This window comes from Pteronotus mesoamericanus, unplaced genomic scaffold, assembly GCF_021234165.1.
Source record: "Pteronotus mesoamericanus isolate MK-2021 breed Mesoamerican mustached bat unplaced genomic scaffold, CSHL_Meso_final scaffold_118, whole genome shotgun sequence".
Taxonomy (NCBI): Eukaryota; Metazoa; Chordata; class Mammalia; order Chiroptera; family Mormoopidae; genus Pteronotus; species Pteronotus mesoamericanus.
The window spans coordinates 4,204,081-4,273,605 of NW_026555301.1; the positions used below are offsets into that span (position 1 = coordinate 4,204,081).

At 43.5% G+C, this 69,525-nt stretch overlaps 2 protein-coding genes and 1 non-coding gene across 4 annotated transcripts; 1 reads left to right on the plus strand and 2 right to left on the minus strand.

Annotated features, from left to right (window-relative positions):
* Positions 1-2,598: 2,598 nt before the first annotated feature.
* Positions 2,599-8,968, minus strand: ABTB1 (ankyrin repeat and BTB domain containing 1). Its single transcript, XM_054587416.1, is given in 18 exon segments — positions 2,599-2,799; positions 2,886-2,969; positions 2,971-3,025; positions 3,027-3,082; positions 4,777-4,815; positions 4,817-4,850; positions 4,852-4,955; positions 5,045-5,128; positions 5,614-5,692; positions 5,694-5,781; positions 5,958-6,198; positions 6,298-6,441; positions 6,444-6,486; positions 6,566-6,649; positions 7,584-7,590; positions 7,710-7,765; positions 7,853-7,914; positions 8,813-8,968. Coding segments are annotated over 18 exon segments (1,617 nt in total).
* Positions 8,969-9,400: 432 nt separating this feature from the next.
* PODXL2 (podocalyxin like 2) lies at positions 9,401-51,918 on the minus strand. 2 transcript variants are annotated; one of them, XM_054587500.1, is made up of 8 exons: positions 51,790-51,918; positions 44,645-44,923; positions 26,871-27,628; positions 25,987-26,061; positions 13,611-13,767; positions 12,910-12,971; positions 10,567-10,620; positions 9,401-9,747 (listed from the first exon to the last, which is right to left on the minus strand). In XM_054587500.1, the coding sequence occupies exons 1-8, from the start codon at positions 51,857-51,859 to the stop codon at positions 9,535-9,537; spliced, it is 1,668 nt and encodes a 555-aa protein (XP_054443475.1). In that variant the 5' UTR covers positions 51,860-51,918; the 3' UTR covers positions 9,401-9,534. The 2 variants fall into 2 exon arrangements, with proteins under 2 accessions (XP_054443475.1, XP_054443474.1); XM_054587499.1 differs by having other exon boundaries at positions 10,441-10,620.
* On the plus strand, positions 40,709-40,811 carry LOC129081822 (U6 spliceosomal RNA). The gene has a single exon (XR_008530340.1). It is a non-coding gene; the product is annotated as a U6 spliceosomal RNA (small nuclear RNA).
* Positions 51,919-69,525: the final 17,607 nt, after the last annotated feature.

Here is a 69,525-nt window from a genome sequence, read left to right on the forward strand (position 1 = left end):
TATCCTCAAAAACCATCTTAACATCTCTTTTCAAGCTTACCTTTTTATAAGAAGAAAGGGTAAGTAAGAGGTTTGGAAAAAGCTTAATTGGATAAGAGTTGCAGTCCTGCAACAATTTTCCTAGTACTTATTTATTTGTGGATCAACAACTCTTTATCTGCATCCCTTCTTGGAACACAATGGCTCAGATACCATCTCTATGGCTTGCAGACCTTCTGGGGCACCAAAGGTTGAATTGCTTGTGGATCTCCTGGAGTCACTGTGGCCGTGCATTCCAGTTCCTGGAATACCAGCTTTCCACATGCATTAATCACTTAAGGCTATCAACTAAGGCTAAAATTTTTACCTCTTGAGTTCTCCTATCAAGAAGGAAACTTCAGAACTTGGCTTCTGGCCAAGATGGTGTAGGTAGATACACTTCACTTCCTTGCACAAACAAAAGAGGGATAACAATCAATTTAAAAACAAAAAACAACCAAAACTGCCAGAAAATCAAACTGTATGTAAGTCTGACAACTAAGAAGTTAAAGAAACATTCATCCAGACTTGTGGAGATGGACAGCTGGGGCAGAGAAGATGCATGAAATGTCAGCAGCTGAAATGTCAGGGCAGAAGTGGCTAGCAGACTGGGATATCCCACATTAGTGTGCAGATTAATCTGGGAGGAACAACTGGAGGGCAGGACAGACTGCACAACCCAGGGTTCCCGCATGGGAACATAAAGCCTCAAAAACTCTGGCTATAAAAGTGACCCTGTGGGGGTTGCAGCAGTGGGAGAAACTCCCAGTCTCATAGGAGAGTCTGCTGGAGGGGCCCACAGGATCCTAGGACATACACAAGCCCACCCACCCAGGAATCAGTGCCTGAAAGGACACAATCCGCTTATGGGATGTGAGGGAAGTGACTGAAAGTGGGGAGAGAGCCACGAAAGCAGCACTGTTCCCTCTCTGACTCCACCCCCACATACAGTACCATAATGCATCAAAGTGGGTTGCCCTGCCCTGGCAAATACCTAAGGCTCTGTGCCTTACAACATAACCATGGTGCACCAAGACAAAGAAATATGACCCAAATGAAAGAACAGATCAAAACTTCAGGAAAAGAAACTAAGCAATGAGGAGATAGCCAACCTATCAGATGCAGAGTTCAAAACTCTGGCAATCAGGATGCTCACAGAAATGATTCAATACAGATGCAAAATAAAGGAAAAAGTGAAAGCTATGCAAAATGACATAAAGCAAAACATACAAGAAACCAACAGTGCAGGGAAGAAAAACACACCCCAAATCAAAGATTTGGAACAGAAGGAAGAAAGAAACATTCAGCCAGAACAGAATGAAGAAATAAGAATTCAAAAAAATGAGAAGAGGCTTAAGAACCTCTGGGACAGCTTTGAATGTTCCAACATTTGAATCATAGGGCTGCCAGAAGGAAAGAACAAGAGCAAGAAATTGAAAATGTATTTGAAAAAATAATAAAGGAAAACTTCCCTCATCTTGCAAAGGAACTAGACATGCAAGTCCAGGAAGCTCATAGAGTCCCGAACAAGTGGGACCCAAGGAAGCACACACCAAGACATATCAAGATTAAAGACAAGAAAAAATCTTAAAAGCAGCAAGAGAAAAGGAGACAGTTATCTACAAAGGAGTTCCCATAAGACTGTCAGCTGATTTCTCAAAAGAAACCTTACAGGCAAGAAGGAGCTGAAAAAGAAGTATTGAGAGTCACGAAAGGCAAGGACCTACATCCAAGATTACTCTATCCAGCAAAGCTATCATTTGGAATGGAACGGCAGATAAAGTGCTTCCAAGATAAGAGCAAGCTAAAGGAGTTCCTCATCACCAAGCCCTTATTACATGAAATGTTAAAGGGATTTATCTAAGAAAAAGAAGATTGAAACTATGAACAGTAAAATGGCAACAAACTCACAACTATCAACTGAACCTAAAAAACAAACAAACAAAAAAACTAAGCAAACAACTAGAACAGGTACAAAATCACAGAAATGGAGATACCATGGAGTATTATCCGTGGGGAGGGAGCAGAGAGAGAATGGGGGAAAAGATACAGGGAATATGAAGCATAATTGGTAGTCACAAAATAGACAGGGGGAGGTTAAGAATAGTACAGAAAATGGAGAATCCAAAGAACTTACATGTGCAACCCTGGTCATGAACTAAGGTGGGGTGAACTAAGGGGGAATGATGGTGGGAGGGGTGGTATAGTGAGGAGGGGGATAAAGGGGAGAACAAAATGGGACAACTCTAATAGCATAATCAGTAAAGTACACACACACACACACACACACACACACACACACACACAAAGAAGAAGAAGGCACCTTGGTTTTAGGAAGCAAGCAGCCAGAGGGAGCCAGGCTGGGGTGGGGGAAAGGGTCCTGAGGGAGAGAGGCTAAGAGATACCACTCCAGGTTTCCCTGAGTGGTGTCCTGCCCCAGGGCTTTGGGGGCTGGTTTGTGAAATAGCAGAGGAGGCTTATCCTAGGTGGCCATCCCTGAGTGTCCCCAAGCATACAAGGGAGCACACAGTCAACCAGACCACATGTGCAGTCCATAGGGAGCCCCTAACTCAGTAGCCATCAGCAGTTCAGACCAATAGACATCAGCTGATCAACTACATGCAGCCCCTGCTGCATCACCTTGATCTTGCTGTGGATCTGCACCATGCTGGTCATGTGGAAGCGGATGTCATCTAGCAGGGATAGAGTCTGGCTTCTGCCAGCCACTAGAGCCACTATCTCCTCCCTCACAGCCTCTGAGAAGTCCTCCCACTTTACCAGCTGTGAACAGACTGGCTCAGGGCACAACCACTGCCCACCACAACCACAGCCTGCCCCCCCACCCACCAAGGCTTCCACCAGCCCACCTTCTTGATAACCTTGGCAATGTACTCAGTTCACTGGTCCTCAGCCCCCACCAGGCAGAACAGCTTGGCCACAGGCCACACACCTGCACACACCAACCATGTTGTCTTCATCCAGCAGCTGGGCCAGACTACAGCCACAGTCGTTTCAGACCCTCCAACAACTATACATTGGCCATGCTCAGCACATCATAGGCCACCTTTTTGGAGAGGGAAGCTGCAATGAAATAAAGGGTGAAGGACGGTGCACTTCAAGATCACCAAGGCCTCGCAGGACCCCAGCAGTAAGGTTGGGACCTGCTGGGAAGAGAGATTGGAGGTTTCAGGCAGAGCAGGAGTTCCCTACCCATGCTAGGTGCCTGGCCCAGATCCCTGTAGGCATCCATGGGACCAAAAGGGACACAAGAGCCTGGGGTTCCCATGCCTCAGGCAGAACAGAGCCTGACCTCTGAATCACGCAGACATGGGCTAGGAAATTCTAGCTGTGGCATCTTGGGCAAATCACTTCACCTCGGTGCCTCAGCTGTCTTGTGAGGTGCAGACAATCATGCCTGCCTTAAAAAGGCTGTCAGAAAAGTGACAAAAGTTGCTTCTGGTGAAACTGAGGCAGGGACCCTACTAATGGTGGGGAAGTAACTATTTACTAGCTCCCTCCCATCTATAGAGACTGTGGGATTTAGGGCATAGCCATAGTTGTGCCTTGTGCTGGAAGAGATCATGTGTTCAGCTCTGGCCCAGACTTTGGATGACCACAGGAAGCAGGATGGAAACAGAGCTCACCAGACCTCTGCTAACCCATCACAGGCCATGGGCCTGTTAGCTTACTTGTGCCAGGCACTGTACTTGTAACATGCACATTCATCCACACACGACCTTAGGAGGTAACAACTATCAGTATCCCCATTTTCTAGAGGAGGAAACTGAAGCACAAAGATCTCACAGCTCTGTGGTGGACTAACCCAGAGTCAAACCAGGTTTGGAGCCCAAGTCCTTGCCTCAGTCATTGCTATGAGTCATTAAGAAGCTGCCTTTTGGGTTCTAAAGCTTACTGGGGTCAGGATGGGCCAAGGTGGATGCTGGGTGGGAGGGACCAGAGAGCTGGACTATGCTATAGGAGAAATGAAATGAGGAGGTAGGAGGGATTCTCTAAAGGGTTATGTGGTAAATACTGTGCCACAGGGTCTCTGTTAGAGCTGCTCAGCTCTGCCACTGTGCAAAAGCAGCCAAGGACAGTATAGAAATAAATTGGTGTGGTTGTGTTCCATAAAAATTTATTGACAAACAGGCTGGTTATGGCCTGTGGCCCAAGATGGAATAGACAACCAGCAAGCTGCCTGCCCAGGGGCACTCACCTGCACATGGAGGCAAACTTCTCTCTTCCAGAAGTTACCATGTGTACACACACACACACACACCCTGGCAGAGAACACTCTTGGCACTATCTGCCGCCACCCATGTTGCCCTGTGTGAGGAAGGCCTTGGAGCAGATGAAGATACAGAGAGGCAGTGAGAGAACAGAAGACAGGACATAGAGAACCCCAGGAGTTTTCAGCAAACTACAGGCAAGAGGCTAAGGGATCTGCATGGTTGTGGGAATCCAGAGTTACTGTCCTCAGCTACCCATGTGGCTGACACTATGTCCCCAAGTGTCATGTGATCATGACATGGGCATTGTCACTCATTCCTATTCTGGAACCTACCAAGGGTCCCTCTGCCTAAAAGAAAAATGCAAATGGGCTCCACACTCCCTCTCCAGCCTCAGGGAAAACCTGTCTCTCAGAGCCAATCAGGTCCTGGCCACACCCTTGAAGCCCCATGGTAACATGGGTTGTGTACCTATCCTGACCATTGTGCTCCCCCTCCCCCTGCCCCTGGCACAGTGCACACAGCCCACCCCAGCCTGCACCTTGGTGTGGTTGCTGTATATGTAGTAGATGGAGCACATGGGTAAAGATGCAGGGCCAGATTCAGGGCGATGGCCGGAAGGTTACCAATGGCCTCCAGCCCCTCATTCTCTCAGAAGTGGTCATTCAGAAGGACCCAGAAATCAGTCACTGAAGCCAGAGAAGAAGGCTTGGAGAAGGCTACGCTTACGGAAGACCAGGGCTACGGCTGTGCCCAGAAGACCTGGCCCAGGGCTTAATTGGGGGGATGGGCAGCACTTTATGACAGAGAAAGCTGCAGCTCTCTACTCAGAAGCAAACATTAGGACAGATTTTAAAGACATCGGGAAAAGGGAAGGGCAGCTCCCAAGATCACCTTGGGGAATGTAAGAGGAGAAACCATTAGAGTAGGTGAGAGAAAGTTGAGTGGTTAGCCTCTGAAAAGAGCCTACTCTGGCTTGGTCCTGGAGGCGTGGACTGCCACCCCATTTGCAGATTTAAATAAAAGACAAACAGCAACAGCAGTGAACAACTAGGCTCAAAGGGAATTGACTGGCTCAAGGCTACACAAGGAACTGAACACAAATGTGGGGCTTGCCTACCATAGCCCTGTCCCCAGACATGTCTCCTGCCCACCAGCCCCAGCCCCACGCCCTTGTGTGCTTAGTAGGAGCTCAGGTGGTAGGGTGCAATCAGCCAGTAGGACCAGGTCCTCCCAGAACCAGGGGTTCTCTGGTGTGGGAGCCTGATGCTCAGCACCTTCACATACTTGTAAGTGCCTCACCTGGATGCACTGCAGAGGAGATAATGCAGCTTCAGAAAGCTAGATTGGCTCTGCCAAGTCCTGCCCAAAGCCCTGGACTCCAAAGTGTGGACACACCAAACTCAGACACATCCCTGCACTTGATCTCCAGGTCATTGATGCAATAGCTGGCACTGCTGGGCTAAGCACTCACAGTCATTGTGTTCCACACTGACATCTGGGTGGCCCGGGAGCAGTGTGGAAGGCTCAGGGCCTGAGAGGGGCCATTAGCAGTACACTGCATTGGCATGTAGAGTTTCATAGGTGGTCCGTCCCGCTCAGCCACTTGGCTGCAGGGCTGGGACCTCTGGGCCTACATGCTGCCTTGATTTCCCCATAAGAGCCAATGCCTGAGTCCTACAGGCCCCAGAACAGACGGGAGAGGGGCTCAGTTTATGACACAAGCTTTCCTCAGCAGATATACCAGCTCATTGTCTGCCAACCCAACCCAGAAGGCAACTGGAACTGCCTCACACTGCAGGGGACAAAGCACCAGGCAGTGAAAGGTCAGCCCAAGGCCACAGCTGGGTCTGCTCCTGGACAGAAACACAGCCCCCTCACTGTCCACCCAACCCTGGCCTGGTGGTGGGGAGTCACCTATGTACAGGGACCCAAAGGCCACAGAGTTGATCTGCAGAAGAAACAGACAGGAAGGAAGGAAGGTCAGAAGCATGGCCCAGCAAAAGCCCCCTGCTATCCCTCTGCTCCCCAACTCCAGGGAAAGATGCACCAGTGGATGCCTGAGGACCATGATGCTCTTGCCCTTCCATGTGGTGTGGTTCACCAGAATGCTGGTGAAGTAGGCACTGCATGCACCCATGATGCAGTGATGGGCCCAGGAGGGCTTCCTGTGCACCACAAAGAGCACCTCTTCTCATTCTCACCACTCCAGTCCCCAATCCCATCCTGTAGGAGAGCCCTCAGCTCCATGCAGGCCACACCCACCTCAGACCTACTGGGCAAAGGCCATCCACCTGCCTTGGGCTCCAGCTCACTACTGCAGGAAGTAGTCATAGTAGTCCCACCTCCTGCAGGAGGCTGTCACTTGCTTATAATTATGCAGGGCCTGGTGGATGGTATCACTTACAACCCCAAGAAGCAGAGTTCATCCTAGAAAGTGTTGCCCTTACCGTGGGCTCCTGAGGGCAGCAGGGCCATGGGTTACATCCTACAGTTGGGGAGGGGTCTGGGGATCCTAATCTCCATCCTCTTCCTCTTCTCCTCCCATGGAGGGTCCATAAACCCTGGGGACACCTTTCTAAATGGCCCTGGGCCCACTTTGACCCCAGGGCTTAGGCACACAAAGCCCTGTGCACTCACAACACATATTCACTCACACATACCACAGACTACATAAAACAGAGTAGGCTGAGAGGCTGGCCCTCTTCTGTGCACTGGGGACACTGCCATTAACAATCAGGTCCCTGTTCTCACTGAAGTGACAGTGGGGCAGAAGGAAAATAAACAGATTAATGAATGCTATCAGGTGCTATGAAGAAAAACTAAACAAGATAAAGGGTGACAGTGACAGCAGCTGCCACAGAGGGTGGGCATAGAAGGGCAGGCATTGTGGCAGTAACAATGTGTAGAGACCTAAGTGAAGTGAGAGAGTCAGCCATGCAAAGATCTGGGAAAGAACAGTCTAAGCAGGCAGGGACAGCAAGTGCAAAAGCCCTGAGGCAGCAGCAAGCTTGAAGCAGCACACAGGAGACCAGTATGGCTGGAACAGGGAGCACAAGGGAGAGCCAAAGAAGAGAGGCCAGAGCGGGAGGAGCAGGTCATGTAGCAGCTCCCAGGCAAAGCAAGGCATTCTATTTCTATGCTAAATACATTACAAAACCATCAGAGGATTGTAAGTGGGGCAGAAGGGGCAACCATAAGACCAGCAAGGAGGCTGGCACTGCATCGAGGGACAGATAGTCCAGGGACAGGTGCAGTAGCTAGGATGGGTAGGAGTAGCAAAGATGGGAAGTAGACAGAGCAATGAATATGTTCTGAAAGTAGAGCTAGCAGTACTTGCTGACTGGGTGTAGGGGTGAGGGAAAAAGAGGACTCAAGACTGTTTGCAAATGTGCACACATGCACACACTGTTTGCACACGTGTACACACACACACCCAAAGCCCTTGTTCCCTTCCCTCACCATTGGCCAGAAGGTAGAGTACCAGCTCCTCATGTCCATACAGGCAGGCGTAGTACCTGAGGTAGAGAAGGAGTACCCGGAGGCAGCTGTCAGGTCAAGCAGCAGCCCCACCCACCCTGAACACCCACCCAGCTGGCACTCACAGGAGAGTGATGTCCTACTTGTCACATACATTCACATCCACATCTCACTGTTACAGCACGTACTTGGACAGGGAGGGGGTAGGTCAGAGCCTGGGTCAGGACAGGCTTATAGTCTGGGAGGGGAGATCTATGGAAGTGGAAGGAGGGGAGATATTCTTTTTGTCTGAAGAAAGCCTCCTTCAGGTAAGGCAGGTGACAAGCAGACCAGCAGAGACATGGTGTGGAGGTGGAAACACAAAAGGCAGACTCTGAGCATCAGAGGCCAGGGCCCAGATCTGAAGAGGCTGGGACTCTGGCCAGCAGGCGTTTTGGAGAGAGGTGATGGGGCTCTGCTTCAGCCAGGACCCTCTGGTGGCTTGGGGCAGCAGGTTGGCTAGGGGAGTCTGCAGGCAGGGAGACCAAGGAGGAATCTGCCTGTAGGGATCCTGGTGATGTGGAAGTATGCTAAGTAGACAGATTTTTGAATGTGGAAGTCAGGAGACAAGTACAATAGATGATGCAATGTCGAGGCAAGGAGGTCATCATGAATGGTGGTGGAGCCACCACTGAGCAAGGCAGCCTTGGGGGACATCCAGGTTGGACCAGGGAATGATGAATAACATTCAGCTTTGGGAGTTACCAACTCAGGTGGCACCTGATGTGAGAGAAGGAACCAAGGGAGCTGTGGGAATAAGTAATGGGGAAAGAAGGGACAAGGAATACAAGTGCCCTACATCCCAATAGGGCACCTGCTCTATTCCCGCCAGAACCATGAAGATGGCAATTTCAGTGCCATATTTGCTTTAGCTGCATTTATGAATTTCCTAATCTCTGATGACCAGATACTGACTGTGGACCCCATGTTTTCCCAATGCCAGGTCCACAGGCATCAGAGAGAGGAAACACATCCGGAGTCCCAGGTCTGCCCCGAGTCTGACCTCAGCCCCGAATACTCAGAGGGTGAACCTCCTCTCTGCCCACTTGTCCTCCAGGCCTCCGTGGCAGTCCTCGCCTCCAGGAAGTCCTCTGGGACCACCGCGTCACCGTGCTCCCGTCTGTAAGGCTGCTGTGACACACCGGAGGCCTGTTGGCCAGTGGTCTGCGGTGGATCAAGTGCTGGTGCCCAGGCGTCCACATGCCCCTCGGGCCTTCCCCTGCACGCGCAGGGGCTGAAGGCTCTCTGAGGATGCCGTGCCCTCTCGGGGCTGCGGAGTCCTCACCACACTCGGCCCAGGTCCCCTTTCCCGCAGCTGGCGAAGAAGGAGCTGGCATCTATGGCGCTGACAAGTGGACAAGCGTGGACCGGCCACAAGTGGCAGAGATGGCAGCGACTCTGATGCTTCCGAGCCCGATGTAAAACAGCCACTGGCCACCCCACTCCTCCCTCCCGCTCACCCCACCCCCAAGCCCCCACAGACCCACCCACCCCACAGCAAAAACCAGTCGGGCAGACGCACTGGGCCCGGCGTGGGCTCCGGGCGGTTTTAATGGGGGGTCCCGGGACCGGCCCCTCAGGACGTTGGGTGGGGGTGGGAAGGACTATGCCAAGGCTATGAGGGGTGAGGGGGAAGCAGGAGGAGCCAGCACCCAGAACCAGGTTGTGGGGGGAACCAGGCCGTGGGGGAGCGGCGGCCAGGGGGGAGGTGGCGCTACTGTGCGCCCCGCGTCTGTCTTGCTTGTCCTGGAGCAGCCGGCTCACGCCCTCACAGGTGCGTGTCCTCCTCGAATACGTCCGAGTCCTCGGGGTCCCGCTTGCCCCCTATGAGAGTGCTCCAGCCCCCCGGGCCGTTGACGGCCCCGCCGCCGTTCAGGCTGGGTTGCTTCTCCTGCATCTCCGACTGGCTGTCGCTGGCCACATCCAGCGTGGGGTTGTCGTGGCAGCCGTTCTCTACGAAGCGCAGCTCCTCACCGTGTGACTGCGGGCCGGGACCAGGCCGCTGGGCTAGCGCCTCTGGTCCGGCCCGGCCCGGCCCGGCCCGGCCCCACCCAACACACAAGCTGCCTGTATGTGCCCCGTTGACCCAGGCGGTGACCTTGAACAAGTCACTTCATTTTCCTTCCCTAGTCAGTAAAACTCTACACAGGGAACCCCAGGGACCCTCAACAGATGGCACTTCCCTTCTGTTATGTTTCCACAGCCCAATTCCTTTCTTAAAATAATCCTACTGATCCTCTGACTAAACAAGCTGGTGGCCTCCCAGACACCAGCTGACCCTTCCCAACAGCCTTCTTATAAAGAGACTCTGGGTCTCCTGGGAAAAATAGGAGTTTGGCCCTGACCTCTCCTTTGTGGGGATTGTTTTCTTGACCCCTGGGCAGTGCTGACCCAGGGCTTTGGTGAGACCTCCCGATGAGCTCAGGCCTGCAGGGCGACTCTGTCCCAGAAAGGGCTGGTGCTATGAAGGACTCCTGTGGTTGGGGCTAGTGCCCTGCAGAGAAGCTCGACTGAGATACAAACACTGGACAGGTGGCTTTGCCTGTAGTACCACATCCTGGGACTGCTACTGCCAGCCCACATGAGTTGAAGATGGCAAGCTTGCTGGGCACTCCCATCTCCACCAGCACTGTCCCCAGCCCAGGACCCCTGCCCCACCTACCCCCTCACTCACCACATGTTTGAGCTTGGGCAGCCGGCGCTGCCAGCAGTTGTAGAGCAAGCCCAGCACGATGATAATCACACAGACGGCACCGATGACCACCAGCACCACAAAGAGCGTCCCATAGTCACTACGCACCTGGCTGGCCCGGGCCTGGCAGCTGCTTGTCGTGGAGTAGTTCTGGATGCCAATCTGGGGGTGGGAGGGACCAGGCTCCTCAGCTGAGGTCCTGGATTGCCACTGCTCCCACCCCCACATGGTGCCATGCGGTTGGGGCTTAGGAACAGGGACAAGCTTTGAGGGGGAGCTGGCACACTCCTGGCTCCTGAGTGGCCTGGATCTGTATTCATGAGTGACTCTCTCTGCTCTATGCCCACCCTGTTCACCTGGGGGCAGCTTAAAGCCTCTCCACCCAACATCTCCATTCCCTACCTCCCCCTCACAACACCACCATGGCTCTGATTGACCCTGACCCTGTTGGGGCAGAAGTCTGGCTCTAAATCCACCGAGTGGTGGCCCTGACCCCCATTGTGACTGCCTTCCCATTCTGCCATTCATGATCCAAACCCAAAAGAGTCCCCACACCTGTCCCTCCAGTGAAAAATACAAACCCCCCCCAAATAAAAAAAACAAAAACAAAAATAAAGGCAGCTGTGATCCCCTTATCACCCATCCTCCACCACATACCACCACAGATTCAGGCCTCTGACACACACCTTCCACCTTGCAGGTGGGGTATTTTGGTATTATCCAAGCCTTTATGGGCCAGAGACAGTGCAAGGGATGCTGGGGACGGCTCACATCATGAGCCACCCCTAGCTTTTAGCTCCTTTTCCCACTGGAGTGATCACCACTGGTATTTAGCTGCCTACCCCCCTCCCACATTACAGGTTATCTTGAGTGGTCCTGCCTTCTCTGGACCAGAGGCTGCTGTGCCCTGACCCAGCCTAGCAGATGTTTTCTCCACAAATCATCATCCAGGCAGAAAGAGAGCAAAGCAGGTGAGATGCCCTCCTCAGAAAACAAGTGCCAGTGTGAAGGTGGCGCTTTCCTGGATCTAGGTGCAGAGAGTTAGGAGTACCCTTTCTGCCTTTTACTACTCTTTCTAATGCCAGGTAGTCAGCTCTTTGGTTTCTGGGAACCACCTGTATATTTCCAGTACTCTATTGACTTTTTAAGTTATCAAGAGTCCATTTTTCTTGCTAGAACTTGATAAATTTGCCTGCTAACATACTTCCAAAGGCCTGGCATGCCTTTGGCCATGTCAGACACCATGAAGTATTCAGTAAAGCCATAATACCCAGGGCCTGGGAGAAGAGGCAGAAAGGTCTATAAAAAATGTCAAGGAGAGCCTGTTCCTACCATCTCTCAGGGTTCACAAACCCAGACATTCATAACCAGAACAGCCCTTGGTATAGATATAGCAGCATGGTGAAAGACTTGGGTCTCGAGTCATTCAGACCTGGTCCAAAGCTACTAGCTGTGCAATCTCAAGGAATTTCCTGGGCTTCGGCTCTCACCTTAAATGGGGTACAAAAAATTCTCAGCAGGTTTCCTTACTTAATGTTCACAAGCCCTTTGGTGGTGGTGGTAAGGGAACAGAGGCACTCAGCTAATAAAAACAAAAAACAGAACCCCCACAGAATCAACCCCTCAATCTTGCATGTAGTAGATGAGGCAGGACCACAGCCATGCACAACTCATCTTTGTTGTCAAATACTGCACAGCCCCTTAAGGAAGACTGATGGCAGATCACTGGATTTTACAGTGAGTAGAAGGGATTTTGGTAGATGATGACTGTCCTCAAGAAGGGGTGTGGAATGAGGAGCAGGAGGCAATGGAGACCTGCCTCTCCCATCGACCATGGCTCTGCTCCACTCTGCACAGGTGGTGAGCTTGTCTCCTCAGCTAAGGTCTCCCGGATGGGCCAGACATTGGTCAGGGATCAATCTCAAGAAGACATGACTGTCTGCTGTGCCCTGAGCCCTGCCCTCAACCACAGCTGGCCTCCAGCTGGCCAAGCACTGCCTACTCCCATGGTTTCTGAAGAAATGTCTAGGTCTCTTGTGCTTTCTCCTGTGGTTCTAGAGCCACAGCATGTGCTCCCACCCACCAGACTTCTGAACAGTTCCTTTGCCAGACATGGTGTTTCTCCCACTGTCTACCCAAAAAACTCCCACCTACCCGTCAAAATGCCCTTCAGAGGTCTCCACCCCTCTGAGTCCTCTCCTGATCACCACCCACTCTTTGGCCCCTTTCTGCCCCTGGCTGTCACATGCACAATCCAGTTGGTAGTTAAATGTTCATACACTCAGTCTCTCCCATGGGAACTGTGTCTTAGGAGGCCTGAAAGGAAGAACTACAGATCAAGAGTCTGTTTTTAGCTCCTTTGTACCACATGGTGCAGAGTGCCCTCCTGACTTCAGGAAGTCCTGCTCCCACAGCTTTAAAGAACAGGAGAACTCATCCCTGCCCTCTTACCTCCACCAGGCTCCTGCGGATATCACCCAGCATGGAAAGGACATCTTGAGTGGGCACCACTCCTGGAAGGAGGCATCATCATCATCAGCACAGCCTTGATCACTGAGGCACTCCCCCTGCAGACTCTTGGTCCCTTGGACAGCCCCCGACCAGATCTTCTGCTTCTAGAGCTTCACTCTCTGGCTCCTGACCAAACACAGATCTCATGGTACATGCATGACCACTCTCCTTTGCTTGTTGCTCACTGGTTGACTCATTAAAAGATTTAGTGAGTGCTACTAAGTAACAGTTGTGATACCAAGAGATCAATTCCTCAGTTTCTTAAGGTTGCATTCTAAATACACCCTTTCTCAGCCTACCACAAAGTGTACAGTACTGCTGTCTGACACTTGTGCTGAAACCACACCTGTTCCCCTCCTATTCCCAATGTTCCTACCTTCTTCCTCCTCCTGTCTCCCAGCTGTTGGTACTCATAGACCCTAAACTAGGGAGTCTAAGCAGCACCTCACCTTGCTATCCTAAAAGCCCAGCCCACATCCAAAAGTCCTTGGTTGTACTTTCCCACAGTTCTGCAGGAGAGCTCCCACGGCCTTGGGAAACTTCTACTGATTTGGCCCACCTCCCATTGCCCTCCTGGACCCTCTCCCCAAACATGCCAATCCCCCTTCCTGTGGGTGTCCCCCCCCCCCCCCGTAGCTCACCCTGCTCGCCCACCAAGGTCATCAGAAGGTGCTGCTCCTTCTCACTGGGCTTGCTCAGAGAGATGTGCCAGTCCCCATGGTGGCTGCTGCCATGGCGGGGTAGCACCTCCTCCACCAGGGCCAGGAGCTGCAGCCCCCAGTGCTGCCGAAACACCTCCTATAGGGGCAGAAGGAGAGCCTATGCTCAGTGAGGAAGACATCTCTAATCACCCCTGCCTCTAGTCCCAGCCCCCTCTCCAACCTCTGCCAAACACTGGGAAAGGCCATCTGGCTATTCCAGAGGGGGCTGCTCTGGACCACTCAAGAAGCTGTGAGTTTGGCCTTCAGGACTGTGGGTTTGTTCCCTATAGTCATCCAGATGCTCCTTCCCACTTTGGCTTTGTGCCATTAGGAGGCCATGGGACCTGTGCAGGAATACTTGCATTTGAGCTGGGGGTACACATATGCCCACTTACAATGACAAGTCCAGGAAGTGGATGTGTAGTATGTGAAGGAGTATGGAAGACTGTTCATGGTGCCCGTGTGTTCTAGTGTATAGTGCAAAGGATGAATATTTTGGGGTACAGGGGTAAAGGACCAAAAGATGTTTGCAGTCATATAGCCACCAAAGATCAGGAGGACAGGTGAAAAGCAGTCTAACTGTGCTCATTTCTTGTCTGTCATTGCAGAGATACAGCCCAAAGCTAGGAACCAAGAAAGACATCTCAGCACGCTAATGGTGGTAGTGGTGACCAGAAGAACTAAATAAATGGTTAAAATGATAATCCCCTCCCTCTGGAAAGCAGGGCTGGGAGCAAGAGTAGGGGAGTAAGGAGTCTTCTTTCTCATCTGACACTTTCTTGTACTCTTTAGATTGTCTTGACCTTGTATATATCTAATTACATTATTTTAGTTTTTTAAGCAAGAGGCTGGCACTGAGCAGGAACTCAGTGAGTAACAGGAACTCAGGCTGGGTCGGGCTGGAGACTAGGACCCTAACTCTGGCTCGCAGCCTGCCACTGTCCCTACCGAGCCCCATCTGGGAAGATGTTGGGAAACGCCCTGCCTGGTTTCAGGGCCTGTAGCCTCGCCAATCAGTGAGGGGGCCCCAAGACTGGAGCTGAGCAAGGAGGCCTTGGGAAAATAGGCCACTGAGGAGACAAAATCTGTCTCCCTGGCAAGGGCATAGCCTCTGCCTCCCTCACATTGCCCTGCTTGGCCCCAGAGGATGGCTGGTTAGTAAATGATGGGTAATACCCTTCGATGGCAGGAGCAACCTAAGACAGGCACAGCCACATGGGCATCAGGGAAGGACTTAGGGGACATGGAGAAAGGGCAAAAGACCCTTACCCCCCAGCTTTGATATAGCTGGAGTCCTCATTCTATCTGAAAGAAGTCTCCGTATTTCTTGACAGCTCTACCCCACCAGCCTGGCTCAGGTTGACACAATACTAAAGGCAGGTACGGCCCTAAACTGGATCAGGCAGTTCCTGGGGGTGGGTGGAAGGGAATGAGGCCTAGAAGTAAGTTCCTAGAAGCATGTTTGTTCTTCCCTCAAAAACTATGATAACTGGCTCATGCTAGGAAGGAAATTCACATTATTCACAGACCCCAACCTGAGGCAAATCTCTGTGTTCCTTCAATTGTTATCTATGATCTCTATTGTTTTCTGTAAACATAGCCTTTTGACATTGATTGATGAGCTTTGCATCCATACCCCTATGCATATGGTTCTCAATAAAAGCCACTGCATATGGTTCTCAATAAAAGCCACTGAGCACAGGGGCTCGGGTCCTTCTCCACTAGAGGGAAGAGCCATGCCCCCTTTCCTGGCAGACATAGAAGTGTTTGTGATGACTCGTGTTTTTTGCCCACATCTGTGACAACCCCAGGACAGGCTCTGCAGGAATCAGAGTCCACGCTCTCGCCTCAGCAGACCCCCTGGAACAGGGACCCTCAGACCCAGGAGCTCCACACTCTACCACCACAGGAAGAGACCCTCCTTTGGCCCTGTGGCTGCTGCTTACCCCACCTCCTCCCACCCCCAGCTCCTCTCCAGTAGCTTCCGATCTTCTGTACCTGGGAAGTCCACAATCCCCTGTTCCTGGTTTCCAAAGCTCCCAGCCAGATACCCCTCTGCCAGCTGCTCAGCTCTCTCTCTCTGCCCTGCTGTGAAGCTGTCAGCTAAGTCTGCCACGAGGCAAAGGCATCTCACCAGACCACCCCTCTGAAACCCCTGACACTCTTAGTCTCCTTTCTGCTAGAACCCAAGCTAATGAGCTTTCCCTGGATGTCATGTTAGCCTAAACACCACCAGGGTAAAGTTCCTCATTACCATGGCAAGTGGCAGATGTAGGCTCAAGCATTAGCACTCACTAGGCTAACAGAAATCCAACTGAGTTTTTGAATTTGGAAGAAGACTGGTACCTGGAGATTGCCATATACAGTCTGGAGAGTCCTAGCTCCTGAAATGGTTTTTTACCAGCTTCACGTGTGTGTGTGTATGTATATGTGTAGGGACGGAATGCATCCCCACACCTGTCTGAGCAGGGTGCACAGTGACCCAGCAGCTCCACTGCTTGCAAACAAAACATAACAAACAAACAAACAAACAAAAAACCACTCTCCTGCTATCAGCAATGTCTCTGCCCATGCCACAGCCCTATGCTCCACCACATATGGGTGCCCCACATTTTCCTGGGTCCAACTGTCTGCCTAGTTTAATTCCTCACAGTAAGCCCAGGCTGTTAGGACCAATGCCTACATTTTCAGAAGGGGAAACTGAGGCTCATAGAGGTGCAATATTTTGTTAAAGGTCATTGAGCTGATAAATGGCAGAACCAGGATTTGAACCCAGATTATTTAGATTCCAATCCAAAGCCAGGGCTTATCTCCCAGACCACTAACACTCAGTTCCTAGCTACAAAATAAATGGTAAGATATATGTATAGTCATCAAACTCTCCCAGAACTGATACTTTGAGTCTTCCGGGCTTCAGCCAGGCAATCCATCAAGCTGTATACTTCAAGATCTGTGTGCTTTTTTTGATGTATATTATCAATCATAGAACTTTTCCTAAATGCAGTACACTCATGGGTATAAGCTATCTTCCCTGCTGACTCCTGGGCAGATGATCCTTCTCACAAATTACAGTTTCTCCTACTACAGGGGATCCAGCTCCACTGGTATGGTACTTACAGCAAACAGGAAGGGACACGTCATTACCTATCAGATCATTTTGATTTTTGGTAATATGACAGATGGAATCGATAAAAGCTCTGCTCTTCCACCTTGCTACATACACATAGAAATACCAGATAAAATACAACAAAACAATGAAGATGTTCTAAAAACACGTCCAACCTCAAATCCAAAGGAGGCAGAAATAGAGGGAACTCAAAGCCAGAAGAGTAAGCTGGCATTAAAGCCACAGTAATTCCTGGGCATCCAGGACCCAAATGCAGGATCCAGAAGTTGGAGACCTGACTTTCAATGCTCACATGGAGACAGGAAATGGGCTCCTGGCCCAGGTGAGGTGGAGAACTAGAACAGAGTACCAGGATAGAGCCTCAAAGAGCAGCCCTTTCAGTAAAGTGAGGACTTAAGAAACTTCTCACTCACCTGGAGGAGCTCTAAGAGGTATGCCATTTGCCTGTGTCCATGGGTAGGAGGGAAAAAATGTTACCTAAGAGAACTTAAAAACCCCAGGCATATACATCACCTAGGAGGGGAGTCTGAACTTGCATTCCTTTGTGGTATAGAAAGCTGAGCCAGGAAATAAGATTAAATTTATTCTAAGACTATTGGAATTCCTGAAGGTACCTTGAAATCACTCTGTAGAAATTCTTTCATAACCTGGGGCTCAAGATAATATCACAATAAATTCTGATTCATATAAGGGAATAAGGCACAAATGCAACAGACAAGAGAACTGACATGCCAAAATGTGGTATCACTATATGTGAAAGATATAAAGAAAAAATAAGTATGTTAAAATAATCAAAGCCCTAGCCAGTGTGGCTCAGCTGATCAGAGCATCATCCCATAAACCAAAAGATCATGAGTTCGATTCCCAGTCAGGACACATGCCTAGGTCATGGATTCAGTCCCCATCAGAGTGCATACAAGGGGCGACTGACTGATGTTCCTCTCTCACATCAATGTTTCTCTCCCTCTTTCTCCCTCCCACTCCCTTCTCTCTAAATCAATAAGCATGTGCTTGGGTAAAGATTTTTAAAAAAGGTAAAATAATTAAAGAAGTAAAGGAATAGGAACCATAATGAAAGAAGAGAGCAAAATTAAAAAAGATGGAAGAGATCTGGAATCAAAAAAATTCTAAAAATATAAAAGTTATCTATATTAAAAACTCAATGGATAGTTCAAACAGAAGGTTAGATACAACTGAGGAAAGTTAGTAATTTAGAAGCTAGAGCTAGAAAATCACCCAAAATGCATCAGAGAGATTTTAAAGACACAGAAGACATAAAAGTGTATTAAAAGACATTGTAGGTATTAAAAGACAAATTAATTTCATTGAAAGACAATGAAAAAAAAAAGCCCAATAAACTTCTAGTAAGAATGAAAGAAAACTGGGAATTTGGTAATGTCGAACAAACTGCATATGCAATCTCAGTTAAGAATTTACTCTGAATACACTTCCCAACAACACAAAATACATACATAGATTATTCACTGCAGCAATGGAAGTAATTGCAGAATATTGGAAACAACCTGCCCATATGAAGGAAATTTGATGAATTAACTGTGGTACACAAACATAATGGAATTATTATTCAGTTGTAAAAAAAAGATAAATGATTATCTCACAAACTGACATAAAAGTAATTTCCAGAATATATTGTTAAGGGAAAAAACAAAATGCAAGAATATTGTTAAGGACTGAGTTGTGCCCCTCTTGAATTTACATGTTGGAAGTCCTAACTCCCAGCACATCAGAATGTGGCTGTATTTGGAGACAGCTTTTTTAAAGAGATAATTAAGTTAAAATGAGATCATTACGGAAGGCCTTAATCCAATGGTGGGTTTCTTGTTGTTGTTTTTGTTTGTTTTATGAAAGGAGATTAGGGCATAGATATGAAAAGAGGAAGCACCATAGGAGGACACAGGGCAGAGACAGTCATCCACATGAGAGAGGGCTCAGGAGAAAACAAACCTGCCAACACTTAATCCTGGACTTTCAAATTCAAATATAAATAGTGTGCTGTTTTTATGCAAGAAAGAAAGAAGAAATTACACATCTGCTTATTTCGGTAAAAAGAAATCCAGGAAAGATAACCAGAAAATAATGAGACTGGTTATCTAAAGGGAGGGGTTGGGGTGGGGTGAAAGAGATGGGGGGGGCAGAGGGTGGTGTTTCTCTAAGTACACATCATTTAGATATTTAGAATCACGATGTTTTACATACTCAAAAAAATACAATTAAATCAACAAGGATGAGAAAAAAAAACCTAAAACACAAACAGAAACAAATAAACCTAACTATATTTCAAATGTATAACTATACCAAAAGGTGGAAGGAGAACTAACCTACATTATCTTAGGTAAAACAGGAGAAGCCAGTGAGTCTGCATTGCTTTTTCTAGATCGTGAGGATCAAATTCCTCAAACTGAAGCTCTACCTTGCAAGACTTACCCTGTTAAGACTCTGAGCACTTTTCTCCCTATCTTTTTCTGAAGACGTGTTCTTTGCATAGCCCCATCATTTTTTATGCACTGCTATTAGCTCTTCAATAATACCAAGGTCATTAAACACAAAGAAAGACTGAGGAACTGTTGTTCCAGATTAAAAGAGACTAAAGAACAATGCATGATAAAAATGTAATGCATGATCCTGGATTAGATACTGAACCAGGAAGAAAAGAGCTAAAAAAGATATTACTGAACCACTGATAAAATCTAAATAAGGTCTATAGATTATGATTTTCTATCAGTGTTAATGTCCTAATTTTGATAATTATACTGTGGTTATCTAAAAAAAAAAAAATCTTATTTTGTGGAAATACACACTGGTATACTTAGGATAGGAGCAAAAGGGAATGACGCCTTCAATTTACTCTCAAACAGTCTGAAAAAATACTAACAATTAGTGAGTCTGGATGAAGGATATATGGGTTTCTTTGCACTACTCCTTCTGTAAGTTTAAAATTATATCAAAATTAAAAGTTACCATAAAAAGATGAGAAAAGTAGACATTTGTACATAAATAAAGGCTGAGATATCTTTGCAGAATTACTACAGGATATATTGGGTTGGCCAAAAACTTTGTTTTCTTCCTGTAAGATGGCTCTAAGAGCACTTAGTTGTCTTTAACTTCATTCGAAACAAATTTTGTTAGATTATATTGTGACAGGTGTCATATCAGCATGTGTATTACAGAAAACTTATCAAAACTGGTGCTCTTTTTTGTAGCCATTTTAATATTGAAGATGGAGGAAAATACTCAACATTATGCTTTATTATTTCAAGAAGGGTAAAAATGCAACTGAATTGTAGAAAAAGATTTGTGCAGTGTATGGAGAAAGTGCTGTGAATGATCAATCGTGTCAAAAGTGGTTTGTGAAGTTTCATGCTAGAAATTTTTTTCTGGACGATGCTCCATGGTTGGGTAGACAAGTTCAAGTTGCTAGTGATCAATTCATGACATTAATTGAGAAGAATCAACGTTATACCACACAGGAGACAGACAGCAGGCATACTCAAAATACCTAAATCAATAAAGTTATTGGTGAAATTGAAAAATGTTTCTTTTATTTTATGGAAAAAATTAAACTAACTTTTTGGCCAACCCAACATTTCAGGATGAAGGGAGTTCAACCGAGAAGAAAGCAGTAGGAATGTGAGAAGACATATGAGCAAAGAAACGAATAAATAATGTTGATAAAGCAAAATAAGCATTGACTATTAACAATGATATGATCAACATCACCATTCATCAGTGAAATTAAAATCAAACCCATAATGACATTCCACTTCACACCCTTTAGGATGGCCACTATCAAAAAAAAAAAAAAAAAAAAGAAAAAGAAAATAACAAGTATTGGCAAGGATACAGAGAAATTGGATTCCTTATTAAAAACAGAATCACCGTACGATCCAGCAATTTCTACTTCTGGGTCTATACCCAAAAGAATTGAAAGCAATGTCTGGAAGAGATATTTCTACACTGATGTTCATAGTAGCATTATTCACAATAGCCAAGAGATGTAAGAAACACAAATATCCATTGATGTATGAATAAATATGCAAAATGTTGTCTATCCATACAATGGAATATTATTTAGCCTTAAAAAGGAAGGAAATTCTGATACATGCTACAATATGGATGGACCTTGAGAGCATTCTGCTAAGTGAAATAAGCCAGTAACAAAAAGAAAAATACTGTATGCTTCTAAATCTATGAGGTTCCTAGAGTAGTGAAAGTCACAAAGACAGAAGTAGAGCAGTGGTTGTCAGGACCTGAGAGGAGGGGAATGGGGGGTTGGTTTAATGGGGACCGTTTTGCCAGATTAAAAAGATCTGAAGATCTGTTTCACAAAAATGTGCCTATACTTACCAAAACTGTATACTTAAAAATGACTAAGATGGCAAAGTTTGTTAGGTTTTTTTTAACCACAATGAAAATATCCACCATAAAAAAATGAATGATAGGGTAGACATCAAATATTAGATGAGAATAACAAGACAAAATCAGAGAAAGCAGAACGAAAGCATTTCAATGTCTATGCTATTTGGAGAGAGAAAAGAAATACTATCTTTAGACTTTATTGTTCAAGTATGCATACCAAATATTTAAGGATCCCCAGTACCTTTATTGTGGTCTCTAAGTACCATTTTTCAATAAAAGGAATGAGAGCTTGGAGAAATGTTGATTCTGAATCTGGGGGAGGGAACAAGGGAACATACAAGATGAGCCTGGAACATCTTATTATGACAGAAAGCAAGGAAACTACCAAACACTAATATGTTGGTCAAAGGGACTCAGAAGCCAACTCAAAGAGGCTTTCACTGACCAAAGGCAGAGCATTTGTGCATTAATAAGGATAATAACTGCAATGGATTAAAATACATCAATATGTTAAACTATCCATTTATAATTATACTGCAAAAAAGCACCTCAATGGTCACTTCTGGATTAAACATACACATGTACTTTCACTTTCCCCCAAACCCACTAAACAAAGTAATTTTAATTTTTTTTTTTTTTAGTTTTACAGTTTATTATGAAAGCTGTCCATTTGAACAGGAGAGAAAATTTATTTTAAAGAATAACATCTATAGGAAGACAGCCAGAAAGGCAGAGAATGCACATTATGCCTCCTTACATCAGAAAGCATCTGGAAAGGCAACCCACAGACCTCGTACTAACTAACCCAGGAAGGCTCTGCACGTCCTCTGGATTCCTGAACTCTAAACTTCACCGTACAAAAGGCCACCTGGGATGTGTATCCAAACTCTCCAGCCAAAATCATTTTTTCAAACATGAAGGCCCTGAAAGAGGTGTATTTTGACAGTTTCACACTGAGCTGAGCTTGGTGCCTGAGGGAGAGCAGCAACCTCCCAACTCAAGCCGCCACCTGCAGGGGCTCTCCCGTGAAGGCTGCAGGAGTGAACTGAGCCAGAGGGGCACTGAATGATGGCAAAAAGGCACAAGTCCCTATCCAGACAATCATTTGAATTTTAGCTCATTTATTGTTCTCCTCTACTTTTGAAATCAATGAGGATTGACTGAACGTATCTTAGAATGAACATTCTGGAATAAGAATGGAAGATCTGCATCACAGACTGCTGTTTTCATGTTCAGTAACTTTAAAAAATCAATTGCTTTTATAAAAGTATCTTCCAATGAATCACAGTCTGTCTAACAGCAGGGAATTCACCAAGGAAGGGCTGCATATAAACCTCAGGTGCGACTCCCACTAAGGAGCCACTCCTCATGGCAGCTGGCTAATACCACTGTTCTAGGTCATGAAATTAGTAACCCGTGATAAATATTTTTACTGTGATGAGTGCATATTTAAAGATACAGTGTCATTTTAAAATCCAGTAATTAGTAACTTCAGAATGTAAACAGAGCTGCAAGGTAGGAGCTTCCTCCTCCTCCTCTTTAATTTCAGTAATCTTGTCTATAGATTCAAGGATTTCAGCAACAAGTTTCAGTGCTTCAGCTCTAGAAACCAGCTGCTTTACGTAGGCATGTGCGTTGTTCATGACCACGTGGAGGTTCTGCAAGGCCACCTCCATGTTTTGCTTCGCCACTTTCAGGCTGGCACCCTGGCTTGAGCAGTGCCTCCTTCTTGCGCTTGAAGTTGCAGACCTGCTCTTGAAGTTGCAGACCTGCGCCTGGAGCAAGCTTATTTCTTGTTTCAGTTTCATGATGTGATTTTCTGCCTTTACTGCATGTTTGGTCACCAGCTCCAGCCCCACCTGCTGAACCATGGATTCCAGGTCGTGGTAATCACTCTGCTCCTTCATCATTTTTGCTTCTAATTTCCACACAAGTGTCCTCAGCCATCTTAGTTTGTGTCTCAGAGAAGCTCTGCACCTCCAGTCAGCTTTCTCCTTAGCTACAGTTCTCATCTTTCAGTGCTCTGTAGCTTATCTGCAGCATCCGAAGGTGCCCCAGATACACTCATGGGCTGCAAAGTTTGTGCTGGGGCTCCCCGCAGGAGAGATGTGACAGTCGGAGTTACTCAGCATCCACGGGTGCAGGGACTCAGGTCCCGCAAGCTCCAGTGGGCTGAAGAAGATGTACATGCTGCAAGTGATGCACTGCCCATGTCCCAGGAGGAGTGGGTCTGCTTCACAGCGGATGGCAGGTAGGCCCCAGTCCACCTATCCTCATCCAGGAGGTTGCCAGCACCCATCAGGGGTTCAGAAAACAGCTGCTGGTATTCCAGGCTGAAGCCCATAGGTTGGGAGGTTGGGGAGCTGCCCTCGAGTCTCAGTGAGTACCTCTTGGCTTCCTTTGAATAAAGTCTGCTGTTGGCTGTGTCCTTTGTCAATAGGCTGAGGCTCTTGGTTTTCAGAAACTCTTTATAGGAATATGGATTTGTCTCTTCGAGATCTCCAAGTTTATCATCTCCAAATGGTGTCTCCTGGGCTCCCAATGGACCTTGCTTAGTGCCCTTCCCCTTTCTATAGATAAACTCATCCAGAACTATGAGGCTGCAGGTCCAGAACAGTAGGGTAATGCCCGGGTGGCTGTCCAAGTCCCCTGCCCCTGTTGCCTGCCCCTCAGCTGCCGCTCCAAGCTTCTCACTGTGGCTTCCACTCCAAGCATGGGAAACAAGCGCCAGAATGTCTGGGTCCCTGGTTCTGGTGCCAGGCAAGAGCAGGGTGGTGGGGGGAGCCAATATTTTTAAAGTTTAAAACCACAAAGACAAAACCAAAACCAAACAGGAGACAAGAACAACAAAATCTGGATATATGAGTTAGAATTTCCTGATTTAGCTGAAAAGTTGCTCAACATCACTAATCATCAGAGAGGTACAAATCAAAACCACAATGAGGTGCCACCTCACATCTGTCAGAGTGTCCATCATCAATAAAACAACAAACAAGTGCTGGCAAGGATGTGGAGAAGAAACCCTAATGCACTGTTACTGGGAATGCAGACTGGTGCAACCACTATGGAATACAGTCTGGAGGTTCTTTAAAAAATTCAAAATGAAACTGCCTTATGCCCTAGTGATTCCACTCCTAGAAATATATCTGAAAAAACCCAAAACACTAATTTGAAAGAATATATTCACCCCTAGTTTCATTGCAGTGTTATTTACAATAGCCAAGATATGGAAGTAGGCCAAGTCCCCATCAATAGATGAGTGGGTAAAGAAGCTGCGTACAGACACACAATGGAATACTACTTGGCCATAAAGAAAGAACTTTTACATTTTACAACAGCATGGATGGACCTAGAGGGTATTATTCTAAGCAATATAAGTCAGGCAGAAAGGCAAATACCGTGTGGTATTTCACTTATATGTGGAATCTAAAGAACAAATAAACAAAACAGAAACAAAACTTAGAGATACAGAAAACAGACTGACAGTTGTCAGAGGGTCTCCTCCCCTCATAGGGTGGCTGGGTGAAAAAGGTGAAGGGATTAAGCAGTATAAATTTGTAGTTACAGAACAGTCACAGAGATGTAGATTACAGCATAGGGAATATAGTCAATAATATCATGACAACTATGTATTGAACCAAATGAGTACTTGAAGCATGGGAGGACCACTTAGTAAAGTACATGATTTTCTAACCACTTTGCTATACATCTCAAACTAACACAGAATAATATTGAATATAAATTTTAAGTGAAAAAAATTTTTAATTTAAAAACACTTTAAAAAAAAAAGAATTCCCTGATTTAGCAAGCCCCAAAGAGTCGACTCCTAAGCCAAAACAGGGAAAGTTGAGAAGCAATCAGACTTATACCGTCAAATTTCCCAACTGCTCTGGCATAAGCTGCACTGGTTACCTTTACAAGAAGGGATGAAACCGTACTAAATATAAAAAAGCTGTCTGGAAGTCTATTTAGGCATCAGCTGGATTCTTAGTTCCTCTTCCCAATATTGCACAGCTGACAAATATCCCTTCCCCCTAGCAGAAGACTGGAAATTTACTCTTTAAAGAGGGTAAATCAGAGGGTGTCTAACCTAGCAGACACCAGGCACAGCTGTAGGAGGGAACTCATACTGCAATCAAGGGGAGTAAAATATATTTATGCATACATGTTTCTAATACTGAGATGCCCAGCCCTCTCCCAACCCTGGCTCCCAGAACACTGGCAACCAGCCCTTTTACACTCTCAGGAACTGAAGTTCCCTTTTCAAAGAAACTGATCACCTAACAGAAAAGACCTATAGATGTTGAGATTAGAAATTTTCAAGTAAAATGACCCAGCCAGACCATCCTCTTGAAAAGCCACAGTTAAGAAACTCTACCACCATGCTCAAAACTTCCAACCAGCTTTCTGGTGGCAAACACCACCAGACTTTTGAGGAGACTGTGCAGGTGGAAAAACTGAAACCAAAACAAAGAAATGGGGAAAGCAATCCTTACAGAAAGAAAAGATTTTTTAAAACTATTTCAATATCCTCAGAGAGTTAAGATACTGCACACATGAGCAAAACTATTCCATTAAATTAGAAACAAAGCTGAGCAAGAACAAAAGAATCCTCAGAAATTCAAAAACATGAATTCACTGTCTTCTTGGATATTGGTGGGTTCATCCTCTGGGTTAGGCTACACCCCTCTGACTTAAGAGCTAAGACTTCTACCCTGTGCACTGCCCATTCCCCAGTGCCCACCCACTGCCCTTTCTCTGCCCTCTCCCTCCAATCTCAGCCTGCAGTCCTCAGCTTAGCTCTGCACTCACACAGTCTATGTTCTCTGTCATGTTCAGAATGATGTAATTTTTCCCAGCCAGATTGCTCCAGTCTTTGCAGATCACCTGTACAATGAAACAGAAAGAAGGGTGACAGTTATAAGGGCATAAGGAAAGGCATCCAGAGTGAGCATAGGCAGAAAATTTTTGAGAAGCTAGGAGGTGAAGGCCAGGTGTAGGTCTGTGACAGCTAAATAGATAGCTAGATAGCTGACAGCTTCTGCAAGGTGACATGCCCAGGATCCAACCCAAGGTTCACAAACCCATATATCTTCATAGAGCAAGTGAGAAGAGGAGGCCAAGAGTGACACAAAGGAAGAGGAAACTGAGCCAGAGGAGCAAGATTAAAGAGGGTTGCCCTAGCTACAGACAAACTTGTTCTTAATGTTCTGTAGGGCAAACAAAAACATTCTGGTGGGCCAAATGCAAAGGCTGAAAACTTAGGACCCCTTTCTTTTCATTCTGGTATTGGAAGGTGTGAGCACTGACTTCAGTGTGTGTGTACACTACGTAGAGATGACAAGCCAAGGAGCAGAAGACAACTGCACATGTGATAGTGGGTGTGGAAACAGAGCTGAAGAGAATACAGGTCAGGCACAAACTCTCTCCACTGTCATAAGCAGTGTGGAAGCCAAGGGTAGCAGCAGTAGCACCTGAACAAATGAAAACCAGGCCAGGGCACTAGACCCTAGCAAAGCTTCTACTTTGCACGTAAGTGCGGTGAGGGCACCCACTGCCGGGCCATGAGGTGTGCATCCCCAACAGTTCTGCTAAGGCTGCTCATGGAATCCTGGGCCTCTATCCTCAGCCTGGCAGACCTCCCACTGCCACGCAGCCCCAGGGTAGCCAAGGGCCTGCACACACTTCTGCATTACCTGAGTAGAATCCCAGGGGATTCTGGATTGAGCTTCAGCAGCCTGCCTTTCCTGGGTCTGCTTGCTGAGGTCTTCTTGTCCCATGGTAGCAGAAGAAGGTGTCAGCTCCATGTCTTGGGTGGCCAGAGGGAAAGCAGCTGAGGCTCCAGGGTAAAGGGGGTCTTCATCTGGCGTCTCAGCTCCACTAGGGGCTTGAGGGAATGAAGCTGAGGACAGCATCTCCCCTTGCTTGCCAGTCAACACAGCTATTCCCATGGTAGACTTCTCACTTGCCTCCTGAGGAACCTCAAACTCTACCTCATGCCCTGCAGCTGGTAGCACTGTGCTCTCCACCTCCTGGCTGGCGAAGTTCTGAGCCGCTGGGGTCCCGGTACTTGAGGTGACTAACGGTGGTGACAGGCTTGGCTTTATGCTGCTCCCTACCTCCACACCTGAGGAGGTCTGGTCCCCAGAATCTTCTTGCCTGTATTTGGGGGCCAGGAGAATCTGGCTGTTGCTGCTGGTGGGAGAAAAGTGGTAGACCTGAGTTTGAGCTTCTTCTTGATCTCTGTTCACAAGCAGTAGTTCCTCCTCCTCCTCTTTCTCCACCTCCTCCTTCTCCTCCTCATCCTCCTCTTCTTCCTCTCCAGGAGCCATATGCCAGGGTGGCTCCATCAGGTTCATCTCAGGCAAGGGAGGGGGGAAGCTCGATGCCTCTTGACCCTGGCTGGTGTCATCTATGGGATCTGCCTTCTCAGTCAAGTCTGGGAAACCATAATCTAAGAACAGAGACAGAAAATTAATTCACTAGTTTCATTATTCATTTATTCAGTATTTGCTAAGCAGATGATATAAAAGAACCATGATACCCTTGGGGGGACAGTGGGGAGGTCACACTATTGGTAACATCAGAAAAGAGGAGGAAATATATGGCTGGGTAAGGGGAAGAGGGATAACTACAGAGGAATCAAGGGCCAGGCTGTTCCTCACTTCCTTCATGATATTAAAAATGACATAAATCTGCCCTGGCTGGTGTGACTCAGTTGGTTGGAAGGTCATCCCACATAGCAGAGGGGTTTGGGTTCAATCACTGGTCAGGGCACATGCCTGGGTTGCAGGTTCAATGCCTGGTTGGGGCACATACGAGAAGTGACAGATGTTTCTCTCTCACATTGATGTCTCTCTCTCCCCTTCTCCCCCTTCCTCTAAAATCCATAAACATATTTTTTAAATGTCAAAAATCTTCCATAAAAATTCCATAAGTACAGGAATGTATAAAGTAGAAAGTTTGTATGATTACACCCCTCAGAGGCAGCCCTTGTTAAGAACTTGGATATCTTCTTTATTGTTTTTATAATTTGTTTGTGTTTCTTCATCTGAGAATTTCACCAAGAAGACCGCATTAGAAAAGATTCCCGTTATAAGGTCCAAGGAACCTCTGATCACAGGAACAGATGAGACCCTAGATTATGACCATTGTTCCTAAACTGTACTCTCATTCTATAACTCAGGCCTTGACTGGGAAATTAAAAAGATGCAAGAAGGGGTACAGAGAGGCCAGGGGATGAGTCCACAGGTTTTTAAAGCCTTTCAGAACTTACAGGGACATAGTTAGCAGTGGGAGAGAGAATTTTATTCTCCCTGCTATTCTAGGAATTATATTTTTAAGCAGAGAAATTATGAGACCTCCTGGAGACCACAATATTTTTTGGCTTTTCAGTGAATCCTAGGCCTCTTCAAAGTAATGACATATGAAAAATATAGACCAGTTTTGTTGGAAATTGATTAGAATATCAGAAGCTAGATCTAGGTAGCAACATTTATTTGCTGCCATTTTGTTTCAAAATAATAAATACCAAAAACAGTTTTTAAACTTTCTAGAAATAAGAGAGGTGGTAATAGTTTAAGGTGGAGAACTGAGCCTACTCATATACCTTCTCCTCCTCCTCCTCTACCTGTTCCTCCAAGGTTCGTCCAATGACAGAATTTTATTTCACTGAAAAAGGAAAGTTTTAAGTTTAGATAAATTTCTGGGGACGTGGAAAGCAGACTGAGATCACAGGAACAGATAACCCCTCAGGCAAAATAAACACAAGAAAAGGTAACAGTGGAGGAAAGAGGCTTCTCTTACTAATGGAGTGAAAGGAAAAAGAACTGTGAAATTAGCAGGAGCATAGAACACAGAAAATTCAGGGAACAAAATATAATTTTAAAGTTCCAATTAATTTCCTCACAAAGACTCAGAACTATTGCATCCCTAAAATAAAAACAGGATAATAAGAAAATCAAGTAATCTTTTAAAAAGAAAGAATTCTTGGGAATTGAAATTCAATTGTTGAAATATAAAAATTCAATAGAACGGCTAGGGAAAAAAGTCATGGGAAGGTCTCCAGAGCAAAAGCAAAAGGACAAGATTTTATTTTTTTATGATTCCCAAAAAAGATAGAATCAATAAAATGAAGAGAATAAATAGTCAAAAAAAGAGAAAGAAAGAAAGAAAAAGAAAGAAAGAAAGAAAGAAAGAAAGAAAGAAAGAAAGAAAGAAAGAAAGAAAGAAAGAGAAAGAAAGAAAGAAAGAAAATTTCTGGGGTCTGGCAGCATGAATTTTCATAATGAAAGGGAATACAAACAAGATGAAAGATAGAAGACTCACATCAAATCTCTTTCTTATGACAACTTAGAATTCTAAAGGGCAACAGAAGATCCTAAAAACTCTCAGAAAAAGAATGGGTTACTGATAAAGGAACAAGAAACAGATTATCAAATTATCATTGCACTTCTAATTAATAATACTAGACTGAAGGAAAGAAACTGAAAAATGCATTCCAAATTCTAAGGGAAGTTTAATTTGAACCTGGAATTTTATATTCAAGTAAACTATAATTCAAGTGTAATTAAAAATAAAGACATTTTTATATATGCAAGGAATAAAAGGTTTTACTATCTATCTACAGATTCTGAGAAAATTACTTAAAGAAGTTTTCTAGGAAATCCTCCCCCCCGCCCAAAAAAAAGGCATAGGAAATCAGGAAACATGAGAGGAACATCATAAAAATAAATCTCAGGGTGGAAGCTGTGCAGCAGGCCAAGAGAGCTATTCAAATTAAAACAAGGATATAGAGAGCTCTGAGAATCATTACAAAAAGAAAAATTGATTCCCTATAAGAAAAGTAACTGAAATAATCTCAGTGATAATTGAAAGCCCATATATTTTTTTAAATATACAACTTTTGTTTGAGTAGTACAGACTTAGTAACTTAAGACCTTCTATTACTCTCCTTCCTTGCACACACTTTACAGGGAAGCTTACTTCCTCCCAACACAAAGCAGCCAGCCATGCCATTCAGGGGAGAGGCCTGATGCTGGAACTGTGACCACAGAACTGCTGAGAAAACTCATGCCAGACTTCACTACAGGTCAATCTAGTATCATTTTTATAGACATGGAAAAAACAGTCAAGGTTCACAGGACATTTGAGGAAAGCCATGTTTATGAAAAAGGTTAAGGATAAGAAAGCAAAGCAACTGACCTCTGAGAAAAGAGTTAACCCACTAAACAAAAGAGAATTTAGAAAACCTTCTTATTAACATCTTCAGAGATATTCAAGAGGAAATTACTTCCATAAAACAACTATATAGAGGAAAAAGTATCTGATTTCAATATAAGTAAGAGCTTTATAATAGACAGATGTATTTAAAATTGAAATGCAAGATTAACAGCTGAAGGAGACAGCCACAGACAGTAGATTACTGGAAGTCTCGAACAGACTGCCTAAGGTCAGACAGGGACAACATCTGACATCATCAGAGGCAGATTCAGAAAGTAAACACAGTGGTCTCCTACCATAGAAGTTCACACCACAAAGTCAGGAAATCAAGACAGATCAACTAATGAGGCCCACTCCAAGGCATATCATCATTAAAATGGCAAATATCAGAGACAAACAGAGAATCCTAAAGGAAGAAAGGGAGAAAGAGCTAGTAACATATAAGGGAGCCCTGATATGGCTAGCAGCTGACTTCTCAACAGAAACCCTGCAAGCCAGAAGGGAATGGCAAGAAGTATTCCAAGTCATGAAAAGCAAAGACCTGCAGCCAAGACTGCTCTACCCAGCAAGGCTCTCAATTAAAATGGAAGGCAAAATAAGGAGTTTCCCAGACAAAAGAAGACTAAAAGAATGCACCTCCACCAAACCAGCACTGCAAAATATGCTAAAGCGACCGCTTTAAGAAAATGAAGAAAAAGAGTCTATGAATACCCAGTTCTTTTCAGAGTTGTCAATACTTGATATTACCAATATTTTCTCATACATATTAATCTGATTGTTACAATGATGTGTTATTTTAATTATTCCTTTATTATTTGTTGAAACTTAACTTGTTTTTGTATATTTCTTTCCTATTTTTATAGTTTTAAAAAGCTTTAAATGACTTTTTGGTATTCTTTATCCATTTTTTGACTACATGTTTGCAGAATTTTTTCCCAAAAAAACAAACCATTAATCTTTTTTGAGATTTGTTGCAAATACTTTCTTATTCTATTACTTGTCCTTTTAATTTTTTTATACATATATTACTGCACAGTCTTAAATGTTTAATATAGTCATATTGTCAATATTTTACTTTATAGCTTCTGGGTTTGAATATTTTACTTCAGGGTAAGAAAATATAATTTTGTATTTTCTCCTAAAACTCCTTAGATTCTACATATTGATTTTTAACTCACCTGAATATTTCCTGTATAATGTGTGAAATAGGGCTCTCTATTTGTTTTATTTCAAGTAATAGTGGTCCATGCACCTTATTTGTTGAATAAGGCTTATTTTACCCATTGATTTGAAATATCAACTTAATCATATATTACATTGTTAGATATATATGTTTGTCTCTAGAATGCTCATTATATTTCATTAATCTACTTGATTATTTCTTTTTTTTTTTCTACTTGATTATTTCTGTGCTGGTTTCATGTTGGTTTAATTGCTGAGACTTTATAATGGTTTGAAATTTTTTAATATTTTATCATTAACTTTGACATTTAAAAAATAGATAAAATTAATCTGCATTTAAGAAAGAAAAAGAAAGAGAGAGAGAGATAGAACTCCTGCCTTTTGTGACAACATGGATAGAACTGGAGAATATTATGCTAAGTGAAAGAAGCCACTTGGTGAAAGACAAATACCACAAAAATAAATACATAAATAAATAAAATTGAAACGCAATGCAAAAAAATAACTGAAATGGACTGGATGACCACATGACAGGAATACTGTACAAAAGAATGTCAGATGGGTGCTTGGGAAATAAAACAAATACAATCATGTGATTTTATTACCAGAAAATTAATCTGACAGCAATGTCCAAGAATTAGATGAAGGAGGGAATGAATGAAAGCAGAGAAAAGAATTAGGAGGCTTGTTGCAATTATTCAGGAGAGAGAAATGAAGGTGATATTGGAAATGATGGGAGAAAAATGAATTCAGCACATGGCCCTGAGGTAGAACTGATAAAATGTGGTGGGCTAACAGGAAGAAGTTAGCACCCTGACTGACTATGGGAATAGCCATGCCATCACAGAAGTTGTGAAGTCTAGAGGAAAAGTATATTGGAAACCCTCAGGAAGCACTTTAATGAGCCAATAGATTAGAGAAAGTCTCAAATATCGCAGGATGGCAATGCAGGATGGCACCAGCAGAATCCATTGAGGTGTGGGGTGGGGAAGTTCCCAAGACATCAAGCTGACCAGAACAATCTCTCTACTCAATTTGATGCTGACTTTCCTAAAGACAAGTTTCCATACCTTCAGAGAGAACCTGGCTCCCAGTAGAATTCCCCAAACTGTTTATATCATCCTCTAAGATGGCAAATAATAGTGGTCATGCTGCTGATGATGTGGACTGGGAGCTAGAAGATTTAGCCACTTAAAATTAGTTTCAATTTTAAACCTGTCTAAGCAATTCTCTGGGCTTCAGTTTTTCATGTGACAAATAAGGATGCTGGTATATGTGATTTCTAAGGTTCTTTCTAGAACCAGTGTTCTAAGTTTTGAAGATAGTTTTGATAATGTGATGGCATTAAGAACAACTCCTCTACTATCGTAAATAAAAATAAAATAGGCCTCACTGGATTACAAACTCTTACTGAGAAGCAGGGTAATTTTCTTCACCTTTATATTCCCAGCACCCAACACAGTGTCTGGCCCAGAGTAGAAAGGACAGCAATGAATTTATGTTTGTTCAACTCTTCATTTTCATCCTCTGCCTCTTATACCCAGGACCTGTCCCTCAAGGAACAGAATAAAGCTTCCAAGCACAGTACAGACTTCTCCTTCACTATCTATAGAAGCCTCTCTCCTTCCTAAATGTGATTACTCCCAAGTAGTTCTACACTTCTTTCTCACAGAGTTTGCAGATTCCAAACATTCATCTGTTGCCCCTACACTAAAGGCTCCCAAATCTACATCCCCTACCATCTCCCTTCACCCCTTCCAGCCTCTCATCTCCAGTAACTTGACAAATCACTAAACAATGCTTGCTGGCACTTAGAATCACAGGATTTTTCCTACTTCTTTATCACCTCTCAGTATCCAACATGATTCCTTTTCCTTTCACTGGGTGACTCTCAGTTCCACTGCTTATTGACTGTGTTGCCTTAAACACGTTACTTCATCTTGTGTGTTACTTATACATCTCCTTTTCCTTACATGTAAAATAATAACAGTACCTAGCACATAGGGTCAGGATTCAATGACAAAATCTGGGCACAGCCCACAGTACAGAACAAATACTTCATGAATTTTAGTTTTTCCTCCTTCCATTATTTTCATGAAAGGAATTTTTATACTGTAAAATCATAATAGGAGAAATAGCACTATTCTGGAAATCTGCTCCAAAGATGAGGAGCAGGATAAGCACTTGAGTTCTAAGTCAAAGAGAATCCAGGAAGAGGGCAGGAAACGACTGACCATCTACTGACAAGTCTAGACATGATCTGAATGTCAGAAATGTCCTTACGCCAGAAAAAAGAATTTACAGTGAGACCCACTGGGGGCACAGACTATGATCGGGAGGTGTGACTAGCAGTCTGCCAGAAGCAACTCTGGGACAGACCTGGGTGGGATGAAAATGGGATTCTCAGGAGAGTGGAGAGGACTCAAAGATGAATGTAGACTAACGAGTAAAGAAACCAAGGTTTATCCAACAGGAGAACCATGGTATGATCAACTGAGAAAGATACAATAGCACTTCTATGACATTCCTGCCAAAAATGCAGAACCTGAGTCTAATCATGGAGAAACATTAGACAAACCAAAATTCAAAATTATTTTATTCTATAAAATAACTGGCCTATCCCCTTCAAAAATGTCACAGTCATAAAGACAAAGAAAAGCTGAAGAATTTTCCAGGATAAAAGAGAGAAAAGAGACATGACAACTAAATGTAGTACATGATTCTAGACTGGATATTAAACTAGAAAAAAAATTTTTTTTTCATTTGCTATAAAGGACATATAGGTAAACTGGCAAAGTCTGAATAAAGTTTGTAATTATATAATAGTATCTTATCAATGTCAATTTCCTGATTTGCAATCATTGCAATTTCTTGATTTGCAATCATTGCACTGTGGTTTTGTAAGAGAATGTCTTTGCTCTTAAGAAATACAGACTGGCCTTGACCAGTGTAGCTCAGCTGGTTGGGCATCATCCTGCAAAGGGAAAAGATCACAGGTTCAAATTGCTATTCCTGGTCAGGGCACATGCCTGGGTTACCGGTTCAGTCCCTGTCAGGGCACGTGCAAGATCTCCCTCCTTTCTTCTCTCTCTAAAAATAAATTTTAAAAATCTTTTTGAAAAGAATAAAGGAACACACACTGAAGTATTTATGGGTAAAGGAGTATCATGTCTTCAACTTCCTGTCAAATGGTTTAGAAAAAAATTCTGTCTATATGTCATATACACAATTACAGAATAATAAAGCAATGTTAACAATAGAGGAATCTGAGTGAAAGTTATAAAGAAATTTTTCTTGCAAGCTTTCTGTAAATTTGAAATTAAAGAAAAATAGAAGGGAAGCCCTGGCCAGGGAGCTCAGTTGGTTAGAATGTCATCCTGATATGCCAAGGTTGCAGTTCAATATCTGGTCAGAGCACATACAAAAATCAACCAATGAATGCATAAATAAGTGAAACAACAAATCAATGTCTCTCTCTCTCTCCCTCCCCCACTTCCTCTCTCTCTAAAATCAATTAAAAAATAGGAGGTGTGGGGGAGGGAGGGGGGAAAAGAAAGAGGGAAAGGAGAAAGAGAGAGAGATTGAAAATAAATCACTTTAATTATTGGCTAGTGAATGTGCTGGAACCACCAGAAGAGAAGAGAAAGAAGGAAGGGACAGGGCAATCCATACTGAATAAGAGTTCAGAATGCTCCTGGAGGAAGAAACGCAGTTGCCATGAGACAGAGAGCAACCCTAGTGGACAGGGAAGAGTGCTTTTCCTCCACAGGCATTTAAGGCAGGGAGACCAGGTTTCCAAGGACTTGCAACACTGAGAAGGGAGAGGAAGCCTTAGCAGTCATTTTGGACAGGAAAAAGGAGTAAATTGACAATGGAAGAAGAGAAAGAAGTGAGACCAATCAGGAAAAGGAGAGAGCCAGAGAAAAGAAAGGGAGAGGAGAGAATGTTACAAACAGGGATGAAGAGAAGGGAGTAGGGAATGGGCCTCCTCTCCAGGCAAGGTAAGCCACTCCCTTCCCCCTTTCCAGACTCTCCTGTTGCAGTGATGGGCTGAAATCCCCAAGACCCGCTGCCACTGCCACAGAGAGCTGAGACTCCATACAAGGAGAACCCTTCCTATTTAGTGCCCTTCCTGTTCTGCCTTTCTGTTCCACCTACTGCAGGCATCTGGAGGTGGCACAGTAGGGCCCCACAAACCTCAAAAGCCTGTCTGGGACCAGGACATACCTACAGAACACTCCCCACATGGCCCATACCTGAACACAGGAGTGAACAAGCAGAGGCTCCCAAGAGACACATTGAAAACAGAGAGAAAGCCAGCCAAAGCCTGTTCCCAGGAGGGTATCGATACCTGAGGCACTGAAGAGATGCAAAGGGTCCCTCACAGCTCAGGCTCTCCAGAGGGAGGTTACAGATTGGCCTCAAACAGTGGAAGGTCAAGGAGTGGCTAAGCTGCCAGGGGACTCAGAAGCTAGTTCTGAGAGCTAGCTGTCTGAAAGATACCAGAGGACAGCCAGCGCCTCACTCCCCTCCCCCACAAAGCAGGGTCATGAACTTCTTTCCCTGACACACCAGGCAACAGCGCTGTGAAGCTCCAGTCCCTCTGGTGGCCATTATTGGAAACTACATCTTCCCTAGAGTCCTATGGAAAATCCAATCTCCCATCACAGACACGGATATAACAGATAGGGGCCGTGGGAGATCTAAGGGCACATCACCCTCCTAATACAGATGAGGAAACAAAAGCTGGGAGAGTAGAGGATACCTTCTTTAAGCTTTGAAGCTGAATTTGGCATGTTGTAAAACAGAGGCTCATGTGTGGTCAAAGCCAGTCTTTCAAGACACCTCCTGGACAGGCTAGCATTCAGACTTGGCTTCAGACACAAAAGTGCAAACTGACAGCAGTAACATTACCTCTCTCAGTTCATCTGAAGCTCTGGCCTCAGCCAATTTCTTTAAAACTGAGCTTGAATCATCAGAATGGGTGACAAGCTTCAGAGTTGTGCAGATGGGGATTGGAATTCTGGATGACTGGTCTGCACACCCACCCCTCTGGGACATGAGGCCAAGATGAAATGACATAATGAATGCAAAACACCTGCCCCATGAAATGTACTCTTTTCTCCCCAAAGCAATCTCTGAAAGTCACTCTACATGTCTTGCACTCTAAGCTTTCCACACAATCCAGCTCCCAGTAGTATATCTGTGGTCAGGCTATTTTTATAATGGGTCTATGAGGAGCCTAGGGTCCTAAGGCTAGAAGGGATCTAGGATGTTATCTGATAGCCTCAGCCCTCTGGCAGGTGGCAGGTAAGTCTAGAAAAGGTGGGTTGGCAATCCTCTTCAAGAACATGTCTTGGCCTCCTTAGAGAGGCATTGCTGTGTTGGCTTTTTTTTCCTCCCTAATTTCCTTAAACCCAGCTGTGATAGTTCATTTACCACTTAAGCCCACTTCTGTTTTATGTAAGTGAGGAACACTTACGAAGCATCTCCCTCAGCAGGGGGGAGGGGGGGTGAGGGGAACACTACATATTGTCTTAGTTGACCTAAGTTAGCCTTACTTTCCTGGGGCTAAACAACCAACATTAATTATTCTTTATTTAGCAACCCTTCCTGTTAGTATCTTTCTTCTCTTGTGAAAACTCTGGATTTGCCACAATTTTAACAGCAGTTATACAAAATCAACAGAATAGTTACAAAACAAATATTTGCTGAATGAATTGTTGAAACTAAACAAGACCCACTAACTAAAGGCTAACTGATGCAAAATGTAAAGTAAGGTTTTTGAATCGAGTGGCATTGTTTATCACAGCACTTAAGCTGCATTTCCCCCCAGGTGATGTGATAGATGGCTCAACGGCCATTAAAGGTCACTATGATGAAGCTCCAGGTCTCTGGACAACCGGGATTCTCCAGGCCTTTTCTTTTTTTCTTTTAATCTCATAAAGGTGCTGTCTTCCATTCCCTGAGCAGATCGTGTTGCATTTTCTCCCTCCTGTATTTCATCAGTTTTGTAGGTCTTATTCCTCAGCTTATCAAGGCCACACTGGACTTTATTTCTTCCTTCCAGGAAAGCCATATCTCATGCATGACCTTCAGCATCAGTTTAAATATTACCGAACTAATTCCTCTGTTTAAGACATGGAATTAAAATAGGCATCAGGGCCAGTGGCCTTGAAAAATCACTTTAAATATACTTTTAGATTAATGTCAAATCACTGAAAATTGTCCCCTGAGTGCAACACTGAAGCCAGTTATTCAACTGAGTGTTAATATAAAAACACTCACAAAATTCAAAATAGATTTGTATAAAACAGAGGTGCAAGAGAAGATTTCAGTATAAATAACTTTTAATGGTCAATCTCAGTAGTCATAAAATAAATGTAAATTAAATAAGATGACAAATACTTTGGCCTACTAACTTGAAAATAAATTATATATAGAAAGAGATATATAAATACAGATAGATATATAGATATAGATATAGATACAAATATATAGGTAATAGCCATTATGATTCAGTGCAAAAAGCAGGCACTTAAAGCAATGCTGAAAGGAATAGAAATGAGGCCATATTGGGGAAGGAGGGAAGCAATATGAATGAAAAGCTTTAAAAACAAACATTCTGAATCCACGATTTCACTTCTAGAAGTGCACCCTAAGGAAACAATTAAGAATGTTCATAACAATTTGGTTTTAAGAGCTCCCGTCATGGCACAGTTCATATAACAAATGCTGGAAACCATCCAGCTCTCACACAGCAGGGGGCAGACTGAGAAATGGGAGCTCATCACATTTGAGATACTATGTCAGCCTTACAAATGAGATTGGAAAGTTATGTGTGCTGACTTGCAAAAATGTTCTTATGTGAAACAGCAAGATCTGTACACTATAATTCCATTTTTTTGTAAAATTATATTTTATGTATTTCCCACATGGGGAAAAGTTCAGAAAGATTTACACCAGTCCTGACTGGTGTAGCTCAGTGGATTGAGTGTCATTATATGAACCAAAAGGTTGCCGGTTCAATTCCCAGTCAGGGCACATGCCTGTGGACCAGGTCCCGTGGTTGTGAGTGTATGAGAAACAACTGATAAAGTCTCTCTTCCTCTCTCCCTCCCTTCCCCTCTCTCTAAAAATAAATACATAAAATCTTTTTTAAAAAAACGATATACCAACATGTTAACATTTGTTAACTCTGGGCGATGGGATTATAAGTAGTTTTTCTTTTCTTTTAACTTGTTTATCTTTTCTAATTTTCACATAATGATATTTATTCCTAACATAAAAGCAAAAATACAGATTTTTTGGGGGGGGTGGGGTGTCTAGGTGAAAGTGCTCTTTCAGTTGATCCTCCCCTTAGTAAACATGCCTGATGTATGGGCAGTAATTCAAAAGGTCAAATCATTCTATAGCAGATACAATCTCAACAAGGATTCACTGTGTAGAAATTGTCTCTAGGTCCCACCAGAAATCTGCTTTGATAATCTCGTTTCTACAAAATTCATTACAGGGATAAGTAATTAAAGTAGTCTCATGAATAATTTCACAGAGAGAAGGAGCAGCAGATCTTGAAGTAGAAATCTCAGATTTGAAATTTAGTTCTGACACTTATTACCTGTGTAATTTAATACCACTTTTAAACCTCTCTAAGCCAGTTCCCTTATCTATAAAACAGTGATACAAATTCCATCAGGTTGCTGTGAGGCAAAAAATGTTATGTCAAAATAATTTATAAAATATGCACTGGCCAGGTGGCTCGGTTGGTTGGAGCATCGCTCCATATACCAAAAACGCTGAGGGTTTGATTGCCGATCAGGGCACATACTTATGTTGCAGATTTCATATCCAGTCAGGGTGAAAATGGGAGGCAACCAACCTATCAATGTTTTCCTCTCAGGTTGAGGTAGCTCTCTCTCACCTTCCTTTCTCTCTAAAATCAATTTAAAAAAAAATCCTCAGGCGAGGATTAAAAATAATAATAGTAATTTATAAAATATCAACACTCTGAGTGCTCCTTACTCAAGTGCAATGGGATTTATTTGCAACCATCATTTCATCCCCTTTTTCCTGTTAATGTACCTTAAGTCTCCTTTGGGAGGCACTCCTCCCATCTTCCTGGTCCAGGAGTAGAGGGCCTACCCCTTGGCTTCAGGAGTCCTCAAGACCCACTCTGGGCCAGTGAGAGAACTTTGTCCTGATGGCCTTAGGATTGGTTCTGAGATGGGCTCATGACCAAGACCAAACTAATGAGACTCCCCTCTTAGATTTTTCCAAAAGTGATAGGGAGGTAGAGTTCTCTCCTATGAGGGTTGCTACGTGAAAGAAGGAAACCGTAGGTACTGGGGCTCTCAAAGCCACCACACAAGAACAGTATGCCTAAGAATGAGGCCAACAAGGGAAGGTGAAGCATTATGGAATAAGGTGGACTCTGACTCAGGTTCAGCCCCTGGGCCCCACCTGCTTGGAGCTCTGCAGTTATTGAACCAGGAAATACCTGTGAACCTGTTTCAGTCAGGTTTCTAGAACTTGCCAATCCCAAAGAGTTATGTCTTTTCTTGTAGAACACCAATTCACTTGCTCACTTGGAAAATTAAAACTGCTTGCAGAGAATTTCATTAAGGAGCTTGAAAAATAAAAGGAGTAGAGGATGACAATAGGGACAGTCTTGAGATGAATATATAACCTGAGAATATATTCTTAATCATTAACAATTCTGCATGAATTCATTGATCCAGCTTTCAGTTGGCTTAATGCTAGCTGCTTGAGTGGGATATTTACATTACATCTCTTTTTCCCTACTTTATTAAGACTACTCTTTTCTATTGAAATGTCAGAGAATCATAGTATTTTAAAGCTGGAAAAGACATCAATATATCAGTCCCATGGTCTTACTTACAGATGAAGAGACTGAAGCCAAGATTAGAAAAGGAACCCACTAAAGGTCACACCGCTGCTCATTATCAGGCAAGCAGAAACTCCACCAGTTGTTTTTGCCACTGGACCCCCCTGAGGATTACTGCTATAGAAGGTGAAGGAAGGCACCAGCTCTAGTTCTTCTAGACCCTCCAAAAAACCTAGAGATGCAATGTATAATAATATTAGTAACAATTAGTTTTGGTTTCTGCACTTGCTTCAGCAGCACATATACTAATATTGGAACGATACAGAGAAAATTAGCAGGGCCCCTGCACAAAGATGACATGAAAATTTTTGAAGCATTCCATATTTTTTCAATTTAAAAAAAATATACTGGTTTCCTCTAACACATACCATCAACATGCTCTCGTGACAATAGCCCAGGTCCATAGGCATCACTGCTCAGGAGACACTGATTCTAGACTCAGGTCTACTGCACTCAAGTTGTGTGACTTTGGGCAAAGTTCTTGCTGTGGGAAAGCAGACCAATCAAAAGATGAGCAATGAGGGAGCCTGGACAAAAGCAGCTCTCTTTTTTCCACCTGCTCTAAATCTCTTGCCCATTCCCTTTGGAGGGCACTTGTTGTCCCCACCTCAGAGTCCTTCAAGTGTATACAGTATAGATAAGAAAACAGACTTGTGTTGTGGAGCTGGTACGTTGTGTACCTCAGACATTGTGCACCTGAGTTAAGCAGGAGAAAGAATGCATGCAAAGTGCTCATTACATGGCTTGCATTCAATGAATGACAGGTATTTTTATTACAATGACACCTAAAGAAGCCAATGGGATAAGAAAAGAGATGAGGTGAGAGAAAAAGAAAAGGAAACAATGGAGAGAGGTGTGTGCGAAGCAAATCTGAGTCAAAACCAGGGTCTTCCTGCTGTGATCCTGAGGAAGGTCTAGGTGCACAACTGTGGCTTTCTCGGCCAAGCTCTCTGAGTGACTGTCTTAGACTAGAATCTCAATAGTTTGAACAAAAGGAAAAGCCCAGAGAAAGGCCAAGTACATACAATTGTCCAGTACAAGGTAAAAGTAGCATTTCTTTTCAATGATGAGAGGATAGACTTATCAATGAATGCTGCTACAGCAATAGGTTATAAATATGAGGAAAATGAATTAGATCCCTACCTTATATCATACTCCAAATTAAATAACAGAATAAAATATAAAAAATAAAGCTCAAAAAAAATAGAAGTAATAAAATGTATGTATCATAGGGAAGAAAAGGCTTTTCTAAACATAAAGCATAGAAAAACACATAAAGACATTCCAAAAGGAAGATTGTTTTAAGCTTATAAAAATTAAATTTATATATATCAAAAATTCCTAAAATAAAGATAATTGACAAACCAGAAAAATGCTTTCTCGTGTGTGTGTGTGTGTGTGTGTGTGTGTGAGAGAGAGAGAGAAATGGTTAGTATCCATTCTATATGAAAATGTATACATTAATAAAAAAGCCTCAGTAGAAAAAATGAAAAAGTAATAATAATAGCTAATACTTACAGAGGACTTACAATGTGCCATGCACTGTGCCAGGCACTTTAAAATGTATTATTGCATTTAAATTTCACAACCCTAAGATATTACTATTATCCCCATGTCCTAGATGATAAAACTGAGACTTAGCTTGTTACTTTCAAAAATCACATAGCTATTCAATGGCAGTGCTAGAACTGTGGACTCTGCCTAACTCCAAAGCCTGTTCTCTTAATTACACTATGTTTCAAATCAAATAGAACTATAAATGGACAGAATATATATATATCCTATCCAGAGAGACTATATAGGATAAGTATAAATATATGTGTGAATATATACACATATATAAGTTAAAATTTACTAGTAACCAAAGGCCATTATAATATTGTCTATCAAATTGACTAAGATTTCTAAATGACAAAATTCAGTGGTAGGAAGTGTTCAAAAAACTAGCCTTCATTACACCTCTGATGAATATGCATGCTGAAAACACCTTTCTGGAGGATGACTTGGGAATATTTAACAAAAGCCTGTGGAAAGATGCACATCCTTTGTTGCAGACATGTGCCGCCCCTTATATATCCAGTCTCCTCCCTTTTCTGATCTGCCTTTGCCCAGGAAGACTGACCCAGCTGATTATGTCAACAGGCCATTTCTTCCTTCCTGACATGACTCCTGAGCAGAAGATGAGAAGGAAGAATTATGGGGGTCCTGGCAGGAGATGGGAGGAGGGAAGTTGAGTACTTATTCTCCTGGTTCCTTCCCTATAGGGCCACCTACTCCTCAGCACTGTCTGTCCTTGCACGTTCCTTTCATCTTTCCTGTCTTTGTTCTTATGGGTGCAGGGTGCCAATAGCTCCGTTGCCACTGGCCCTGGACTCCTCTGTGGTCACCCACTCCCTGCCTATAGCTTTGTAAAATCGCTGCTCTATAAATAAACCCTCTTTGGATTATCTTAGCTCAACTGAGTCTTAAATTTCTGGCTGGGATGCTGACTGACATACATTTAGACCCAGAAATTTTATTTTAGAAATCAGAAGAGTGCCCTAGCTGATGTGGTTCAGTGGATTGAGCACTGGCCTGAGAATCAGAGGGTCCCCGGTTCAATTCTTGGTCAGGGCACTTGCCTGGGTTGGGGGCCGGGTCCCCCACTGGGGGGACACTCAAGAGGCAACCACACACTGAGTTTCTCTCCCTCTCTTTCTCCCTCCCTTCTCCTCTCTAAAAATAAAAAAAAATTCTTAAAAGAAATCAGGAAATACAAAAACATATGAGGATATTTATAGCAGCATTAAAACTGAAAACAACTTAAATATTCAACAATAAGGAACTGGTTTCATACATACAATGGGGCACATTATGAAATACCATGTAGTCATTAAAAATCAGGTTATAAAAGACTATTAATGATGCAGAAATAAATTTATGAAATATTTTAAGTGAAGACATTATGTCCCCTATGATTCCAATTTTGCATATAAAGTTATTAGAAAAACATATCCCAAACTATTAGTAGTAATTATCTTTTAGTTGTAAGATCATAGCAAGATTTTATTACTGGCATATTTGTACTGTTTTTATATTTTTCACATTTTCTTGAATTTTCATATATTATTTTTATAATTAGAGAACATAAGTCCAAAATATTACACATTTTAAATAGAAAAATCAGAGCTAAATTCTTTGATACCCTTGCCCCCATGTGCAAGCATGCATGCACACACACACACACACTCACACACACACAATTTGACAGTCTGACATTTAAAAATGGGCTCCTTAGCCCTGGCTAGTGTGACTCAGTCAATTTAGTGCTGCCCTGCTAATCAAAGGGCCCCCAGTTCGATTCCCAGTCAGGGCACATACCTGGGTTGCAGGCCAGGTCCCCAGTGAGGGACACACAACAGGCAACTGATGTTTCTCTCCCTTTCTTTCTCCCTCCCTTCCCCTCTCTCTAAAAATAAGTAAATAAATAAAACCTTAAAAAATTGTTTAAAAAAATAAATAAAATAAAAATGGGCTCCTGCTGGTGAAGGACATGTGCACAGCTGCTGTTGCTAGAAGCATGGAAGGTCTATCGCATCTGTCATCAGCCATAGTACATGCATTCCTCCTAAGCCCAGCCCCACATGTCCATCAGCCATGATCTGTGAGTCCAGAAACCAGCTCTGGTCCATGACTGAGTGTAGGGCAATTAGAATGCCTTGATGGGGCCAGAAAGATTTAATGAGGAACATGGGATGTGCAGACCTCTGGGAACCTTCAAGTGAGACAATACAGTACCCTACAGAAAAATAAACAAACAAACAAACCCCAGATCTTGGAAAGACCTCAGCGTGAATCATGACTGAACATCTGAACAGTTGTGTGACCTTAAGCATGCTTTTAATCTTTCTAAGCTTCATTTTTCTCATGTGTAAAAACGGGGATAATACTATGAGCACAAAATTCAGGCTCACTAAAACAGCAGTGAATATTAAAGAGAAAAGGACCTCCTGAGCCAATAAGACATTCAAAATCCCAGATACTTGGCTTTGGTGCACAGAAAAAGCTGGTGGGGAGAGAGAAGAGATGTGACTTCAGAAAGGGAAAGGTCCTTTGGCATTTTGCCAAGATGGCCTCATACCCAGCTGAATTCAGCACATACTTTTAGATAAGAAGAGCTACCTGCAGTGGGTCCCAGGTCCAAACTAGAGTCATTCAGCTCCTCCTCCTCTTCCCAGAAGTACTGTGGTGGCTGCAGAATGCGGGACTCTTCACTCTCTTCACTGGGGAAGCCTGACCCAGGGGCTCCCAGGCCAGCTCCCAGTCCCATGGCCTCACTGGGCTCCTCTGAGTCCAATGACTCCAGGCCAGTGGGCAACAGAAGGTCCAGCAAGGAGGTGGAAGTGAGGCCCTCTGGGCCAGGTTCATCGGACCCAGCTGCATATGCTCCCAAGGACATTCCTGCACAAACACAAAAGCCAGAAGTTTATGAGAGGCCAGAGAGGAGAGGCTGCTGTGGGGTTAAGCTATGTCTCCACAACAAAAAATCTGAAGTGGGGATGGGGCTTTGGGAATCAGTCCTGACAGCCAGGGGTTGCCAGAGGATTCTTAGATGCCATTCAGGTTTCAAAAAGCCAAAACGCTTAGCCAGGACAAAGCAGAGACAGAGGGAGATGGGCAGGAGAGAATGAGGGATCAACGAACTCAGTATCCACTGGGCATCCACTCACTCAGAAATGTAGAATGTGTATACATTCTTTGCCACAGCTGTACTAGGTGCTGGGGGAACAAGTAGCCAAGAAGGGGTCCCTGCTTTTAAAAATCTTGTATGAACATTGCTGCTATCCTAGGCTGAAAAATTTCTAAAACTGCACTGAGAGTGTGATTTGTATTTCAGCAATATGGGATTCCTGAACACAGTCTTTGAAAAACCATGTGAGGCTATAGGTCGAATTCATCCAATGCTGGTAATGGCATGTTTGTTTAAAATCTTTACTCTGTCTCTCATATTTTATAAAACAAATAATCAAATTAAAAACAATAAATTAAAGGGTATCTTTGTTATAAAATAAACAAGAAATTAAAGGGACATCTTTTTCCTCTCATTCACTAATAGGAATATAGCCATATTTGCCAATTCCACAACTTAATTACTAACTTAATTACATGAATATTACTAACTTGCTATACGTCTTCCACAAAGTTGCTTAAAATTTCTGGGTCTCTCAGTCTTCTCATCCAAAAAACGAAGAAGGTGGATGAAATGACCTCCAAATTTTATTTTCCACGACTAACATTCGAGGGGTGCGGGCCTTTTTGCCCTGTATCCGTGTCCTCCAATTTCTTGTCTGCTGCCAATACCCAATCAGTGTCTGTCTTAGGTTGCTATCTCTGCATGAGATAACTTACCCGTCATGGATTAGCAATCATCACATGGCAAAGCAGAGAGGCAGGAGCTATGTCCCTGCCAGCGGGGACAGGTTATGTCTCCTCAGGAGCCTGTTTCTCCAAGATCTCCTTGATTATTTACAGGCTTAGGGCCCTCCAGCCTCTCGGCATGGTTACAGTTCCTGAAACCAGAGAGGGCGTTTCCCAACAGAACTCCTTTAACTTGACCTTATCTGGGAAGCACTTTATTTGCCCTTTCATTCTAAATGATAGTTTTTCTGGATAGAGTAATCTTGGGCGTAGGTCCTTGTCTTTCATGACCTTGAAAACTTCTTGCCAGCCCCTTCTTGCTTGCGAGGTTTCTTTTGAGAAATCAGCTGACAGTCATGGAAACCCCTTTGTAAGTAACTCTCTCCTTTTCTCTTGCTGCTTTTAAAATTCTCTCCTTATCTTTAATCTTGGGTAACTTAATTATGATGTGCCTTTGTGTGTGTTTCCTTGAGTCCAACTTCTTTGGGACTCACAGAGCTTCCTGGATCTCCTGGAAGTCTATTTCCTTGGCCAGATTGGAGAAGTTCTCCTTCATTATTGTTTCAAATAAGTTTCCAATTTATTTCTCTTCCTCTTCTCCATCTGGCGCCCCTATGATTTGGATGTTGGAACGTTTAAAGTTGTCCCAGAGGTTCCTAAGTCTCTCCTCATTTTTTTGAATTCTTGTTTCTTCATTCTTTTTTGGTTGAATGTTTATCTCTTCCTTCTTCTCCCAATTGTTGATTTGAGTCCTGGTTTCCTTCCTTTTACTGTTGGTTTCCCGTATATTTTTCTTTATTTCACTTTGCATGGTCTTCATTTTTTCCTTCATTTTGTGACCATACTCAACCAATTCAGTGAGCATCCTGATTACCAGTGTTTTGAGCTGTGCATCTGATAGGTTGGCTGTCTGTTCATCACTTAGTTCTATTTTTGGAGCTTTGATCTGTTCTGTCATTTGGACCATATTTCTTTATTTCAGCGCACCTGTTATGTTGGAAGGGGCAGAGCCTCAGGTATTCGCCAAGGCGGGGCAACTCAGGTCACTGTGTTGGGATGCTGTATGTTGGGGAGAGGTCCGAGAGGGAACAATGCCACATGCTCAGCTCTTGGCTGGCTTTCAGTCACTTCCCTTTCTACCCACAAGCAAATTGGGCTCTTCTGGTGCTGATTCCCAGGTGGGTGACTTTTTGTACATTCGAGGACCCCGTGGGTCTCTCCAATGGACTATCCTGTGAGGCTGGGAGTTTTTCCTGCCACTGAAACCCCCAGTTTTTTACAGCAGAGGTTTTGAGGCTTTCTTTTCTTGCACTGGAACTCTGGGTTGTATGGTCTATCTCACTCTCCAGCTGTTCCTCTGGTTTATCTGCATGCAAATGTAGAACCGCCCAGACCACCAGCCACTGCTTCACCCACCCAGTCTACCAACCATCACCTGACCATGTATCCTCTCCACCCCAGCTGCCCATCTCTGCCCCTCCACCTGGTCTGGATGAATGTTTCTTCTTTAACTCCTAGGTTGTCAGACTTCCATACAGTTCAATTTTCTGGAAGTTCTGGTTATATTTTGTTTTTAAATTTGTTATTGTCCTTCTTTTGGTTGTGTAAGGAGGAAAAGTGTATCTACCTCTACCATCATCTTGGCTGGAAGTTTGAACAAATTACTTTTCTCACTGAATTGTAACAGGCCATCTTACCGGTTTCCTTTTACTGAAGAGCGAGCCTGCAAGGTTAAATCTGACAGTGTGTCATTCCAGTGCCTCAACAGTCTCTGAAATGTAATAGAGGCTCAATACATGTTTGAATAAATTAAGGAATAAATAGCTAAATAACCCTCTTGATTTACAGATGAAATAACTGAGACCTCAGGAGATTAAGGTCAAAGAGCTAGTTAATAGAAGAGATGTAATCAACTATTTCTCCCCATTAAAAAGGGTTTTCCAGTGCTCCACAAAGAAAGACTGGAAAGCTATTACTTGCTAAGCTGGGTACCCTTCTTCCAAAGTGTACTTAAAGAGAATACCCACATAAATACTTCATAGGATTTAAGGAGCAAGGAAAGAGGCCAGAGCTAAAGAATGAAAGACATCAATCCCCTTCTAGCACTTGCTCAGGTTCCTCATGGCAAATCCAAAACATATGGTGGTTCAGAGAGCAGGAATCTCTCCACTTGGAAAAGACCTGAAGTCAGTAAAAGTGGTTCCCTATATTTCACCAAAAATCGTTTCTACCTATACCTGAAAATATGTCATCTGTAAATAGCATTTATTTAAGTTATTTTCTAATTTTTAAAAAGTTAAGCAGAATTATAGAATATGCCAATCAGATATAATGCCAATTAGAATCAAACTTTGGTTTTCGGTAAGCTTCAGTGTCTTACTGAAGGTAGAAATTTGCGCTAAAATTTCAGTTGACTCAGAAGAATATGGTCACCTCTGAGCTCCTTCTGTTATCACATATTATACCAGGCCCTCTCTGGGGATACAAACATGAACATGAGACAGCCTATGCCCTGCAGTAAATGACCACTGTTTGGTCTTTTCTCAGTTTTCTATAAGATATCAGCTGGCATAACAGCTCTACTTTGCAGAGACGATGTCCCTAGGGTGAGGGAACCAAATACTAGAAACTAATCTAGAAAAACTCATGCAGTCCAGGAAGAAAAAAGTCAACCAATGAAAAATATTTATAATAATTAAATAACAAAAATGTTACAGATTCCAAGGGCACATGAGCAGCCAGTTTTTGAGAGGGCCATGAAGTGAAGATTTTTATCTACGTATACCAGTCTCTAGCAGGTATGTTGGGAAAGGTATTACTTCAGCTTTTTTAGATAAGGGCAAACCGATTTTTAAAATTCTTGGAATTTTACCCTCTATAAAACCACTGGAGGATAAAACACATATTGCCTCTTCAAAACCTAAGAACTGTCTCTCTCAGAGCTGAACACTTTTCTGGTGGCAGGGAAGTCACTATCATCTAGTCCTTGGTCAGGCTTTCCTGGGCAGCTTGGATCTTGAGAAAACTGTGCATGCCCTCTTAAGGAAAGTCTGACGAGCACTCCTGTTGATTTCCCACCTCTAGGGATAAAATACCTTTTTAGTCAGTGAAGCTCTGTGTACAGAGGACTGTAGTCTGATGATTTCACTGGATTTTTTCCCTACGACTTCCATGACTTTGGTGATTCCTCCATTCTCTGAACCTCTCTCCTCTACCTTTCAAGCAAAGAAGCCATGATCTCTCTCTACTTCTTCCCCCACACCCTCCTCATCTTCCTTTCTCAACAGCCTGATAGGAATTAACAAAGATTTGTATAACCTTGCTGAAAAGCTGTGTATAAAAAAAGAAATCTGGTTTTTTGTTCTTTCTCTAGTAAACAGTCCCTTGTCCTGGAAGTTATTTTTCCCTATAATTATTTTTTCTTTTTATAAACTTGATATTTTCAAAAGCCTTGGCAATGGGTAATTATTTAGGTAATTATGAGAGGTTACTTACTTTCAGACTTGCCCACCAAAACAGTAGCTGAGGCCTAACCATTCTATGTATAATTACTTTTTCACTTAACTAATCTGCCTTGAAATCCCACCTGATTAAAATTTCAAAATTACACTTTTTGTAATAGATTTCTTTTCCTTTATAATTTTCTGTTTCTTCCTCACTGCCAACAGAGGGAGGGAGAGAAAAAGAAGGGGTTTGGGGATCAACCTCAAGTAATTGAAAATATGACCCAAATACTCTCAGAAAAAAGAGGCAAATGAGGCACGCTTATATCCTGAGGGGTGAAAAAACAAGGCCTTAGTAATCCAGTGTTTTATCTCCCCTGCAATTTGTTTTCTGATCCAAATATCCTTTTCTGATTTCTAACATCAGTTCCATCTCTACCTTCCCCCAATCAGCAGCTCCGAAGTCCAGACCTCTCTAGGACCTTGCCAGACACCAATACTGGAGCTGCCCAGCAACATCTGTTAACACAGCCCCCACACCCTTGAGTGTCAGTTACAACAGAAACTGTCTAGCACCATCGTCCTACCACACACATACTTATATTCATTTGTGTGTCTGTACATGTCAGAGAAACAATGCTGAAGGGTTTTTGTAGGGTTTCCACATGAAGGTGTGTAAGAAAGTGACATACTGCTAGACACACACGTCACCCATACTAATGTGTGTCTAATAATGTGTGTCATGAGAAGTGTGATGGGAAGGAGGAGAAAGGAGAAATAACAGAAGGGAGAACAGGTGCCCACAGTAATCCATGGCTAGCCAAGTAAGGGTACAGGCAGTTACAGCTGGGCATGGGTCCTGACACACTTTGCTGGCCAATTCTGGTATGGCTGTCATAAAAAGAAATAATAAACTTATCAATATTTAATGTATTTGTTGACTCTTACCTTCTTAAAAGAGGATTTAAGGTTTGCCAGAATGCAGGTAGGTGTGTATGTCTGTGAGAAACCCTTGTGGACATTTTTTCTGTGCACACCACTTAGGTCCTTACCCATCCCTGACTGACAGTGGAGAAAAATTACCCCCCACTGAACTGAGCCTTCCTGGGACAGGCTCAGGAGTGGCCCCTTTTCTCTCCCACAAGTTTTCCTTGGCATTCTGTCACCATGGCCCATGGTAATGGCCTATCTCATCAAGCAAAGATTGCTCCTCCCCTCAGGAAAAGACCCTTCACAAGTCTCTCCTTCATCATACACATCACACAACATGCCTGTCTTTGTGGGTTAACTGCATGGGAAATGCCTACTAGCCAGTATCCCATACACACTGCTACATATATACATGTCATACCCCTGTGTGCCCATTGGAAGTGGAGTCACTGGAGGTCATCTGATACTGGAGCATGCACACACATGCACACACACTCCAGTACTCCTCTCCACCAACACCAATTACCAATCACGCCTTAATATGTACTCATGACATCTCTCCCCAACACTCTGTGTCAAGCCACGTGGAGAAGCCCTTTAGCCATGTCCTGATTTGACCCACCTTTGCATACAGCTCTTCTCCCTACCCCATTCTGTTGTGGTGGCCTGTCTCATAGACTGTCACACACCTTGTACCCCTCACCACCACACCCCTGCACACACCTAAATCCCAAGCCTGCCACTCAGAAGCTGTTCTCAGGCTCTGTCTCCTTCTCAGAGGCACATCACATGTGCCCCCCACCAACCTAAAACCCAGTGCCTGCTTATTATGGGAAACCGGCCCAGAAGGTCTCTCACACATCTCCGTTGTCAGCTGTGCAGGAACTCTCCAGTAATGTCTCTGTCACAGAGACCTTCTGGGGCTGCCATATCTCTTTTTTGTCTGCTCCTAATAAACTAAGTTGCCCAACACAGCCTAGAGCACGTATTTACAACGACACACCCCTCCTCCTGTCCAGTAACACCACACTCCCCATGGTCACAGCAGCTGTATACAGAGGCTCTTGGCAGTCTCTCCTACAAGAGGCAGGAACTCCTACCCCACGCTCGCTGTCGCGGCCCCATGGGACCTTTAAATGCTGTCTCCCATTCTTGTGTGGCTGTCGCAGAGGCTGGCAGCCCGTTCATCCTCTCAGCCATGCTCCTCCAGCCCCGAGCGCCACTAGTCCAGTACCGCAGGGAGCGTGCCGAGGCGACCAACGACACTCCCGACTCACTCGCGCGCGCGCGCGCGCGTGTGTGTGGCGCTCGCGCGTGGAACGGCTCACACCGCAAGCACAGGCGGTCCCCTACGCTCCCCGCCCCCACTCCCTCCGAGCGCACGTGTGTGGCGGAAGGACCGCGCCACAGCCCAGACATACCGCGCTCGCTGCCCTACGCTGGTCCTTTGTTGGCAACCAGGAGCTGTCCAGCACCGCGGCCGGCCTTCCACCCGCCCAGCCCCGCCGACGCCCGCCGACGCCGGTGCGCACTCACCTCCGGTTAGCAGCAGAAGGAGCGGCCACAGCAGCATCGGCAGCGGGGTAGCCCGCAGCAGCCAGCCCATGGTGCAGCAGTTGCCGCTCGCAGCCTCAGCGCCCGGCGCCTCGGCCTGCGTTGGAGGCCCCGCTGGTGGTGGGGGTGGTGCGCACCCGCCCCAGTGGATCACGCAGCCGTCGCTCACCCTCGGCCCCTCCCAGTCGCGTGCCGCGGGCGCGCCCCCGCGGAGCTGAGGAGGGCGTGCGGGTGGCCGCCCCTCCGCCTCTTACTGGGTCAGCCAATCAGAGCGGCGGAGGCCCAGAAGGGGCTGAGGCTGCGACCGTGAGGCCTGAAATTTGGGGCCTCGCGCCTCGGAGGAGCCCAGCGGGCCTGTCTGGCCACAGCAACGGAGGAGAACCTCCGGAGCCACCCAGTCACCCTGGAAACATTTCCTGCGCACCCAGGAGGCAGGGAGTGGTGACCCTCATCAAATGAGATTTATCAAAGGGCTGAGGAGTGAGAGGAGTGATCACTAACACTGGACGTGGAGTGTTGCCGGTGGTGCAACACGAGGTTGAATAGCAGCTCCAGGAGGAGCGGGGTCAGGAAAGGCTCCTCACGGGCACTTGAGAGGACGAACCAAGAAGGCCAAGGTAAGAGAAGGATGAGGCAAAGACCCTGGGCTACGAGGGAGCAAAGAACCGACTCGGGGCCAGTCTAGTGCACATCCTAACTTCAAACTGGCCCTGAGACCTCGAGTGAACCTCTTCACACCTCTGTGCCCCAGTCACCTCATCTGTTGAAAGCGGGCCTTGGGTTATTAGGGCAGTGTTTCTTTTTCCCCCTCCCCTCCCCCTCCTCTTTTCTTCTTCAAACTATAAGTAAAAGTTTATTTAGAAAGTCACAGAAGTAGGAAAAGTGAGCCATAGAAAAAATGGACCCAAGAAACAAGTTACAAAGGCCAAAGAAGGGCCCTTGGAGCTCAGAAGAAAGAGACAGGCAAAGAAAGTGAACCTGGGGAAAGGCCTGGTGTGCTCCACAAAGAGAGTCACTAACGTGGTGTTTCTTAACTTTTGTTAAGTGTTTTGACCCGGTGGCAACTAAAGTTCATTCATGTACCAGGCACCACTATAATAGACAAAGCAGCCACACCTCCATCCTCATAGTTTAGTCTAGTGAAGAAGACAAAGAAAAATCAACACCGCATATCTGATCAGATAATTACAACTGTAGAGAGGTATGTGAAGAAGCGGAAATGGCAATGAGACAGACTAGAATGGAAGCTTTACACTTGCCTTCCTGAAGGCATATTTAAGCTGGCACCTGGAAGGGTAAGTGGGTAGAAGGTTGGGTTGGGGAGAGAACATTACAGGCATAAAGAAAAGTGCATGTGTAATTACTGAGTTAGAAAGGTGCTCAACCTCTTTCCTTCTTGGAATTACTGCAATTTGCATTTGTGTAGCAGTTGGACTTTTGTGGACTTTTATTTTATAGATAGTATATTCAGAAAACACTTCTTTAAAATAAATTATTATACTGAATTAGTTTTTTCATATGCAGCCTTCACCTCTCGATCACTAGACATTTGATCTCAAAGAACTCTTCCAGGACTAAATACTTAGGAGAAATAGGTGTTGGAATGGAGGGTATATTATAGTAGACAATCAGGGAGCACCAAGGAGGCTCTCCCATTGGCCAAGATGGTGCAGGGGGAGGTTCTTACACTGAGTGGGCCAAAAGTTAGAAAAATAAATGGGTAGAGCCTCAGAGTGCCGAAAGCTAGAAAGATGAATGGCAGGACCTGAGAGTGCCAAAAGCTAGCAAGATAATTGGACAGAAACCACCCCCCCCCCATCCCTACAAGAACTGACGGCTTGAGCAGGAAGGGTGGGATGGTCTTTGAGACAGTGGTCCACTATTCTTCCAAATCGTGGCACCTGAATAAACTTCTTTCCTTTTGCACCAGCACCTGTCTGACAAGTCTGGCTTTCACTGAAGCAGGCAGACAAACCTGCATTTCAGTTGCAGGTGATAAGTAGAAATGAGTCCTAATCAAAGTAAAGAAAATGAGCAAAATGAAGCTCAGTATATTACTTGCCATATCAAATTTAGGAGATGATAGTTTCATGATAAGGATAGGGCAGAAGACAAGGTTAGAAAGACTCATGACTTACTAGCTAAATACCTTACTGAGTTTTTGGTTAATTCACACAAAGTAGTAGGCCCTTATATATGAGGCAGTGAGCCACGACTGGTGTGGCTCAGTGGTTTGGGCATTGCTCTGCAGACAGAAGGGTAGCCAGTTTGATTCCTGGTCGGGGCACATGCCTGAGTTGTGGTCTGGGTCCCTGGTTGGGGGCATATAAGAGGCAAACAATGGATGTTTCTCTCTCACATCGATGTTTCTCTCCTCTTTCACTCTCCCTCTCTCTCTAAAAATAAATAAATAAAATCTTTTTTAAAAAAATGAGGCAATGAAGCAAGAGGAAAAAGTGATAAGTCTAAGAACATAATGAAAAGCAGTACATAAAGTTAGAATTTTTAGGTAAAGCTATTCTTAATTCATATAACTACATCATTTCACTTAGCCTGTGGTCAGATTAAACTCCATAGCCCATTTTATTCAATGGATATTGTAGGTTCTAGAAGGGTAGGTGAGGACCTAGTAGTAAAGGACCTTGAAGATCATAATGAGCAGTTGGGACTTTATTCTCCCGAAATTCATTTTTTATATAAGAAGCATATCATGGTTAGGTCTGTATTTTAGACAGACAATTCTGAGGGCAATAGGAAGGAAGGACTAGAGAGAGAAAAAAAGAGTAAAATGGCCAGTGGAGAGATTGCCACAGGAGTACCAGTGGCAGATAGTAGAAGTCTGACCTAGGCTAGCACAGCAGATTTGAGAAGACACCCTGAAGACAGCACTAATATGGCTCAAAGAATGACTGAATTGAGTCCTGTTGACTGTCATTTTCACTGCTATTCTCTATGCAGATACAAATTAGACAATACCTAGTTTATAACAGTTTACACAAAAAGCCCACAAATAGGAAAGGACTACAAAGTGTAAAAAAAGCAATTTTGGACTTAAAATGAGTACAGTGTCTAGAACAAGGAAGTTAATGATCTTGTCATTCTGAACTGTTTGAACTTTGTCTACATTATGTTTTTATAGTAACCTTTTTTGTTTGTTTGTTTAATGAAGGACCAAGTAACAGAGGAGAAATCCAGGAAGATAGCAGAAAAAACAACTGTTAAAGCTGGGAGCATCTGGCTTGAAAAAGAGAAAACTGGGGTGCATCTAGACCCATAATCTATCTCCTTCTTTCCTCTGTTGCAATGAAATAAGTGTCCTTCTTTATCACAGGCCAGTTTCCTCCACTGAGGCTCATCATTATTTGTCTCCTTTTCAAGGACTTCCATTTAAAAGCATCTCTTTTTTAAAAAAATAAAAAATAAAATAAATAAAAGTATCTCTTTATGACAGTGTCAGTCTCTCTTCTGGATCATTCTCATTAGGTATAAACATGATCCAGAATCTCTCATCTTAAAAAAGTACCGGGAGAGATGAAATCATGCTGCTGGTACACCAAGTACATGTGTCTGCTTTCACCTCCTGCTCTTGACCCTAGAAATCATAGGAAACACACATATGTACACCTCAGTCCAAAACAGCTCTGGAATATAAAATGGGATCAATTGGTGGGTATAAAATGATAAGGAAACACTTAAAAAAATAAAAAGCAGCCCTGGCTGGTGTGGCTCAGTGGATTGAGTGCCAGACTGCGAACCAAAGGGTTGCTGGTTCAATTCCCAGTCAGGACACATGCCTGGGCTGCAGGCCAGGTCCCCAGTAGGGGGCGTGTGAGAGGCAACCACACATTGATGTTTCTCTCCCTCTTTCTCCTCTGTTTAAAAGTAAATAAATAAAATCTAAAAAAAATAAAAGAAAGAAAGAAATCCTGTTTAAAAAAATAAAATAAAGTAAAAAGTAAATGAGATTAAATTGATGGAGAAAACCACAGTGCAAAATGCATGCCCTTCTAAATAACTCTTAGGATAAAGAGTAAATCACAATATAAATTTTAATCTATTTAGAAATTAATGACAACATGAGAACATTGCAAATCAAAATCCATGGGATGCAGCCAACAATTCACATAGGATATTTTATAGCCACAAATACATTTATTAGGAAGAGAAAGACAGATTAAAAGTAAACGAACCAAGCATTCAATTTAAGAAGATTTAAAACACACACATACACCACTAAATTTCTATTACTGTTAAAGTAACAATAGAATCCAGCAGAACTACTTGCTAAAAGCCTGTTATTTGAAAAGATGAATAAAGGAGTCAAACCTTTAGTAGCAAGATAAAAAAGAGAAGACATAAGAAAATACCATTAGGAATGAAAATGGGAACAAAACCACAAATAAGATTTTTAATCATGAGCAAAATTTGACATTTAATTTATTAATAAAATTTAAAATCTATTTGAAATGAATACTTTTAAAGAAAACACAAAATTCTGAAATTGATTCAAGTTGAAGAAAAGCTAAATATCAATAACAATGGGGGAAATAAAAAGACAGTAAAAAATAATCTACCCTTAAAAAGACATAAGGTCCATTTGGAATGAGTGTATTCTATCAAACCTTAAACATAAAAAGTCTTCAAGAAAAAAGTTAGAAAGCATCCCTATTTAGTTTATGAGACTAGCATAACCGTGATACAAAATAAAAACCAAAAACAAACAAACAAAAAACTAAGAATAATATAAACCCTAAGTCAATCTTAATGAACACAGATAAAACTTTAATAGAGAAAATATGAACAAGTTGATTGCAACAATATGTTGAAAATATTGATATATCCTGATTAAGTAAGGTTTATCCTAGAGATTCAAGATTGGTTCAGTGTTAGAAAAAGCCACTAATTTAGTTATCTGCATTAAGAGAGACAAATTAAAAAAAACAAACTTTTTTTTAGGAGATATCCCACCTTTTTCTCCACAGGAATGTGGTTCCCTAAAGAGTTATGGCATAGAAGACTCATGCTCTTTTCTTTCTGCCATTAAAGTCTATTTCCCAGATAAGGGCTGTTCCTACAGCCTGGGAGACAGAATGGAAAAACACATGGAGCAGAGCTGAAGCAGCTGGCCTTTGGCCACTGATTGTAACATGAATGAGAAATAAATGTTTGTTGTAGCAATGAAAAAAAAAAATTAGCCATGGCCTGTGTGGCTTGGTTGGAGCATCCTCCAGTAAATCAAAAAGTTGTAGTATGATTCCCAGTCAGGACACATGCCTGGGTGCATTTCAGTTCCAGTCAGGGCACATGGGAGAGGCAACTGATGGATGTTCTTTTCTCTCACATCTGTATCTGCCTCTTTCTCTCTCTCCCTCCCCCTCTCAATAAGCTCTCCCTTCCTCTCTAAAAAAGTAATGAAAAAAAAATGTCCTCAGGTAAGGACAAAATAATTTTTTTCTCTTTTGTGCTTTAAAGTGTTACCAGAGGGAACCAAGTTTAATTTCTCACTAGTTGCCAGCCAAAAGACCACTTGAGATGATTTAATGAGAAGGAACAAACTTCACTGCTGGGCCAGGAAGTGAGGACACATCAGAGGTCACTATCAAAAAACAGCATGTACTTAAACAAAGGATTGGATTCATCTTCATTCAGGGAAATCACACATAAACATCAAGGTAAGCTCTGTCATCATGTATAAGTGGGGACATTCCTAAGCATACAGTTAGAAAACATGAAATGTATTAGCCCAGAAAAAGTCCAGCCATTGTTAATATGACGAGAACAGTTTACACAATATTGATATAACCTAGCAACCACAAAAATGGACTGGAATGCATATGTGTGAACAAAGAGGACTTCACTGTACTAGTCAGTGGGGGTGGTAGACACCATTGAGTAAGCATATGTACTGTGTGGCCATCGCATTCAAAATGACTGAGCAAGTAGAGCCATGAATCTGCATCACGTTTTGTGTTAAGCTTGAAAATTCCTCCACAGAAACTATTTGGATGATTCAGGAGGCTTTCAGGGATGATGCAATGAGTGCAGTGCAAATAAAAATGTGGCACAAACACTTCAAAATCACAGCAAGAGGAGGATCATGTTAACTGTATTTTTTTGATTGGGAAGGTGTTGTTCATTGCAAGTATGCCCCTCCAGGCCAGTTAATAAAGAGTACTACCTCAATGTTCTTCATTGGTTGAGAGATGCAATAGGATGCAAACGGCCGCCTCTGTGGGCCACTGGTGATTGGCAGCTTCATCATGACAATGCACCTGCTCATGTATCACGTCTTGGTGCAGTTTTTTGACAAGACATCAAATCACCCAGGTGACTCAGCGCCCCCTACAGCCCAGAATTGGCATCCTCTGACTTCTGGCTTTTCCCAAAACTAAAATCACCTTTGAAAAGGAAGAGATTTCAGATCATCAAAGAGAGTCAGGAAAATATGATGTGGCAGCTGATGCTGATTCCAACAAAGGATTTTTTTTCTTCTCTATTATCTTATTTATTTACTCTTTCTTTTTTTTTTTACTCTGTTAATTTTTTTATTGTTCATACTATTGCAGTTGTCCCAATTTCTTTCCCTTTTGCCTCCCCTCTTCTCCCAGCCTACCCCTCTTGCCCACAGTCACCAACAAAGGATTTTGCAAAGTGTTTTGAACAGTGGAAAAGATGCTGGGGGAACTCTGTGAGGTCCCAAGGTGCCTACTTTGACAGGGACTGAGGTGTGATTTTCCTGTGCACAATGTTTCTTGTATCTTCTTCAGTAAATGTCTCTATTTTTCATAGTACGTGGTTGGATACTTTGGGGACAGACCTTGTATATTGCATGTTCAAAAATAGTGGAAAATCTCTGCTTGAGAGGAGAGTTTAGTATTAAATAAGAGTATAATGAGAAAAGTTTGAGGAGGTCACTAGAGGGTCTTCCAAGCCAATTGATCTAGCATCAGATGAGTCCAGCCAGATCAACCCCTGGCCCTGCAAAGCATCCTGGATTTGTTCCTGAAAAACAACTTTGGCAATCATCAATGTGAGGGACAGCATAGGCAGTAAAGAAGTTTAATCAAGTTTCACCCTCCTGTTAAACTCTTATCAAATTACAGGATATGGTTATATACACCATGTCCAGAAAAAAGTCCAGCCATTGTGTGTGTGTGTGTGTGTGTGTGTACACGCGTGCGAGCGTGTGTGTGTGAAGGATGGAGATCCATCCTTCATATATATATACACACATACACGCACGCACACACACACAAAAGGATGCCCCAAGGAAGTGAAGACAATCCACAAAATGGGAAATAACATTTGGAAACCATAAATCTGATCAAGGGCTTCTGTCTACAATATATAAAGAACTCCTAATAACTCAATAATAAAAAGATGACCAAATTTAAAAATGGGCAAAAACCTGAACAGATATTTCTCTAAGAAGCTATACAAATGATCAATATGCAAATGAAAAAATGTTTAACCTCATTAGCCATCAAGGAAATGCAAATTAAAATCACTATGAGAAACCACTTCACACACTAAGATGGCTAAAATTAAAAAGAAAAATAACATGTTACATGAGATCTAAAGAAATCAAAATCCTCATGTACTAATGATGGAAAAGCAAAATGGTGCAGCTACTTTAGAAAATTCTGCTGGCTCCACAAAAGATTCAACTTAGAGTTGCCATATGACTCAGCAATTAGGTACGTATCCATAATAATAGAAACCATGATTAGGAAGGCCTAGATGCTCACCAACTGATGAGTGGGTAAATAAAATATCCATATAATGGAATGTTATTCAGCAATAAGCAAAAATAAAGTACTGACACTTGACACACATAGATGAACCTTTAAAAATGCTATGTGAAAGGAGCCCATCACAAGGCATCATATATCATATAATTCTATTATATAAAATTACCAGAATAGGCAAATCTATAGAGACAGAAGGTACATTTGTGATTGCCTAGGGCTGGGGGTGGGAAGATGGAAGAAGGAAGAAGAGTGATTGATGATAGATATGGGTTTGGGAGAATGGATGAAAATGTTCTAAAATGGATTGTGAGGGTTGATTCTAAAGCCATTGAATTGTACACTTAAAACCATACACTACATAGGGAGAGAGAAGATGGCGGAGGAGGGAATGGGAGTCAGGCTGACCTCCACCTAAAACCAAACTGGAATTGCAACTAAATAATGGAGTAATCACCTGGAAAACAGTGGAGCGATAGTGGGAGAGGAGCCTTGGTGCCGCGGACAGTGGATTCTACTCTCACACATCCCAGTGGGTGAGAATTGCGGTGGAGGCTCGAGAGGGTGGGCTGGGTGCCCACGGGCACTGGCACCAGAGGGACATTGAAACGGCCAGTTAGCTTCACCTGAGAACAATGGGGTCTGAATCATAAACAGGAACCCATAAACTAGAGCAGTTAAAGGCAAGAAAATACAGACAAAACGCAACCCCAAAAAGCTTAGAGGTGCTCTCTGCCAGAGACAGGTGGCTGGGGATGCAAAGAGACATTTAAAGGGCCAACGCAAAAGTTGCAGTGGCAGCCACCCTCCTTGATCTCTGGGTAGAGGCGGCAGCAGGGTGGGCTGGTGCCTGGGAAAAGACTGGTGATGAAAACTTTATGAAGAGAACTGACACAGTGGCTGGTGGAGCCCCGGTGATGGCACGCCTCCCACTCTGCAGCTACCATCTCGCTCAGGCATAAGAGAATCAATTAACCTGCCTTTTGTGAGCTCCGCACACACTTTGTACGCGTGTGAGCTGCGGGGCTGAGTGCAGACTGGCTGGGAGAGCCTTGAGGAGAGACTGGAGACAGAGGCATTGGGGAAAGAATGGGAGGAGGAACCGGGGAGCCCCGACTTCCTCCCATTTCTGTAGTCTACATTGTGGGCTGGAAAGGCATGACCACAAAGAGGCAGAAGCGGGGCGCGCAGGAACCAGACTGCCTGAGATTGAAATGCAGTCCGCACAGGTGGTGGATCCTTGGCTGAAGGGGTCACAGAACTGCCCAGAGACCCCTGAGGAGAGACTAGAAACAGAGGCGTTGGGGAAAGAACAGGAGGAGGAACCGGGGAGTCCCAACTCCTTCTCCTTGCCATAGTCTCCATTGCGTGGGAAGAGGCCAACCCCCAAAGAGGCAAAAGACGAAAGGCACACATAGACACCCCAAAAACACCCAGTGCAGGCGTGCACACTTACGCCGAGTGACCAGCGAGGGTTGGGGAGCGTGTGTGTGACACGCGCGGGCTGGTGAATGCTTGCACCGGCGGGCAAGGTTTCCCACAGATTGGCACCAATACGGCCTGAGAGGGAGTGCACAGAGCGGCAAGGGCAGGTGTAAATTAACCCACCTGCCTGCGATTGCGGAACGGCCCACAAAATTAGTAGAGCTGCCCAGAGTCCCTGGAGGAGAGACCAGAGATAGGATTAACCGGAGAGTCCTGGAGCGGACTCCCTCCCATTTCCGTAGTCCCCATTTGGCGAGGGCAGGCAATGCACCCAAAGAGCCAAAAGCGGGGAAAGTACACAATAGAAGACCCTAAACTGACCAGTGCCACGTAGCTCGCCGTCCAAGGGGGCCAGATGAGTAGGGGAGGTCGCAAATAAGCCCCCTGGTCTGGGGCAAGTACATGCGGGCCCAGGCAGGCAGGGGATCCTGCCAGGCTGGGAGCCCGCTCAAGGAGCCCGCGTGAGAGTGCAGAGAGATCCCAAAAAATAGCCCAGCCCTGACCGAAGCGGTCACAGAGCTGCTCCAGGCAGGAGTCAGACACAGACATTAGACTCCTGGAAGGCTCAAACAAACAACCCAAGGTCCTATAGGGTCAACAACTGACATCATCAGAGGCAGACCCAGAAAGAAAAGTAAAGGACAAAAATACTTAACAGACTCTCACAAAAATGGGAAGAAAAAGAAGTTCTCCCCAAATGAGTGGAAAAGGGGACTCCGCACAGAGAGAGCTAAATGAAAAAGAGGCCAGGGAACTATCAGATATTGAATTCAAAACAATGGTTCTAAGGAAGCTCAATGAGCTCAGCCAGATCAAAGATAACTATGAGAAACTGCAGAGAAACTATCAGGACCTTACAGCAAACTATATCAGCCTGGAAAAAGACATAGAATCTATCAAGAAGACACAAGAGGATATGAAGAATACCATTTCTAAATTGAAGAACACAGTAGAAGGAATCCAAAGCAGGCTGGATGAAGCCGAGGATCGAATCAGTGAGATGGAGGATAAGGTAGAAAGAAGCTCCCGGAAAGAACAAGAAATGGAAAAACGACTCAAAACGAATGAAGAGGCATTTAGGGAAATGCAGGACAACCTGAAACGCAATAATATCCGTATAATAGGGATTCCAGAAGGAGAAGAAGAGGAGCAAGGGATACAGAACTTCCTCAAAAAAGTAATGATGGAAAATTTCCCTAATTTGAGGAGAGAAAGGCCCTCATGGATCCAGGAGGCACAGAGGACCCCACTCAAGAGGGACTCAAAGAGGTCCACTCCAAGACACATCATCATTAAAATGGCAAATGTCAAAGACAAAGAGAGAATCCTCAAGGCAGCAAGGGAGAAGGAGAAAGTAACATACAAGGGGGCCCCGATACGCCTAGGAGCTGACTTCTCAACAGAAACACTACAAGCCAGAAGGGAATGGCAACAAATATTCCAAGCCATGAAAAGCAAGTGCCTAAAACCAAGGCTGCTCTACCTAGCTAGGCTCTCCATTAAAATAGAAGGGGAAATATGGAGTTTCCCAGACAAGAGAAGGCTAAAAGAATACATCTCTACCAAACAAGCACTCCAAGATATGCTAAGGGGACTGGTTTAAGCAGATGAAAGTAAAGAATGAGAGAGGAATACAGGTACAAAGAGAAAAGATGAGTAAGTTTCTATCAGTAATATCTCTCAATGTGAATGGACTAAATGCCCCAATCAAAAGACACAGGGTAGCTGAATGGTAAGAAAACATGACCCACACATATGCTGCCTACAAGAGACCCACCTCAGAGCAAGAGACCTACACAGATTGAAAGTAAAGGGATGGAAAATAATATTCCAAGCAAATGGGAGTGAGAAAAAGGCTGAGGTTGCCATACTTGTATCAGACAAAGTAGATTTCAAAACAAAGGCCATAAAGAGAGACCCAGAGGGGCACTTTATAATACTTAAAGGAAGAATCTATCGAGAAGACATCAACATTGTAAACTTATATGCTCCCAATAGAGGAGCCCCCAAGTTTATAAGGAAATTGTTGGTGACTTCCAAAAAGATACAGACAGCAACACACTGCTAGTAGGGGATTTCAACACTCCACTCTCAAAAATGGACAGATCTTCCAAACAAAAAATTAATAAACATACTGTGGCGCTGAATGACACACTGAATCAAAGAGACTTAACTGACATATATAGAACCTTACATCCCAAAGAAGAAAAATACACATTCTTTTCAAATGCTCATGGCAGATTTTCAAAGATAGACCACATGATAGGACACAAAGCAAACCTCAGCAAATTCAGGAAAATTGAAATAATACCAAACTTTTTCTCAGACCACTAGGCCTTGAAACTGGAAATCAACCTCAAAGAGAAACTTCAAAAACTTGCCAACTCATGGAGACTGAACAGTACACTATTAAACAATGAATGGGTCAATAATGAGGTAAGAGAATGAATCAAAAAATTTCTGGAAACAAATGAAAATAACAGACAACAGTCCAAAACCTATGGGACACAGCAAAGGCGGTCCTGAGAGGGAAGTTCATAGCAATACAGGCTTACCTAAAAAAGATAGAAACATTTCAAATAAAAGACCTAACACTACAACTTGAAGAACTGGAGAAACAACAACAAATAAATCCCAGAGCAAGTAGAAGGAAGGAAATAGTCAAGATTAGAGCAGAACTGAATGACATAGAGACAAAAAGCACAATTCAGAGGATCAACCAATCCAGAAGCTGGTTCTTTGAAAAGATAAATAAAATTGACAAGCCTTTAAGCAGACTCATCAAGACAAAAAGGGAGAGGACCCAAATTAATAATATCAGAAACAAAAGAGGAGAAATAACAACTGATACCACAGAAATACAAATGATCATCAGAAACTATTATGAACAATTATATGCCAAGAAATTTGAAAACCTGGTTCAAATGGACAAACTTTTTAGAAAAGTATAATCTTCCAACACTGAAGGAAGAAGAAACAGAAAGCTTGAACAGACCGATAACAGCTGGGGAAATTGAAGCACTCATCAGAAACTCCCAGCACACAAAAGCCCAGGGCTGGACGGTTTCATAGGAGAATTTTACAAAACATTTAAGGAAGAGCTAACCCCTGTCCTTCTCAGACTATTCCAAAAAATCCAAGAGGAGGGAAGACTCCCAGACTCTTTCTATGAGGCCAGCATCACCCTAATCCCAAAACCAGATAAAGACCCTACAAAGAAAGAAAACTACAGGCCAATTTCGCTGATGAACATACATGCTAAAATCCTCAACAAAATAATTGGCAAACCTCATCCAGCAATACATTCAAAAGATTATCCACCACGATCAGGTGGGATTCATCCCAGGGATGCAGGGATGGTTCAATATACGCAAATTAGTAAAAGTGAAACATCACATAAATAAAAGACAAGACAAAAACCACATGATCATCTCGATAGATGCAGAAAAAGCATTCGATATGGTACAGCACCCATTTATGATCAAAACGCTCAGCAAAATGGGAATAAATGGGGCATTCCTCAGCGTAATAAAGGCCATATATGAAAAACATACAGCCAATATCATACTCAACGGGTAAAAACTGAAAGCTTTCCCACTAAGATCAGGAACACGACAAGGATGTCCACTCTCACGCCTTCTTTTCAACATCGTATTGGAAGTCCTAGCCACAGTGGCCAGACAAGAGAAAGAGATAAAAGGCATCCAAATAGGAAAGGAGGAAGTAAAGCTCTCATTGTTTGCAGATGACATGATAGTGTACATAGAGAACCCTGTAGACTCTACGAAAAAACTCCTCCACCTAATAAGTGAATTTGGCAAAACAGCAGGATACAAAGTCAGTATTCAGAAATCAAAGGCGTTTTTGTACACCAGCAATGCAATAGAAGAAGAAGAAATCAGAAAAAAAATACCATTCGATAGAGCAAGAAAAAAATAAAGTATCTAGGCATAAATTTAACCAAAGACGTAAAAGACCTGTTCGCGAAAACTATGCATTGAAAAAAGAAATTAAGGAAGACACAAATAAATGGAAGCATATACCGTGCTCCTGGATTGGAAGAATTAATATCCTCAAAATGTCCATACTACCCAAAGCAATTTATAGATTCAACGCAATCCCTATTAAGATACCAATGACGTATTTCACAGAAATAGAACAGACATTTCAAAAATTTATATGGAACCATAAACGACCCCGAATAGCCTCAGCAATTTTGAGAAAGAAACACAAAGTAGGAGGGATCACAATACCGGACATCAAACTCTACTACAAAGCCACTATACTGAACATAATCTGGTACTGGCACAAGAACAGACCCATAGACCAGTGGAACAGAATAGAAAGCCCAGAAGAAAAACCAGATCTATATGGGCAACTAATATTTGACAAAGGGGGCAGAAGCATAAAATGGAGCAATAATAGCCTCTTCAACAAATGGTGTTGGGAGAGCTGGACAGCTACATGCAAAAAATTGCAATTGGATCATCAGCTGACACCATACACAAAAATAAACTCAAGATGGATAAAAGACTTAAATATAAGTTGCAACACCATCAAAGTCCTAGAGGAGAACATTGGCAGGAAATTCTCAGATATCCCACGCAGCAATTTTTTCACTGATATGTCTCCTAAAGCAAGGGACATAAAGGAAAGAATTAACAAGTGGGACCTCATCAAAATAAGAAGCTTCTGCATGGCAAAAGAAAACATCAGCAAAATGAAAAGGGAGCCAACCATATGGGAAAATATATTTGCTAATGATACATCAGATAGAGGTTTGATCTCCAAGATATGTAAAGAACTCACTCGACTCCACTCCAAGAAGACAAACGATCCAAATAAAAAATGGGCCAACGACCTGGGCAGACACTTTTCCAAGGAGGAGATACAGAGGGCCCAGAGGCATTTGAAAGGATGCTCAGTATCACTAGCCATCAGAGAAATGCAGATCAAAACCACCATGAGGTACCACCTCACACCGGTCAGAATGGCCATCATAAACAGATCCACAAACAACAGGTGCTGGCGAGGCTGTGGAGAAAAGGGAACCCTAGTACACTGTTGGTGTGAATGCAGACTGGTGCATCCACTGTGGAAAGCAGTGTGGAATTTCCTCAAAAAGCTGAAAATGGAACTGCTTTTTGATCCAGGGATTCCCCTGCTGGGACTATACCCTAAGAATCCCAAAACGCCAATACAAAAGAACCTATGCACCCCAATGTTCATAGCAGCACAATTGACAATAGCCAAGTGTTGGAAGCAACCTACATGCCCATCGGTAGATGATTGGTTCAAAAAATTATGGTACATATACACAATGGAATACTACGCAGCAGAAAGAAAAAAAGAACTACTAAACTTCGTGACAGCATGGACGGGACTGGAGAGCATTATGCTAAGCGAAATATGCCAGGGGGCGAAAGACAAATACCATATGATCTCACCTATAAGTAGAACCTTACCAACAATACTAATATGCAAGGAAAATATGACCAGCAACACTGAAAGGAAAAGAAATCAACAGAGACAAGAGGGAAGGAGCGAGGCAGGGAAATTGAGGGAAGGGGAAAGTCAAGGAACATATAGCAAGGACTCACGGACAAAACCAAAGGGGAAGAGCAGAGGGAGGGGGAAGGGAAAGTGGTGGGGGGGAGGCAGAGACAAGTGTATTTAAAAAAAATAAAAGAGAGCTGGAAAAAAAATCATACAGTACATAAATTATAGCTCAATAAACCTGATATTAAAAAATCAAGAATACACAAGCATACATTTTATATTATCTTTAACTGTCTTTAACATACTGAACATATACATAAACAGTATATTAGTATATTTTAAATTTTTACATATAGTATATGATACTGTATCTTTGGCATCTTATTTATTCACTCAAAATTGTCTTTCCAATTAATCCATTAATAAGCTTTTGCATTATGAATAAAAATTATAATTGTTCAATCCTAAAATAAATACCAAGAAGAGACTTCGCTTGATCCCGTATACCTTGCTAGCTGTCCCATTTCATTGTCACCCTTCAGAACCAAACTTCTCAAGAGGTTTTAGATATACAATTTCTACTTCCTTACCTCCCCTTTATTGTACTTACACTGCATTGAAAATGTTCATCACAGTCGCCACCAACTTCCATAGTTCTACAAATACCATTTTTCAACTTAAAATGCACACTTAAAACAATTTTCTAACGTCTCTAAACTGGGATTGCTGCCAGTAGAAATGGAGTTCTTGTAGTGTCACAAGGAAAGCATTCCAGGAGACCCACATATGGGAGATTGTGGAGTGGTAGGATTTATTTGTGGTGCTGTTATTGGTCAGGGACTGGCCCAGAGCAGGTCTGCCTCAGGCCAGCCTGAATTGCGTGGGTTCTTGACTTCATGTAAGAAAGATTTCACAATCGGAGTCCAGGTGATTTTGAGAGTGCATTTATTAAAGCTTGGGGACAGTGAAACAAAGGAAAGATTCAGGGTAGAAGAAGAAACAGAAGGCAGCCTAGGCAGAGCTCTGCTTTGGCTCCCTAGAAATGTTGCAGGAAATGAGTGAGCGATGGTGGGGCTGCTATTAGCTCACTGATGAGTGGAGGTCATAGTCATAGAAGTGAGCCAAGGTGGTCTGCATTTACCTCACTTGGAAGTCAGAGAAAAAGGGGGCTCTGGAGATAGGATCAAGGGATAAGCCCAGGATGAGCTGCTGCTGCCCATTGCTCCCCTGGTTACAAGTCTCATGAGAACCATTAGAGTTTAAGAGGAAGTAAAAATTTACACCCAGGAAGGGGCATGGGTGCGCTCTAGAGTGAGTACACACCCAGTCTTCATCTTGAGGATTTTTATCTTCCATGGGTGAGAATCTTAGAGGAGGGTTTCAGCAGAATAGTCATGAGCTTTCCAGGTGCATTTTTAATATACTGAGGCATCAAAAAGAGTGTATAGGGGAGTTAGGGATTATTCTTTGGTCTGCTTTACTGTTTTTCTTTTATCTTGTGTCTGTCTGTCTCTAGTGGGGTTTTTGATACTTGTTCCCCTGACTTCATCTGTCCTTGGGTTTAGCTGGCACAAATGGCATTAACTGGATCTCTGTTCTCTATTTCCCAGACCAGGGTAATTTAAGCTATTATGTAGTATCTGGTTAGGGAAGAGAGCTTTAAACCATATGCTCTTAAGTGTCCTTGGTTAGGGAAGATAAGGTCTTGTGATTCATTAGCTGGCTATACGTTGTTAATTTCCCTCACCTTATTTAATTTTCTCATCTAACTTTCCCTATTCCACTTGCCTAGGAGTTTTCCTGGCTTTTTACTCTCCTGCCATTTTGATGCAAAATCAAAGGAGTGCCTCTCCTGGGTTCCCAATGTCCAATCTTTGTCACACCATGGAAAAAAATCCAATCTTGTCTTCATAAAGGTCAAAACAAAGGCCAATGTTCAGAATTTCCAAGTCATATTAAAGCTTAGTCCTTTGGTGCCCAAGCTGTCTGCCATGGGCCCCAGGTGGTTGCTAAAAACACATGGTTTCTGTGAGCACACGAATGAACAGATGAGCACATGTTACTGGGCAAGAGGGAAGGGCTTGTGCTGGGATTATATTATCTCCGGTTTAGGATGGAACAGGAACTTTTTCCAACTAACAATCAACTTTCCAAGCTTTCACAGGCTTCTCATGGGTCTAACCTGTAACCACTCATATTTCCTTCCAGGTTTGACTTACAGGCCTCTGTGGTCACTGCCTTGGCTCCTATTATGCATGTGCTTACCTCTGCCCATAGTCTGAGTAAGTGGACCCTGGAGATTGAAATGGTGGTCCTTTTTCCCTATAGGAGGGAGGGAGGTTTGTTAACCTCCCTTTCTGAGGGAAGTGCTGCAATCCCCTGGAGAGAGTGTGAAGCTGTACTTACCTGGTTAAACAGACTTATGCTCTCTAGTTGATTATGCTTATTAATGTCTGATTCCTTTTGCTTCCTTCCTTTATTAATGTCTAACTGCCTATGCTAACAGGATATTTTATGGTTAATGACATCTAATCATTCCAAATGCTAGCATTTTTGCCTTAGTTGTACATAAAATAATGTGATTCTTATAGTAAATGGCATCTGATGTTCAGTGAAACATAGAACAGTGGACAGGTTTGTCATTTTACCTAATTTTTTGACTCTGTTGACCTAAACTAACCTCAGCCTCCTTGAATTTTTTTCTTCTGACTCCCATAAACACGCTCTCCCCTAATTTTCCTCCCACCTTTTGCTCATTCTTAAGTGTCCTTTGCTGATGCAAATGGTGGGCACTCAAGTCTCCTTCAGCAATTATTTCTTTCTATAACAGCTGCCAGTTGATTATAGCTCATGCCCAAACCTCTCCCCAGCAGTCCAAACTCAAATCTACCTTCAAAGTTCACATTTCCACTTGAATGTCTAAAAGGCATTTCTAGCCAACATGTGTAAAATTAAACTCCTGGTCTTCCCCCATTGAACCTCAATC

What these genes read in the sequence shown, in the direction of transcription:
- PODXL2 (XM_054587499.1), bottom strand. Translation starts at nt 51,859, where the DNA reads ATGGGCTGGCTGCTGCGGGCTACCCCGCTGCCGATGCTGCTGTGGCCG. An exon ending in GACCTTGGTGGGCGAGCAGG is followed by an intron (nt 12,972 to 13,610) that starts GTGAGCTACGGG and finishes GCCTCCTTCCAG; the next exon opens with GAGTGGTGCCCACTCAAGAT. An exon ending in TGCCCAAGCTCAAACATGTG is followed by an intron (nt 9,748 to 10,440) that starts GTGAGTGAGGGG and finishes CCCGGCCCGCAG; the next exon opens with TCACACGGTGAGGAGCTGCG.